A 72,089-nucleotide genomic window follows, 5' to 3' on the forward strand; every position below is an offset into this window, starting at 1 on the left:
ACTCAACAAAACGGAGTGGTGGAACGTAAACGTCGTCATCTACTTGAATAGCCCGTTCGCTTATGTTCCAAGGGAGTTTGCCAAGAAGATTTTGGGGTGAATGTATACAAGCTGCTACGCATATTATAAATCGGCTACCATCAAAGGCCATCAAGAACAAGACGCCATATGAAATTGTCTTCGGAAAACAAGTCGATTACAAAAACTTGAAGGTTCTAGGTTGTTTAGTTTATTATCGAAGCACATAGCAGGAGGAGGCAAGTTTCAATTCAGGGGGAGACCTGGGGTTTTCTTAGGGTATCCTCAAGGAACAAAGGGGTACAAAGTATATGATATAGAAAATGGAAAAGTTATCACGTCTCGTGATGTCCGGTTTGTGGAGGGTCAATTTCCCTTTGAAGAAATCAAGTTAAGAACAAGTGTTCAAGAAATATTTGAACCACCTGCTATTGACGAAGACTATTGGTCTTCACTTGTAAGTGCCGAAAAGTTTGAGAATAACCACACTTTAAATTACGAATAGCATTATGTGTGACAAACGGTAAGACAATGGTCACACCACAAACTACAAAAGAGTGTTTGAGTGGCAACTTCACATTTTTAGCCACATTTACAATAACCTCCAGTGTCTATATGATATGTTTGGCCACACAATACATCACTATGTGTGACGAAAAGTTTGAGAATAGCCACACTTTAAATTACGAATAGCATTATGTGTTACAAAAGGTAAGACAATGGCCACACCACAAACTACAAAAGAGTGTTTGAGTGGCAACTTCAAATTTTTAGCCACATTGACAATAACATCCGGTGTCTATATGATACGATTAGCCACACAGTACCTCACTATGTCTGACGAAAAAGTTTGAAAATAGCCACTCTTTAAATTACGAATAGAATTATGTGTGACAAACGATAAGACAATTGCCACACCACAAACTACAAAAGAGTTTTTGACTAGCAAGTTCACATTTTTAGCCACATTGACAATAACCTCCAGTGTCTATATGATATTATTAGCCACTCAGTACCTCACTATGTGTGACGAAAATTTAGACAATAGCCACACTTTCAATTACGAAAAGCATTATGTGTGACAAACGGTAAGACAATAGCCACACTATAATCTACAAAGGAGTGTTTGAGTGGCAAGTAAACATATTTAGCCACTTTTAATATAATATCCAGTGTCTATATCATATAATTAGCCACTCTATTATTAAATTTAAGTGGCCATTTCTTTGCTACATCCACACGGTATAGGTCACAATGCAAGATTAACACAACCCTATTGGCCACATTATTGTAAAATTCATGTGGCTGAAATATTAATTCATGTGGCTATATAATTGCAATGGTCACTCATAGAAAATAGTCATGTGGCCATTTTCTAGCGTTTAGCCACACTTATTGGAGAGGCTTCTTGCTGGCCAGCAACTATGTACCCTTTAGCCACACTTATTACCACATAAGGCCACTAAAAACTGTGTGTGGCCATATCATACCCACGGTGTCGCGACCTTTGGCCACATATGACCTGAACAAAATGTGTGTGGCTAAAGGCCTACGGCCACACTTTTTTCGTGTGACCGAAGGTCAATTTTCACATAGTGAACACTGAAATAATATTCATAATACCACAAATATTTTTTAAATAATTTATTCCTTACTTTGCATTAACTGCTCAGCAATTTCATCTCATAACTGAGTCATATATTCCCGATCTGATGCAGTTCCAAGTGCTTCAACCTCGTCTTTATTAAAACAACAATTCATCGAACCTAAACTTTCTACACACTTTATTCAACAACTCATAACAATATTCTACAAACCTAAACTTTCTACAAGCTAATAACAATCTAACAAAACTAACAAAAACTTTTAACAATTAACAAAAAACTACAAACTTTATTAAACAACAACTAATAACAATATTCAACAAATCTAAACTTTCTACAAACTAATAACAATCTAACAAAACTAACAAAAACCTTTAACAATTACAAAAAACTACAAACTTTATTCAACAAAAACCTAATAACAATATTCAACAAACCTAAACTTTCTACAAACTAATCAAAATCTAACAAAATTAACAAAAACCTTTCGCAATTAACAAAATTAACAAAATCTAACAATCTAAAACTTTAACAATCTAACCAAACTAACAAAATCTAACAATCTAAACTTTAACAATCTAACACACTAATGAAATTAAAACAAAAGGTAATTAGATTATAGCAATGGTGGTGGTGGTGGAGGAGTATCAACCTGGACAAAGAGAAGATAGGTCGGCTGTGGAGGATTGGAGGAGTGGAGCGGCGGTTGTGGATGAGTGGAGCAGTGGAGGGGTTGCGACGGTGGAGGAGTGCGGCATTGCCAGCGGCGGGCGGTGGAGGAGTGGAGGCCGCCGGTGGGGTTGCGGCGGTGGAGGAGTGAGGCAGTGGAGGGGCTGTTTGTAGAGGAGAAAGATGTTAGGGTTTGGACTTTGGAGTCTGATGAAGGAAATGAAGGAAAAAAGAAGAAGAGGTGAGAAGTAACGAGAACAACACTTCTAGGAGAATAGGGCGCGAAGAGGTTTTTTAATGAAATGTCTTCGGGAAAACAAACACACTGCAGACCACAACGTCTGCACGGTGCAGACAACAGTGGTCTGGAAGAGCTTTTGAGGAAAAACAAACAGCCCCTTAAGGGGCTGTTTGTTTTTTCAGAAGTAAAATGTCTGCGGACTGCGGACCACATTTGCAAACATCTGTAACAGAAGAGGTGGACCAAACCTCTGCAATCTGCAATAAGAAAATTGTTTGTTTTTTAAACATCTGCAAACTGCTAAAATTAACTAAAATTTAAATAACCGATTATGTTAAACATAATGACAAGCCATGTTTTACAATATAGAAAGTTATTACTATAATGACATATGTGTTTGGAATCTTTCATAAAAAGAAATGACAGAAGACTTGTACCCATTGATAAACACATGCTAACATTGTTCGGTTAATTTTGATAAACATATTAATAATACTTCTATTATGTTGATAATATATATCACCTACATGGCCTTTGAACACTACTGCTTTCCCCGCAACCGTCGCCAACTCACTGCTACTCAGGGGGTGTTTGGGATTGCTTATTTTCATTAACTTATAACTATTAAACTTTTTGAAAAGGAATAAGGTGTTTGGGATTGCTTTTGATGTGAGAGAAAAAGTTCCATAAGTTACAATGTTATAACTTATTAATTTAATGAAAAGTCAAAAGAAGTTAAAATAAGGAATCCCAAACACCCCCTCAGTCGACACAAGCCACCATCACAATAACCGGAAATAACTTCTCCGCACACTCTCCGCCACCTGTCGAACGGCCATGCCATGATTACCACTCACATATATCCCTAAACAATTCATGAGCCGTCACCGAAAAATCTAGAAGTCGGCGGCCGTGTAATTGAAAAGGGATTGTTGATTGGTTTACATTTCCAATCCAATATATGTTGACGAAAATGGCACTCCGTTGAGACGCCTGATAGTTCGCCTTCCTGGCCGGAAACAGAAAATACCTCCGTCAATTATGAGAGAGATGAAGTATAGGCGAAGGTGGTGGTTACGTAGGTATTAACATTAACAAATAAGTTGTTGGCAGAGGTGATGCTTACCTTGTTGTGAGGTGGATGAGCAGTCGGGGAGGCGGAAGTGCAACGATGGCCGGATTAGGCATGCGGCGATGCCAGCGTGGAGCTGTGTGGTGGCCGGAGGATATGGAGGAGGGGGAGTGGCAGGTGTGAAGGAAGGTTAGGGTGGAAGAAGGGGATTTGTATTTTTAGGTTTGAGGAGGGGGAATGAAATAAAAGACGAGAAGAGGTAGAAGATGTGAGAAGTGATTGGTCAAAGTCTGCGCGAATAAGAGGGTGCGCAGACGTTTTTTAATGAAATGTCTTCCAAGAAACAAACAATCTGCAAACCTGGATGTCTGCACGTGGTCTGCGCGACGCAGACAAAAGAGACCATGAAGAGCTTCTTGGAAAAAACAAACACCCCCTAAGTATGTGAGAAAAAATTGATATTGTTACATAGTTCCGTCTTATCTTTAACATTTTAGACCTATAAATATCAATGTTTTCATATCCGGTTCGGACGTTGACCCGGACGCCTTACCGGGTTAAAAGTCGGACCGACCCGGTAGGGCGGACCGGTATTTGACCCGGATGACGTTATAAATAATTTAAATATATAATTGAATATATATATATATATAATTCATAGTAGGTTAATAACCCGTGTATTACACGGGTTGGAAAAGAAAACTATTCATAACAGATTAAGTAAATTATAAAATAAAAAATAAAAAGGTTTGTTTAATCAAGTCATTTTGAAAAAGACAGAGAATCTAATTTCATACATTTATTATATCATTATTCATTATTATTAAATATTCATATATTATCAACCTTTGGTAAATTTTATTAATTTCTTTATTAAGATCAACCTTTTTTTAAAAGTATTTTTATAGATGTTATTGGGCTTGTTTTAAAATGTTTTAATAAAACAATCCCAAAAAAATGGATTGTGTAGATTGAAGATTACCTTTTTTTCATTTATTATTAACTCTTTTTTTAATAATTTACTTACTTTGTTATGAATGATTTTTTTTTTTTTTGTTATGCAATGGTATGTAATTCCAGTAATGAATAATGACAAGCTTTATAATTTTTATTATTTTTAGTGTTTGACCTTTGTAATATCCAGGTTTTTAACCTATTATGAAATATAAATAAACCTAATAATTATACTTTATACTAATGTTGAGTCTAAAAGAAAATAAAATAGTGCATTTTGCTTATCTAAAAGGATATATGCGGCATACCATTTGAAATGTCTGAAAAGAGGGTTATTGATAAGTAAACTACAAAAAAAATGAGTAAACATATTAAATTTTCATTTTGAATATTCGTGTAACTATAAATATATGTAATACACAATATTTGTGAATACAATTACTATCAAAGAAGGGTGTTTAGTAGTAAGAAATATAGTTATAACAAATTGTTACTGATATTATAATTCAAAAACATATTATGGTAAATAACAGTTATAATGGTAACTATTACATACTCTATATTAGTTGTAAGTAATTCAAAAACTTCTTAAGGAAGGTTTTAAGTATTCATAATTGTTTTAATTTTAAAAAATAGGTATTTAAAAGTTAAAATATATAAGGTACAGTTATCGTACGCTAATGCTTAACGTACAGTAGATACGCGAGACGCTCAAAGGCAAAAAAACAAAGGTAAAAACCTAAAACGCTCAAAAATCGTCTTTGTGAAAAAAAGTGAAAAATTGATCGATTAACCATCCAAAATTGTTTTTTCGGTGAAGCAATGATTGATTGGATATGTATTGACGATTCCGAAATGTTTGGATGTGATTTCATGGATCGATTCGTGAAAAACGGAATTCGCGTACGAATTTATACGATAAGCATTAGTGTATTGGATCTTTTCTCAAAATATATAATAGTGCCACTTGGCAAAATATTATGCCAATTAAAGAATATGTGGTTCAACCATGATTTTTATTTATTGTAATAGTAGATACATATAAAAATAATGATAGCCAAAAATAGTAATAATAATAACAAACTTTAATGTTTATCTATGTTCTATACATTACTTTTTAAATATGTATGATTTATGTTTGATCAATAGAAACATCAATGAAGCTTGGTTGGTTGGCTCATGGTTAATTATTAAAGCTTATATCTTCAAAATTACCCAAGTTTGAATCCCGGCATGCACATTTCATTTTAAAATTAATGAAAAAATGGGTTTTACCGGTTCACCCGCCGGTCCAACCGGTCCAGGCCGACCGCTTACCCGCAAAACGGGCCAAACACACTGACCCGACCCGGTATAGGGACTGGGTCACAGTCGGACCGGTCCGACCGGCCGGGCCGGGTTTCAAAACACTGATAAATATCGTATATTGAATTTATTCAACTTCTTTACTTAAAAAAGTCCCGGTTGATCCTCACTAATACGTTCCAAACCTGATCTATGCAAATAATATATTTCACCAAGTTAAATTGTATACTTGTATTACAAAATGTATAAACATATAGCAAAGAACTTTCACAAGTTTGAAAGAGGAATTTGTGATTCGTAGCTTGATTTGAGATAGTGGTTAAACCCTAGACCTCCAAATCAAAGATACAATAAATCGATATCGACAAAATTATATACAAGTTGTAAATCGAAACATGTATGATTCTAAAAAGATATACACCCAAATCCGGACAAAATTATATACAAGTTGTAAATCGAAAAAGGTATGATTCTAAAAAGATATACATTCAAATCCGGAAAAAGAAGAAACTGGTATAATCACGAAGAAATCATATCCCACAATATGGACATGGAAATCAAGCAAAACTACGTCGCTTTGATTAACTATAACTCTATAAGGCAAATCAATGATATTTTTATTAGAGCGCCCACAACAACAAACTTTAACAAACCATCGCATCACCGCCATATAAATTTTCAAACTTTTTATAAAAACCTCACTTTTTACCACAATAACAAACCTTTACAAACTAACACATCATCACATACTACTTTATATATAATCAAGTAAAAATATTTTTATTATATATTTAATTATTATATTAATCACCTAATATATGATCATGTTAACCGCCTAATAAATTTGGCTTTTTAACAACAAAAAAAAAATAAAAGATACCCTAAAAATCCCCTAACATTAATATTAACCACTAGCACCCATCGCCCCATTTTCTCTTTTCTGTTATCTTTTCTTTTCTTCATTCTAGATTTGAAATTATCACCATCAAGAGAAGAATATGGAACCAAAGAAATTGATCTCCCCATTGATTCAAACTGTCCTCTTGAACATAAATCGATCTTCCCATTGATTCAAACCGCCTGTCATCAAATTAAACCGCAACCAACGAAATACGGTTAGTCTGCTTCAAGTTGATTACATCAAAAACCTAGGGTTTCATCGATGATGTTTAAAGCTGTTTTTTTATTCTAACTAATATATAAAGGGGCCCACATGACAAGTTCTTTCCAAGTATGCAGAAAAGAACTTAAAACCCAAAACCTTCACTCCATAGCAAGAGAACTGTGTCATCCAAAGTTTGTAGATTGCCATATGGATCCAAACCTAGAGAAAAGAAGCTGATTGTCATGCAGATTCAAACCTAGAGAAATAAAACTTGTTGTGGATGCTCTTAGGATTGGTATGAGCTTATGTGCCTTAATGAGGGTTGGCCAAAACTTTGAACTTCACTTGGTTGGTCTCACGAAGTTGTTAGATGAGCCTCCGTGTGGCGTTCTCGGTTGCTTTTGAGGATTAGCCATAGTCTCTCGCATATTCAAACGGGTAAATGGTTTTGTTTGTTCATGGACCCATCGACCCCACCCCCTCGATCAATTGAACCTAAGAAATTATATACAATCTTAGTTGATGGTTGAACACAACACTCGCTAGAAACCCACACAAACATATTTGAGTAGATACATCCTTCAAAACATTTGACACAACCTAAAGTCCCACTCACAACTAAACACAACTGAGTAGATCGATACAAGCATAAAATACCTAACACGTCACTTTAGTGTGCTTTCAAGAGTGCTAGAGACGCATGACATAAGGGAATAAAGGATTGGCTTTTAGAAATGCCACGTTGGAATTTAATTTTATAGGTATTATCGGATAATTGCATGCCCGATCAAAAGACCATTGATGCGAACTCAAAACACTTATTTTGCTTTTCATATTTATTTACATTTAACTAATCAAATTCCAATTTCTAATATTATTATATACTTTAAAATTTTTTTAGTCTCATAAATAATAGACCCATGTAATCATAAAAAGGGAACACAGATGTTATTAGATTTGTTCCAGAAACATGATCAAACGGTACATTCTTCATTGGTTCTCAAGGCTCAAACCAATGGGTTTGATAGCTAAAGTGCAAGGGAACATTAAAAGTATATATATAAAAAAAGTTAAATAGGAGACAATTAAGTATTTGTTTAAAATATGATAACACATGTTAAGCAAAAAAGCGCGGTATGTGTTTTTATTTTCTTAAATAATTCAAATTAGTAGGCTAGACTCAATCGTATACCTTTATTGGTACATAAAACTCTAAACTGTCTTTTAGTCATTATATATAAAGTAGTTAAACGAGTCGTATTCATGTTTGATACTTGTGTTAAGCGCGTCATTTCTAACATGTTAAACCTGTAAAGACACGAAGTTCAAGCACTTAGTGGAAATCACAAAAAAAAAAAAAAGAGCTATAGCACAAGAATGCATACATTTAGGGATAAAGATAACAGTTTTCATGAGAAAAACAAAACAAAAAACAAACGCAATTGATGCTTGGGTAATTTTGATTTATAGGATACCTTTTTAATTGAAGTACTGCATTGTTCGTTTTGATTAAAGAGTCGTGTCTTTGAGATGACTCGCTTGGTTAAATAGTTGATATGGTCATTAATATTGTTCTTGAATCTTGATCATCTGTTGAACATGCTCTTGTAATATTTCATTTCAAGATTGTAAAGGATTACAAATTTTTGACAAAGTTATGTTATCACACGTGAGAGGTGTCAACTTACAAAACAAAGAAAACTCATAAATTTTTGTAAACATGCAATCTCTTAAGCATATCACTCGTTAGCTAGTAGACTTACACAGCAGATATTAAAACAAACGTTTCTTTCATCACATCATTATTCATGAAATCAAAGTTAAAGATCATATCACATGTTAAAAAAAGAACGATGAAAATGATACTATACAACACCTTACACCAACAAGTGTAAGTTTTGTTAGCATAGTGATTATTCACATTTCACAATGTGTACACTAACTTTGGATTTCATCTGAATGAAGGAAAATTCCTATCTTAAATTATTAAACACATTGAACAAATTTGTTTCAATTTTTAGTAATTCAACGGCCCATAGGATTCTTATCATATATTTTTCTCATGTTAAAGCTTTTTAAACAAAGATTTTTGTTATGTATGAATAAAATAGAATAGATATCAACTTCTGAAATTCACCGTGTCATCAAATATGTTAGGATGTCAAAACGTTAAATTTTGTCATCAAAAACAGTAAACAATCCTCTCCTGGGATTCATTGATACCCAGGTGGGGAAACAACAGATGAGACTTCCCAGACAAATACCAGAACAAATTAAAGCTTGGGCGGAAGCACGTTAGAAAGAATTCCAAGCCGAGTTGGACGAACGTTTACGTTCGCTCCAACAGGCCAATGACGAATTCGGAAGCACTCGACAACAGCTCAACATGAGCAATGATTGTGAGTATGCGGATGAAGATTGGGAAGAATCTGACAGTGACGCAAACCCTCGTCATAAGGCGAAAGGGAAGCGTAAAGAAGCAGACTTCCACTCGAGAAGAAATTTCGGAGAAACCTTCAAACCAAAGAACACGGGGGGAAACCCACGTGACTTCTCCAAAACTTTCAGACCAACCGCTGCGAATGCGGGAACGTCCAAATTTGCAAGGGACATTGCGGAAGCAATCGCCCCAAAGAGTGCCAAACAGATGTCCAACATAGGCACTTACGATGACATATCTGACCCGGACGACCACTTGAACAGATTTATAGCGGGGGCAACCGTCAGTAACTGGACGGAACCCACATGGTGTTACATGTTCCAGATGACGCTCGTCGGGGCAGCCAGAGCGTGGTTTGATCGTCTACCGGTCCACCACATCTATGATTGGGCAGACTTCCAGCATAACTTCAGCCAGCACTTCAGTCAACAAAGAAAATATACTGAAGAGTAATGGACGATCCTCAACTGCATCCGAGAGGAAGACGAATCTTTGCTAGACTTCATCACTCGCTTCAACTCAAAGAAGCTAAGTCTGGGCAATATCAGCGAAGATCTTGTTCGCGCCGCTTTCATCCAGGGCGCTGAAGACCCAGAGCTCATCCGCACATTGACAGGTAAAGACGGCATGCTACCTACGTGGGATGCCATCATGACGGCAGCTAAACGCTTTGCCGAAACGGAGAAGCAACTGGGTAGAGATCTTCCCAGAGCACAAACCTCTACACCCAGAGGACAAGAGAAAATAACGTCCATACCGCCCGACAAAACAAAAAGAGGAAGCTTGGTATTTGGCAGTCAAGGGTAAACTTTGACACCTCACCCAGCTCTCGCCCTCTCTTAGGCGGAAAGGACAACATGCAGTCGTCGAACCGGAATCCCAGATGGACGCCACTCACCAAAAGCGTCACCGAAATATTTGCCACCGAGAGGCTCCCATGGCCAAAGGCTCCAATGATCCGACAGCGTCAAAACGCCGATCAGAGCAAATCCTGTGACTTCCACGGGACAAAAGGCCACACCACGGAGGAATGCATATCCTTGAAGGATGTCGTCGAAACATTCGTCAGAGATGGGAAACTCACACACCTCGTGGCGTAATGGGTGCTAAGCAAGCTAACGCGTGTAGAACCCCAGTTGGGGAAACAACTACAACACGCAGGTAAAACTCTGCAACTTCAATATCGGAGACTACATACTGCGTAACAACGAGATTCCGAACCAGGAGCACCCAGGAAAGCTGGCCCCGGTCTGGGAAAGGGCGCATACCTGCTCGAAAGGCTCGATGGCACCCCCATCCTAAGAACATGGAATGGAGCTCAATTACGCAGATGCTACATGTAGATCAATTCCAGACTTGTAACGAACAGGCCTAGAGCCACTTCTAATGAAAATGATTCTCCTTATCACATTGATGTTGATATGCCGGTATTCACCGCATAAATAAGTGAGGGAGGAAGTAAGTCGTTGCGTGTGGAAAGCGGCAAAACCCGCATAAACACAAAAACGGTAAAAATTTCTAAGGAAAAGATGAGGAAAACCTTCACGCAGGTCAGATATAGGTGAAGTTTGGTCATCCTACTAAGTGAAAGTGACGGTCCTACCCGCACAATCATGATAGAGGAAACTGAACATTAACCTATTATCAATCACGCGTCGAAAGGTTAACTTATTCAAAACACTTAGAAAATTGCTAAGTTAAACTAAAGTATGCATGAGCAAATCATATAACGTTTATAAGGCAAGGCAATTGCTAAGTTAAACTAAAATATGCATGAGCAAATCATATAACGTTTATAAAGCAAGCCATTAAGTGAAAGTGACGGTCCTACCCGCACAATCATTTATATTCACGATAAAAGCTGTTCAAAGATTACAACATGGCTAGGTATCTACCCGCCTACAAAAAGTACAAATCTATCCTAACAGCTTGGAGGAATCTCAAGATTCAGGCTTCGGGACCACTCCCTCCAAACCCACTTGAACCCGCACCATCAGTTGGCTGCGGCTGTTCAGGGAAAGCTTTGAGAGCAGCTAATCTGTCATCAGCAGTAGCAGCTTCGTTCACATTCTCCACGACCGGGTGAGAGAAAGCAGCATACTGGTTCACAGCTTAGTCATAGACAGCCTCAGTATCAACATCATGTAGAGGAAATTTGGAAGGCGGGATGCCTTTCTCTGCAAATCCTAGACCAAGTAAGAAACCAGCTTTCTCACCATCCTCATGAGAAGCGTTGAGGGCTGCGCTCATGGCATCATCATAGGATGTGTTCGCGAAAGTCCGATGCACAACCTACAAAGAAAAATCTTTTCTAAGTATAAAAAGCGAAAAGAGCAAAAAGCAAAGAATAATGGAGTTATGCGTACCTGCGGCAACGCTTCTCGTAGAAGCCAATCCCTATTGGACAGAGCCTCTTGAAGGGTAGCGTGAGCTTGATCGCGTGCACGTTCGGCCTCATTCTTGTTTAAGTTGGCAAGCAACACTTCCTTGGCAGCAGCCTCCTCAACGCTTTTAAGCTTGCGCTCAGTGCGATCAAGCATACCCTTCTGATCCAAGAGCTCCTGTAGCTTCTTGGCATCTTCCAAAGCCAAAGCCTCATGAGCCTGCTGAAGCTCCTCCAGTTTAGCCTTCAATTCCTCATTTTCAGCGCGTAGAGGCTCAGCAACAGCTTCAGCTTTGGTGGCCCTTTCGGTCGCGTTACGCGCAGTTTTCTTAGCCAACCTAAGTTGTTCGTTAACAACTTGAGTAGCCTTGGAACGGGCCTCATGCCTAGCTTGCATTTCGGCCTCAAGATCCTTGAAGGCCTTCTCTCTCTCAGCAGCGGTGGCGGCAAGCTTCTTATTTCTTCCCGCAGCGATCGCACCTGAGCTCCCTCCAAGCTACGCGCAGTCTTTAACTTGTCGTTTTCACGACAAAGTAATTCGACACGCGGCTGCATCCGGGCGAGTAGAATCCGGAGCTCAGTGGACAACCTGCCTTCCTGGTAGCTAACCATTGCCTCCCCCAATGCACCACTTGGAGCGGCATGGCGCGCCCAATCGACGCAGTCTGGTGCCGTCCTGAGAGTTGTCCCTCGGCGGATATTCCACCTTGGGGCATAAACCTCATTGGGATCTGAAACTGCAACAAAAAACAGTTAAGAAAAAATGACTAAGGATAAACAACAGGCCAAAGTAACCCCACGCACCTGTAGGGTCGATAACAGGCCGATAGCCGCCAAACCCATCACCCGAACCTAAAGGATATCCATCCAAGAGGTCAAGGAGATGGGAAGGAGGCAAAGGTTGGACTCCCTCATCAACAGAGGTAAGTCTAGAGGTCCCAACTCTAAACATACCTGAAGAACCAGCCAAGGACGAAGTAGTCGTTGGCTCCGAATGTGACATTGTAGAAGCCACTGAGGTAGAAACCATCGGAGATGAACTCATTTGAGATGAACTCATAACCGTGATAGCCGCTGCAGATGAGCTCGCGGAAAAAGTCACCGCCGGTCCGGTGAATGACGTTGTAAAAATGGCACTGACAGCTGGCGAGGAAGTTGAACTGCTCAGCACAGCAACGGAAGTAGACGCCATCGTCGGCACAGCAGCCATGACAGATGACGTCATAACCGGAACAGTTGCTTCAACAGTATAAGCAACTGAACCAGTACCAGAAACAGGCGCAGCCGCCTGAGTCATCGCCTCGGATAGGTTGACCAAACCTATCGTCGTGGGTCCTGAACTAGCTCCTCCCGCACTACTTTCTTCAAAAGCAGATAAGTCCACTCCTGCATGAAGAAAAACCAAAGATAAAAAACAAAGGCGGAAGGAAATGCGGAAAAGGTACACAAAAAGTATACTTACTAGTTTTCTTGATCTTGAAAGCCCTGACAGGCGGAGATGGACCCGATGGAACTGGCCTCTTCACGCCAGTCACCTTCGGAACGCTTGGTGGCTCGGAAGTGACAGCCGTTGTCTCAACCTCTGAGACAATGGCCTCATCACCACCAAGGTTCCCCGCCGCCTCCTCACTTTCAGTCTCGGAATCAGACTGATTCCCCAGGTCAACGAAGGTAGCAACCTTCGTTTTGCCCTTCACGCCAGCCGCCTTCTTCCTCCCAATAAAAGGCCCATCTGCGGATCCCTCATTAGAAGATGACAAGATCAGAGGACTTCCAGCAGAAGTTTGAGCATGAAAAGGACGAGGATTAAAGAACTTATTACCTGGCCGAGTGGCGCTTAAAATCTCATGGCCTGGCGGGTAGACCTCTACGAATCTATCCGCAGTCTGCTCAAAAATGGGCAACTCGTTCTCATCAAGATCATGAGTACCCAACCGCGCGGGACCACCAGTCTCCCGCGGGTGCAAGAGCGACTGTAATAAAAAGACAACAATGTTAGAAGGAAAACCCTAAACCAGCACAGAAGACGGGGCGTACCATAAGGAATAGATTTCAAACCGTATTCAAGAACGATGGGAATTTGCGGTGTCCCAAACCCGGCATCCTTCCACACGCGGCTCATCCCAAGCATGACCATCCTAGATTCCGGAAAGCGGTAAACAGGAGTCCGAATCTGGGAAATCTTGGTAAACCACTCCGTCTCCTGGTAGTTGGAAGCAGGAAGATTCGGAAGTGCCCTACCATTCTTGAACGTCATCGCGATGGGAACGACACGAGCGGAAATGTAGAAAAACTCACGCTTCCAAGAGCGGAGACTACGCTCGGTAGTACAGATCTTTAAACCCTTGATCCGAGTGACAAGGGTATACCAACCCTGGACGCACCTCCAAGTGTAGAAGGTCATCAGGCGGTCGACTAGAGGCTCGATACCCAAAATACGGCACACCCATTCGAAATGGCGAACTTTAGCAATTGCCATTGGGTGCACCTCCGTCAAATGAACACCGTGTTTCTCCAAAACACGGTATACGAACTTCGTTAATGGGAATCTTAGATTCCCATATATGAAGAACGAAGCGTAAACCTCTATCTTGCCCTTAGGGGCATCGTACACCGTCTGGTTGGCCTCCGGAAACTCTGGCTCATAGGGCTCCAGCATGAACTTCTTGACGATGTAATGGTATACATCGACAGAAAGAGTACACTGGCACTCGCCAGCAGTACTCTTATCGTCCTTATCGGACGTGGACGTCGGGTTCTCAGGGAAAACGTCGGACTCCTCGACGTTAACGTCTGGGTCATGAGAAGAAGACATTTTTTAACGTTAATGAATGAAAGCGGTTTCAGGAGAATGCTCGCCGGAAATCGCTTAAAAGGAGAAGTGAAGTGAAGGTATGGGACGAGATACACCCTCTCCCCCTTATATACTCATCGCAATGAATGCGATGAATTTAATGCGGATGAGAGAGAGAGCGTAGGAGCAATGACACGGCGACACGTGGATAAAGCAAGCTGGCAACAGGTGTCGGAATGGCGCGTGCCATGAAACTCGCGCCCACGCGCCTGTAAAAGCGTTCGGATTGACCACATGCTGTCACATCGTCATAACTTCCTGCACGTCCTGAAACCTTCAGAAGACGCCAATGTCCTTTCAACCGTTTGGACTGTTCTTATCCCTTCACCAACCCTTCGAATTTTAAAAAGATTCAAAAATAAGAGGGAATATACCCACTTACCTTGGTAAGCAAGAAACCATAAGACAAATGCGGGTACAGTGTCAAGGCGAAACCCTTCACATACTTAGCACTTGCAGGGAATTGAAGCCAAGAATACCTTGAAAAGCAAGAAACCATAAGACGAGTGCGGGTACAGTGTCAAGGCGAAACCCTTCACATACTTAGCACTTGCAGGGAATTGAAACCAAGAAGGATCTTATGGGCCAAGCTTGCGGAAAGAGAAATAACATCCCCGCATAGCGGGAACGTTGAGAACTAGATTGTTTGAAGCTTCAAGGTGGAATTGGTTGTTTAACATAACTGATCACTATGTCTAAAACTACCAAAACCTCGTGGAGAATCTACACAAGTGAAACTCAACGCTCCCGACTTGCGAGGAGGTTACACACCTACCCGCATCATACCCAAAGATTAGGCAGAAAAGTCGGGAATTTCTGCAAGTGACATTAGGAAAACTGCGGGAAGAATCCCCACGGAAAACCTTAAAAAACGAAAAACCCTTTTCAAAACCCCTTGCTTAAAGTCCAAAAGTTCACTTCACTTACAATTCATGAGAACAATGGACTGGGGGGGGACTTGAAGAGGTAGGTCCCAGCAAAGCCCAGTTGGACCCGCAAGACTCACCTTGAAAAGGCACGTCTGCGCAAAGACCAACTGGATCCGCAGGACCCACCATGCTCAGAGAGATGAAGACCTTACACGCAGTAAGCCAGCTGTTCCCGCAGGAAAGCCTCCCATTGGTAGTACCCCGCCTGTTCCAGCAGCTGCGGATACAAGCCATGAGGGAAGGCTACCAGCACTAACAGTAAGGCTACACGCATAAGGCACTAACTCTTAATACTTCAGTAATGTCACCTGAAGAAGGAATGAGCAGGGCGGGAATATTCCCGCCCAAAAGAGCCAGTCCGTACGCTTCTAGAAGATCTTTTGTACTATACCTACCAAGGTATGGACAAATATCTGACAAAAGCAACCCATGAACCAATCACAGGGTGACAGCTCACTGACAATAGTACCAGGAGGAGCACGCTCCAGTACAAAATGTCACTATCAGCCGCTGCCTACCCACCAACTCCCATCGTGGCACGAACATAGCCCGTAGTTGGTGGAAAATGAATATTATATACAGCTGGCCGTACCTGCTTGGAAACCTACCTTCGGCTATAAATACTCCAACACCTTGGAACGGTATTATCATCATATATTATCTTATCTTATCATATAATATCTTCTCTCTAGCTATTTCTCTCTATATACACTTATATTCAGAGCAATCTAGTCTGATTCTCACGCCGGAGGGTGGTCACAAGGAGGAACCCCCCCTTCTCAGTGACGAGCTTACGGTGTCTGTTTTGCAGGTTGAGAAGAATAGCCATCTTTGCCGGACCTAACCCTCGTGGGAAACATCTACTTAACCCTGAGATTATCCTTAATCTATCGGGGTCATTTAGTGTTTCTTCATTAGGGATGAAATCAACTAACAATATTATCTATATTTAACCGATATACATGCCAACTATACAATATCTATTAAGGACAAATGGGAAACTTTTGTCCTTCACAAAATGCTCCAAGGATGGACATCTTTGGATGGCTAGAGAGGGTCATGCAATCACACTCACACTCACACTCACACTCACACCTCATTCACCTATTCCGTTAGAGCTAGAGTGGGTCCATCCGCTCAGAGGCCTTAATATGAACTCTAGTCTCTATACTGTAAACAATTACAAACGTGAACAACTGTAATTCATTATCGGTTTTTTAAGCTAGTGATTTATATGATAACTCCACCTCCTTGTGTTATAATTAAAATGTAAAAATAGATAAATTGTTTTGCGTTTGTTTTTATCCATGGGCGGATCTAAGTATACACTTGCGGGTTCACGGGAACCCACTGAGTTTCGGATTTTATATATAACATCTATATAAAATATGAAAGTCAATCCACATAAATTTTGAGTGAAACCATATACAAAATTGAGCCTTGTTCTAGTGGTTAAACTCCAGCCCTTCCACTGCGATAACCCGGGTTCGAGTCCCCTTTAAAGCTTTTCTTTTTATGGGATGAAATAATAGAAGAGAATTTAATTTAGCTTGTGGTTATCTTGATTCTTCACTAGAAACAACATACGTATGCCTCATATATTTATCCTCTTTTACATCCTCGGTGTCCAAACTCTAGTTTTCATTCATCCTTCTAATTGGTTTTCAAACTTTTTGTTGATGCCTATTTTTAATAACACTATCAAGTCAAAAATTTATATTTTTAATGTAGATTTCATCTGTCATATATGAACTTTTAATGAAGCGTGTCCAGTTGAGATTTTGTGATTAGTAGTCGATATTTGTAATTTAGTTTGAAGTTTGACCTGGCCTTTGATTAAGCTTATGAAAGTTATCCATACTCTTCAGAAACATTTCGTTTTAGACCTCCTAAACGGCTAAAAGTAGTCAATATTCCATGTATATTTGATGTTTTGATTCAAATATTTTTGTTTATTTATTGAAATTAGAATTAAAACAAATGGATGATTACGTTGAAATTTGTTAATTGAATTAGACAATTAGTGATGTTTAAACTAGATTTGTAGGCATTATTATGTGAAAAACGTTAACCAACCCGAACAATTTGATTCATATTTTTTATTTTGTGATAAACCTTAACCGACCCGAACCGTCAAACCAACCCGAACAGTGAACCCACCGAAAATAATTCCTAGATCCGCCACTGTTTTTATCAACGAGTGGTGTTTAGAAACCGACGTAATAATGATAAAAGACAAGTGTTGAGGTGGACATGGCATTTTGGACGATCGATAGAATCAAACAAAAATGATCCTTTTAAGGGCCACGTTGCTATTAGAAAATAAACCAGGGGTTTAAAATCAAAATAATATGCAAAATAACTAACTGACTAGAGTCCCATGCGAGTGAATGTGAGGCTGTTAGCTAGCCAATGGCGGGAACACTTCAAACCCTAACCAATCTTCTCAATCCGGTCACCGGAACCCTACATTTCCGATCACTTAACTCCAAATCTAACAACCGCTGCTTCAACGCTATCAGTTATAACTCCTTGATACACCGGAAGCTGGCTCGTTCAATTACGAGAACACTCATCATCAGGAACCACGCAAATTCTGATCAGGTTTTGATCAAATTGAACTGGATTTGTGTAGATTTTATCAATGATAGTTTATTTATTTGAAGTAAATAGTAATTGTGTGGTTTTAGATTCAGCGAAATGGCGGTCCAGATCAACCGGTTAGAAAGTCTGGTATATTGGCCATGGTAGAGCCTCTATTGAGTTTCACTTCTAACAATTTTCTTCCACTTGGTAATAATATAATACGCTCCATTGATTGGAATGTTTCAATTAATTATAATCTGTTAGGGGTGCATGTAAACAAGCCGGCTTTTTAAACTTACACAGCTGAGCTCATGTCTGAAGCTCGAGTTCGGCTTGTTTAACTTACACAAAGCTTTAGTTTGGCTCATGAGTAGTTTTCAAGCTCGAGCTCGACTTGTTTAACTTACACAGAGCTTGAGCTCAGCTCGTTTCGAGCTCTATTTCTAAAGCTCAAGTTCGGCTCATAGACTATTTATTAATTATTTTCAATATATTAATTATTATATATAATAATAGTTAATAAATAATTATGTAGTTATATTTCTCATAACTTTATAAGTTTTAATAGTAGTTATTAAAAATACATATATTAAATAAAAATTATGTAAATAATAGGCTCGCTCGAGCTCGATAAGTGAAACTCAAGCTCCTTTATTATACAAGCTTATTTTTAGGCTCGAGCTCGTTTAAGCTCAGGTCAATCAAGCTTTTTTACGAGCCAATCTTGAGTGGCTTGGCTCGTTTACACCCCTAGATTATGTTTCAAAGCCAACATTATTTACTAAGATATCTAATATGCAGCTCTTGTTGGGGGAGTAGCATTGGGGCTTGCAAATCCCATTCCTGGTTGTCTTGCTTATAAATATCAGTTATCTAAAGTTAGCACTTTTGGGATAATTATCATATCAGGCAAGAAGCTAATTAAGAGTATTAGCTACTGCTAGCTATACTTTTAATCAGCTTATTCTCTGCCTTTTCATGATACAGGATTGACACTTCGTAGTGAAGATATTAGCGCGGCTGCTGAAGCTTGGCCGGTGGTCTCTTCGGGCTAGTATGAACTCAAACTATTTGAATGTCATTTTAGTAGTATTAAATGCAATTTATGAATATTAATCACATTATTGTCACTGCAGGCCTCAATATTAATGTTTACTCCCAACCTTTCCAGAGTTATCCTGCAATTTCATCTCCAACCTCAAGAATTTGTTACAGGTGTGTTCATCAGTCATAAGTGTTTTATTTTCGTAGCATTAATTAATCTTTGCTTATTTAGTTATTTATATTATTTTTACCTTATAGGACTAGCTCTCTTTAGCTGTATGCCTACAACATTATCAAGTGGAACTACTCTAACCCGGGTGGTTAATTGTTAAAATTCATTATTCACTATACCAGTTTTGCATCATTATATTTATGATAATATAGTTAATTATGGATCGACCCGTATATGCAGCTTGCAGGCGGAAATGCTGCATTGGCTCTTGCAATGACTGTAACATCTAGTTTGTTGGCCATTATGATTGTAAGTTCAAGATTTCTAGATTCTTTGTAGGATACAATTAACAATTGTACAAAAAAAGAACTGACTGGCGACTGTATCTTTGTAGCTTCCGTTTTCTATATCGAAGCTGATTGCTTGTGGACTGGGGGCAACCGTCCCAACTGAAAAACTGTTCAGACGGCTTATCTTCACACTTCTGATACCTTTGATTTTGGGAAAGGTAATAATACCTTTTGTTGTCAATTTGGTGGACGGCCTCAAATATCACAAATTATTGATCATGCAGTGGAAGTATCATGCCTTTTTCTTGTAGAAAGGTAGAATAAGAGCTATTGTCATGCATATATTGTGCTTTAGACTGTACATAGTAGAGTGGGATGACACTTGTTTATGTTCAGGTTTAAAAAAGTAATGTTTTGGTTTCTTGACAGGCGTTTCGGGAATCCTTTAAAGGTTAATTTCTTTTCTACACAATTTCCAAGTTATTGTTCTTTTAAAATTTTTAAAAGAATTTACAACATAAGTAACCAAGATCTTAAAATTGCATGTGTATTGAGTTTTGTTAATTTTTTAAATTCATATGTACTGCAGGGTTGGCAGATTTTGCTGATAATAACCGTAAGCTCTTATCAGTGCTGAGTGTATTATTACTTAGTTTGGTAAGCCTAATCTTTACTTATCAAATATTAATTTCTTGCTATGTATTTTCTCAATTTAAAGCCAATCTCGTGTTACTAAAAATCATAATTTTATTCAGGTCCCATGGATGCAAGTAAGCAGATCAAGATACCTGCTTCTAATGGTTAAACCTGCAGCTTTTCTTGTAGCTGTCATGATGGGAGTGTATGTCCACACTTGTCTAAACAAATAACATAACTGAAATGTGTAGATTATCAGTAAGACATCAACTAATTTGAACATCTACAGGCTTCTTCACCTCATACTATTAAGTTTCAATGCGATCTCAATACAGTGCTTGTGTGCACTATCTGGTGGTAGTAAATCAATTTTCGCCAAGGAAAACTTCACCGCCTCTTACTTGTTGCCAGCCAGGTACAAATGGTTTTTTTTATTATTTTTTAAATTAACAGTCATATACTGTTATTTATTGAAAAGTTGTAAGGGTGAAAAATGATTTGTAGAAAGCATTACCAGTGTTGGTTGCGGTGGTAGATCAACTAAGTTCTACATTTGGGGAATCGGGTTTACTAATCATTCCTTGTATTGCAGCACATTTAAACCAGGTACTTATTCTCTAAATATGCATTTAAAAACCAATCAGGCAACACATTTGTAAGGGTTTCAAATTGGTATATTCTTTTATAGCTAACTAGTAAAATTTTAATGCTTTTGGTTTAGATCATAATGGACTCTATTCTTGTAAGCTATTGGAACAAAAGTGAACAGGTATTTGACAATACCAAGGTTGCATAAGACTTCAGTGATGAAAGACACAGCCAACATCTTTTTCGATCTGTTCTTCACATTCTACTCAAACGTGATCACGTCATGAATGCAAATGTCATTACCTAATTTTCATGCCTTCTGGTAACTTTACATGTATCATAATAGGGTATTATTCTTTGAAAAACATTAATCAAATTGCTCAATATATCAAAATTATCATTACGCATTATTTTGACTGTGTGGGAGAAAACCATTGTTACTTGCATACGGTCATTAATAAAAAGAAGTCAGGAAGAAAAACAATTTATTCAGTTAACATGTTTTGGGTACATAATTCTAAATATGGGTACAATGTATTGTTACACAGCTCCATACAAATCTCATTCTAAAATACTCAAATCTTCAGAAAAAAAGCATTAGAAAAATGAATAAGACGCAAGGAAATAAGCATTTTAAAATGCAATTCTTTCTTACTTGGGCAAGCCAGTGAGTGGGCCCAGGAGAGCCTGAGTTTCATCAGACAGCACAACCGGGCCGCCTCCAGGTCTCGTGCAGATGAAGTAGCTAACATCTCCCTTTGATTTCTGGGCATATGGAATGTTATCTTTGACTTCTGGGGGAGGGGTCAACGCCTCCACATCCTTCATATCCTTAATCCCAGCATCTTTTAGTATAGACTTGTCCCCAATTATGTAGCTGTCGAGTCATAAGAGGAAAAATAGTAGTACTTATCACTTATCAGACAGATTACATAAAGCTTATTGTACCAAGAGTCAAAAACAGTTATCATTATCATACCTATCTAAATCAGTATCGGTATGTGGAGGGAAGTTGTAAAGCAGCCTCTGGAGCAGAAGTGCTGCAGTTTTTCTGTTGCGTGCAATCATAACCGCATTTGGCCCTGCATCAAAGGTATACGCCACCTGCACAGCTTCTCGAAGTTAGTCCTCACTCCACACGTTCTAAATATTATACATATACATACATGCATAGGCAAAGATTTAGATGTATGTATACGTGTGGTCTGTTTGGAGGGGTGTTTTACATAATTTAATAGGTTTAGAAAAGAACCCGGACCTGAGGTGTTCCTTCTGCACGATTCCATTTCTCGACACCGCTGATTATCCTGCAATAATATAACCATTTAACTTATTGTTCTTGGTTTCTTGCAGTGCTGATCCACGATTAAAGCTAGTATACAGAACTAGAAACTTGCCTATGAGATGTGTCATTCATGTAGAATATAGGGGGGTAAGTGTCAAGGCAGACAGCATGAAACTGATTGCTGTCGGTACAGGTTAGCCGCACAAAAGACGGAAAATCACGGTTTCGTATGGCTTCTTCCATTTGAACTATGCGCTTTGGCACAACTTCCTATCACAATAGAAGTAGAAAGTTTAACAATATTATATATTTTAAGTGCATAAATATTAGAAATTCCAAAAAAAAAAAAAATTAATCAATAAACCATAAGAATAGAATAGTAAAATTATATATTTATATTCACCACAAAAACAGTAAGATTATTATAAGTACAAAAGCAATGTGATTTTTATGATCATGAATGATTAACGGGAGACCGGGAGTATTGATGTACCTTGGCTCTATGTTGGATAAGTGCACTACTTTCGACAGTATCACGCATGCCTGAGGTGCTACTGGTTTCCTTCTGTCGGGCACTTACCTATAAGCATCAGAAGCACCATTACCATGATGAAAAGATAAACATCATCCTATTACATAATATAAATTTATCAACTAACAATGAAGGAAAAATAAGTTACAAGTTCAACAAGAAAAAACAGATAGCATACCACAGCAATGATAATTACAAGTTCATCCCAATGTTTCTCATCTGCAAGTTGAATAGCAAGGCTGTCACTTCCATTATCCTCCTACAACCAATATAGAATAGAAATCTTAGTAAGAATATTTGGTCCCATAATGAAAACACTTTTTGTAGAAGAAGCTATAACTTTCAAACACGAAATCTTACTTTACCCATGTCCCACTTGACAAATCCACCATATAAACTGCGGCATGCACTACCTGAACCTTGCCTGCATATAATTTATACATTATAACAATTGTTGTCATCAATATACACTTGCATAAATTCCAAGTGAGCACAACAACATATAACCGATATAAAGATACAAACATTTAAGTGTTCGACTACATTATATCTTAGGAAAAGTAGAAAATAACACGAATTCACTCATTGAGGCATTACAAGTGATAATAAATTAATAATAATAATAATAACAATAAAAATAATAATAAATAATAATATACAAACCCTAGAGGCCACTACCATCCGCCTTATAAAAACTGGAAAAAAGAAGAGTACCTAGCAATAGCAGAAAGTTGGCTGTTATCTTCTTTCAAATTCATCAGCTTGGCAAGAGAAAAAACTGCACAAGTAAAAAAAAATATTTATTTGTAATTGTATAGAAAAAAATTTATATTTTCAACCAACATAGGTGGTAAATGATAACTATTTAATGTGGTTGCAATTGGTATCGAGTGGACAATTTAATGTGGCTGCAAGTATGCAATTTTTACCTAGGCAAGCAAGACCAGCAGCTGAAGAAGCCAGACCAGCAGCTGTTGGGAAATTGTTGTGTGAAGCAATGTGCAGACGAAGGTTTTGCCAATCTTCTTTCTTGATATGAACACCTTTCTTCTTATCTTCTACATCTTGGGCACGCGCTCGAATCTCTCTCAAACAACTTTGGAATCTACCTCCTTGTAGAGATATCTCCTACATTAACCATCAAAAAGTAGCAAAAAAACACCACAATTCAGAAAAAAAATAAACAGAATGATTGATGAATTTGAACTTGCATATTACCAAAGGGCCATGCTATACGCACACCACCGACATAGTATATACACACTGCTGTCATGGTATACTGGCTGTATAACATTTTCCACGTATTATACGGCCCATATGATACATGAGCTGTGCAAAATGTTATATGGGCCCTTATGAAACTATAACTAAGACTTTACACGAGCTGTTATATAAATCGTTTAAGGTGGCCCGCAGAAGTTATATGCCTGTATAACATTACTAAAACCGACTTATGCGATTAGAGGTGGGCAAAATCTCCGGATCTGGATCCAAATTCGATTTTGCATCCGAGTCCAATCCGAATAGTGTAACCGAATTCACTCGATCCGGTTCAGCTTGGATCCGATCCACCGTTGAATTCGGTTTGCGATTCAAATCCTATACGACCCGTATAACCTCATACACCGCCCGTATAACAAGGGATGTTAATCAAAGTTTAATAAAATATCAATTTTTGGGAGTGATTAAAGTACCTCGTTTTCTCCGAAGCAAAAGTAGAATTACTTGAATTAAATCACAAACAATGAATTAAAATATAAGATGCAACTAATCATACCTTGCCATTGAGCCACATGCGATCCTGATCAAAGCTAGGGCTAACAGAGACAGTAGTGGTGGTGCAGAGGTGAGTCGGATCGAGAGTGACACTAATACTATCATTAATCGGTAATATCAACGTCTCGTCTCGTTTCCCCCAGTACTTAATCACGGCTATGTTCGTCGGCGTCCGTGCTGTCGTCATCAGTATCCATTTCGCAGCTTCACCTCCCATTGTATTGTTGAAATAATAATAATAATAATAATAATAATAGATTGAAGATCTGAAGTTTATAGTTTATATATATTTAGAGCAATTGGGAGTGAAATTAGGGTTTATAGATATTGAGAGTTGAAGGAGAACAGTGAGTGTGTAGGTGGTTATTTATATTTATATTTATATTTATACGAAGAGGTTGAAGGTACCCTACCCACCGTTGACGACTGACTGATGATAGTTTTGTTTCAGCAAGAGTGGAGTGGGCCCAGTTTGGTAGCTGTTAATTACTTTCTGTTTTTAAACTTTCGACACAATGGTTTTTGTTATTTCATATTATGGACAAATTTTTACCCTATGTTAACTTCAGTAGAGAAAAGAAAGTGAAAGGAAAGTGTGAGAGAAAGAAAAAGTTCTAAATAGTAAATAGGAAGGAATCGGATGGAAATGAAAAGAGCTATAATTACAATTACTATCTTGAACTCATCTTATCTATATCAGTTCACATATATTGTTCATTTTTCTACTTTTAATCAAACTTAACTAGCACCTCATCGTCACAATACTTCGACTTGGTGCACACAACGAGTAAACATAATCTTTTTGGCATGTTGGAGTGTTTTATTATTTAATTTTCTCTAAACCTTTTATCTTGGAAACATAAAATATGTTTAATTTCTTTTTTTTTTCATTTAAACTCATAAACACAAAATGAAATCACATTTTTTTCCATTTCCTTTCTTTTCTCTCCTGATTTCCTTTCCTTTATTTTCTCTTGTTAAATAAAACTCGGGAACAAAGTGTTATTCTCTTGAAATGAAAATTTTTACTTGGCATGGGGTCGAAATATGCGTTTTTAGTTAACGTGAAGGTAAACAAGTTAGGGTTTGAGATAAACGGGTTGAGAGATTGGTGAAACGTTTAAAATTTTTCTATGCAGGTTTGAGAATAACACATTTAACTAACGGTGTTTATATGGGTTAACAAGATGGCATAGATGTTTAACCTTATAATTAGTTAAATTGCCTTATGTAATGGATGACATACTTTGTTAAGGATTTCATGGGTTGTTACTTTTTTATGTCTAAGTGAGTCGTGTAATCATATTAATGTGTTGTTTCATTCATGTTATTGAAATGCTAATATGTAAGCGAGCTAAAGGTGTTGTGTTATTGAACTAGTTAGATGTAGTCATGCTAGCTTGATTGTACATGTTTGTCTTAGTATTTAAGTAAATGGCAAGTTTAGATAAGTGCGTCATGTTCAGGTTGAGTAGTCATGCTAAACGTGTCATGTCAACACAAAACTAAATGCTATGTTAGCTTTAATATAGTTCCATTATCAAAGATAGGGATGATAATGTTTGACATAACACGAACTTGATAAAGATATATAAATAGAAGAACTGGGCCGGTTAATTGACTCGTTTAATAAACATATTGTGTTTTGGTTGACATGTCTAACGGTTTAAAAACACGAGTGGCATTCAAGCTTACTAAAACTAAATTGTTGATCCAAGATAACCAGTTTACAATTAGAATTAAAGTATATATATCTTATAAGTTTTACACTATTCCTAGTAACTAGTTGTATTTTTATGCTTTGGCCACTAATATCAGTTTTACACTATTCCTAGTAACTAGTTATATTTTTATGCTTTGGCCACTAATATTTTATTATTTGGATGTATGACCACTCATTATTCTTCTGGAACCATTATTCCATTATTTGGATTAGAGCTAAAAGGATATTTATAGTGAAAAGAAGCCCCATCACTTGGACTACTAGGTAGCTTGTATAATTCAAAATACTGGAAATTGCAGTCCATCTTTGACACTTCGTAGAAAGAAAAACATACTAAATAAATTAGTATTTACATATTAAGAAAAACATCTTTACTTTCTTTCCTTTTCCTAAAAAGAAGAAGAAAAAAAGAATATTAATTATTTTTTTAACTACCCACATACAGGATGTTAACCGTTCATAATAACTTTGAAGTTCCATACTTGACTCACCCAAGAACATCGTAAGGAGGAAACCCACAACAATTAGACCATGTGTGGCGGAGGGAGCCCCTATGTGAACATTTTTTGTCGTGTGGCGTTTCGTCATCATATGGGCGTTTTACAACAAATTGGTGTAGTGGATGAAGCCCCTTAAATCATTACTTTATTATTATTTTATATTAAAAAAACAAATAAAGCAACCAATAAGCTTCCCCTTCTTCTCCCCCTTCCGGCGTTTCGTGGGAAGCGTCCCCCACATGATGTCCCCGACGCTTTGAGGGCATTTTGGGTGAGAAAAGCGCCCCACTACGCATGATCTTACATCATAACAACTTATGTTTAAAATAATCGGTATTATCAAATCTTGTAATGATTATATGTGAACAAATAGGAAAAGATGAACAATCATACATGTAGGCGTATTTGTTAGGGATAGAGGGATCATAAGCTAAAATCATAACTTAACTAGTTTTATACCTGTCCGGTGGACGGGCTTTTTAATGTCATAATTACATAAATATTTTTCTTATTTACATTATAAAACAAAAACATTTGTGTATAAACAATGTAACATAGCACTCAAATAAATCAATAGTTTACAGAGCTAGAAAAAAACATAAAAAAAACAAAATAAAAGAATCTGCAAATATATCAAGTAATAAAAGATTGCAGTTTTCAGATTTCTTGATGTGTTAGTGTTCCTTAACTATGTCTTCAATGCTCAAACTTAGATAATATAAATTCAAACCTGTGCCAAGAGGTTCAAAGTCAAAATAATGTATCGGTTAACAGGGTAAAAACATGTTCACATTAAAATGGGCCAAAGAAGTTAGTCTGGTTCCGGTAAAAAAAAGGTTTGCATCAACCAAAATGATACGTTTATTATAAATTATCCGTTTTGACACAAACTCATTTTTTTCATAACCGTTGTGATTATGACCCGTTGACTAATTTGAGATGGCCCTAATAATCACATAAATAGGTTTGGGTCAAAATAGATTCGGATGAAAATGGGTCAGTCTAAAAGAAAATAACCAAAATCATTAAAAAAACTAATGATCAGAATTGTGTTGCCTAAAAGTTATGCGATAATTATTAACCCCAGCCAGAAAAGCTTTTTCATAAATGGAACATTGAACATTCACCATGTTAATGTTAGCAGAAGTTTAAAATTGAAACATTAATATGCTAATAGCAATCAAACATCATGAATGCATGCATACTGATCTTTAAAATTTAAAACCTTTTGATAACGACCTTGAAATTTGGAATTAAAATTGCAAAACCGCCTCGATTCTCGCATACCCAAGAAAACACATGAGTGAGTCATTCCAATGCTGCAAACACAGCTTATTGTTATTTTTAACTTCTACCAAAGCAAATATAGTGATCGCATTAAAATGACAACCTAAAATCAAATAAGTGATACATAGTTTACCTTTTATCGAGCACTGATCATTTAGTACAACATTGTAGGGGTGAGCAAAAAACTGGCATTCCCACCGAAAATCCGACCCTAAATTACCCACATTACGGACTGACCCTATCGTTTGCATGTTGTTCTTCCTTCAGTCATCAATTCCTGGAATAATTGTTCTCAGACCGAGTTTGGGTATATGAAAACCTACAGTAAACCGAGCCCGGTGAATGTTTACAAAATAAAATGCAAAACGGGCCTAAAAACCTTAAAAAATACGACGGCTATAAAATTTTACTTGAAATTAACCATGAGAATAAAAAGTTTCTTGAATTTGTTTCTAGTTTGAAATGAAAAATTAACATTAATATGAATCATAGTAAAACTCAAGTTATATGAATTGGTTAAAATACATACAGTAGGCAAAGTAATTAAGTAATTAACGGTAGGCAGAACAATTAACCATGGCCCATTAGCCCTAAAAAACCATATAATTAAATGGGATGATTTGAAACTAAAGATAGCATTAAGAAGATGAAAGGTGAACCTTTGACAGCTTCGATGACAGATCCATGCTACATTCCCATTGTGCTACCTGCAAGCTAAGCAATCCTGGAGTGATATTTTTACTGGATCTGTTTGAAGTGTATCTGTAGCAGTTGCAGTTATTACTTGCTTCTGTCCATGAAAACACACTTGGTGAATATATTTTGAAAAAAAAAACATTGCATAATGCCAAGTCTAATTTTGTGATACAAATAAATCAGATATTATAGTTGGCTTAAGTTTTGTAACTGAAGGGGTATGCACCCGCCTTAACATCGAGCGGGGCGGGTCAACCCACAAGATATAGACAAGAGGCTTGAAATCAGGATGTCATGAAGACACAAAGCCAAAACCTATGCGCAAGCGCATGAAACATCTGCGCGTGGCGCATATCACATATGCACACAACACACACATTTAGTGTGAGAATAAAGAGAAGACCTTGCGCATCCCCGGGATAGGCGCATAAAGGCCGCGCGTAAGCGACACACAACAAATGAGACAATAGTCTAATCCAAAAGGTATCTTATCAGGATAAGGACAACCATGATTGTACTCATCAGACAACCTTCCAGAAGGTATCTTATAAGGAATAAAGAATGTGCTGATGTTGACAGCTGCCAATGAAGGGTGGACAACTCAGCAAAGCCCATGTGCCACCGCGTGATGTCACATGGGTCAGGTGAAATACCTTGGTCAGAGAATAATCAATGAAAAAGCACCAGGTGTCCTAAGTACACGTGGCGCGAAGCAATAGGAGGAGGCCAAAAAGGCCCTAATTGGGTCTGAGCCCAATCATTGGAAACCCTAATACTATAAATACCACACCACCTCCACAGTTGGAGGCATGCAAGAAAATATATTCTAAGTCCTTTACTTATTTTCACATCCTGATTATCCTCTCCTACAAAATCTGATTCTCACACCGGAGGGTTACCCCAAAGAGGATCCCTGTGTCCCTTTCTGAGGGGTAAGCTCATGGTGCTGTTCGTTTTGTAGGTCGAAGAACTCGCATCTCGGAAAACCATCGGTGATATAGCACACTCGTACCCGAGGAACGTTGATCGTATACAAGTAAGTCGATACACGCTTCTTCATTGGCGCCATCACCTGTTACAACGGCAACAAAACCACTATTTCATCAATTTTCTCTCTGAAAATCTTCACCATGGTTTCCGGTATTCGAAACAACGATCAAGTTCTGGAGGATAATGAGCTTGAGGATGTTAATGAGGGACATCAGGTTCTGAGGGCGCCGCGTGACACTGCGCGCACCACCAGTAACCATCCCTTCAACACAACACCTCATAGTCAAACTGAAACTCCCCCAGACGATCTCACGTTTCAAAATCTGACTGGTACAAAACAAAAAGGACCAATGGGCCTGGAAGTTGAAACCAATGACCCTAAAGAATGGCTCATAAACGACCAACGGCGTTTAATGGACAAATACAATGAGTTGGTAAAACACAAAAAGTTAGCCGATTTAACACAAAGGCTCGCATTTGATAAACAAACCATTCAGGCAACAACAAAAAAGACGCGCGCGCTGGAAGACGGTCATTCTGTTCACACCGAACAAGCTGATATTAGTGATGAGGAAGAAGTGCACAGCATGAAGAAGACGCGAGATACTCATGCAGGAGGTTCACAGCTTCGCGCACACATGCACATAGCACCTGGAGCCAAAGCTGATATGGATTTATACACACCATACAACCCACAAGCGAAAGGGCAAGTGGACGTAACCACACCATATAGGCCAACCATCTTGGTAAAACATTCAAAATTAGCTGAGCGCATTGCGAAGGCTCCCATTCAACACAAAACCAAGATGCCAAGTGGTTTAGGCAAGTACGATGGTACAACAGATCCAGATGATTTCTTACAAGGTTTTTATAACACTGGAAACTTAGAAAGCTGGACGATGCCAACATGGTGTCACATGTTTGCTCGCTGCCTCACGGGTGCAGCGCGTGTCTGGTTCGAAAGCTTGCCGACAGGACAAATCGATGGGTTCGAAGAGCTATTGGAAAAGTTCCAGGCTCACTTTGTACAGCAGCGCAGACACACGCGCGACCCCGATGACATCATGCACTGCGTACGCAGGAATGATGAAACCATTGAAGACTACATAACTCGTTTCAATCAGGAATCTCTTGCAATTGGAGGCATCACTGAACAACTCTTGCGCGTGGCCTTTATACAAGGTGCGCACAGTGATCAACTCCGCAGAGCTCTCGTAAGCAAAGAAGGCATGCCAACCACTTGGGCTAAGCTTATGGAAGCATCGCGAATCTTCGCGCGAAATGAAAAACAAATTGCCCAAGACAGAGCAAGAGATAAAGGGCATCAAACAGAAGCACCACGCAACAATGAAAGGAGGGGCAAACAAAACTCCGTATGGTCCAGGTTGCAACAAACCAATTATTCTCCTGCAGAAAAGCAAGCGCAACAAAGTTCACCCCGACCCCAAAAAGACATTCTTAATCGCGGAGAAGGTGACAAGAAGAAAGGCGGCAGAGAGCCTAACAGACCTCTACCAAGAATATGGACTCCCCTCACAAAAACACCCTCGCAAGTGTTAAGCACAGAGAATGTCCAGTTTAAAAACCCAAGGCCATTACTCCATAAGAGACCACCTAACAGTGGCAAATATTGTGAGTTTCACAAATCCACAAGGCACAACACCGATGCATGCCATCATTTGAAGGATGCGATCGAAAAAGATGTGAAATCAGGCATGTTGGCTCACCTGGTAAAAAATCCAAGACCAGAGAACGAACAACCAGACGGAGCCTCAGCCAGTAAAAAATTCAAAAGAATCTGTGTAGCTGAAGGAAGAAGGCAAGGGCAAGGATCGAGGAAGAGAAGCGCGCAAATCCAAGGGGATTGGCGCGGGCAACAAGTAATCTTTCCGAGAATCAGAGGAGACCCGTCTATCAGCAGTCCTCTAGTCATCACTGCACACATCGCTCATTATGAGGTGTCAAGAGTCCTGGTGGACACCGGTAGTGAGTCAGACATCATGTATGAGCAATGTTTCAGGAAGTTGGATCCAGCAGACCAAACAAGGCTCGAAGTTGTGAATGCACCAATCTCGGGTGTCTCAAACGAAATTATTCACCCCCTAGGTCAGATACAATTCGAACTAACTATGGGGGATGAGAAGCACAAGCGAGCTGAAATTGTCAACTTCCTGGTCTTGCCCACCACTTCATGCCATAGTATGATCTTGGGTAGAGGAACGATTGCCCAATTCAACGCCATACCGTCACCAGCGCATGGCGCGTTGGGGTTCCTAACACCAACAGGAGTAACATTTGTGTACCGAGATCATTTATGCACAGTAATAAGTATACCTCGAGAGGGGAGAATTAAGCTTCCAGTGGCAAACAACGCGCCAGAGGAATGGATTCTCAACCCAAAATTCCCAGAACAAACAATCACAATCAGAGCTACGATATCAGATGACACAAGAGTGAGAATGAAAAGATTGCTCACAACGTATATGTCAGTCTTCGCGTGGCAACATGGATATGACTGGGGTTCCGCGAGACCTGGCGCAGCACTCTCTCAACACATTCAAGTCCGTGGAGCCAATTGCTTAAAAGAAAAGAGTCATGGGAAACGAGAAGACAGAGGCCATGAATGAGCAAGTAGAAGATCTACTGCGCGCGAATATCATTCGCCCAATACGATATCAAACATGGGTAGCCAATCCTGTGATGGTAAAGAAGAGCAATGGGTCAAGGAGAATGTGCATTGATTTCAAGGACCTCAACAAGGCGTGTCCAAAAGATTGTTACCCCCTCCCAAACATTGACATGAAGGTGGACTCTGTGGTGCCATTTAAGCTCAAATGTTTCCTGGATGCCTATAAGGGCTATCACCAAATTCAAATGGCACCACAGGATGAAGACAAGACTGCTTTCAGAACTGACAAGGGTGTTTTCTGTTACACAAAAATGCCCTTTGGTTTGAAGAATGCAGGAGCCACTTACCAAAGACTCATGATGCAATTTTCAACGAGCAGATTGGAAAAAACTTAGAAGTCTACGTGGATGATTTGGTGATTAAAAGCAGGGAGGAAAAACAAATGCTCAAAGACATCGAATAAACCCTTCGGCGCCTAAAGGAAGTAAACATGAAGCTCAACCCGGGCAAATGCACATTCGGCGTGGAAGAAGGGAAATTTCTCGGCGTAATGGTCACCAAGGATGGTTTCAAGGTGAACCCAGAGAAGGTGGAGGCTATCCTCGGCATGCCCTCGCCATCCACCATGAAGGAAATTCAAAAGTTGAATGGTAGATTGGTATCAATTAACAGGTTCCTAGCAAACCATGCAAGCAAATCTACCCCATTCATTAACACATTGAGAAATTGCTTAAAGAAAAGCCAATTCAAGTGGACGCCTGAGGCCGAGCAAGCTTTCAGTGAGATAAAAGAATGTCTGATAAATCTGCCTGCGCTCACAGCTCCACTACCTGGTGAAACTTTAACGTTGTACCTGTCAGCAGGAGAGCGCGCCATTGGCGCAGTATTATTGGTGGATCGCAAGGGAATCCAAACACCAATTTATTATGTAAGTCGGGTGCTGACAGATCCTGAGACGCGCTACACCATCATAGAAAAGTTAATTTTATCACTAACGCATGCGTCGCGCAAGCTTCACAGATATTTCAATGGTCATGCTATTGAAGTCCTGACTGATTACAACATCCAGCAAGTCTTGCGACGTCCCGCGCTCTCAGGAAGGCTGACAAAATGGGCGCTGGAATTAGGGGAGCACACGATCACCTATAAGCCTCGTCCAGCAATCAAGGGACAAGTCTTAGCTGATTTCATCGCAGAAATCCCTGAAGGAAAAGTCGAAGAGGCTCAGCGCGAAGTAGACCCTCCACAAGCCAATAATGAAGAAAACGTTTGGAGATTATTCACTGATGGAGCTTCAAACAACGAAGGGTCCGGCGCAGGCCTCAAACTGGTGGATCCAAAAAATCATGAGTATACTTACGCAATCAGGTTGGATTTCAAGAGCACCAACAATGAAGCTGAGTATGAAGCCCTGCTGGCTGGTTTGCGCATCACGCACAAGTTCGGAGTTAAAAAGCTAGAGGCTCATGTAGATTCATACCTGGTAGCAGCACAAGTCAATGGCCTTTATGATGCCAAGGAGAACACCATGCTTCTGTATCTAGAGCAGGCGAAGAAACTCACCGAACAATTTGAATTTTTCAGAATCATACACATTCCGCGCAGTGAAAATAAGTCTGCCGACGCGCTAAGCAAGATGGCATCAACCAGCTTCGATCATTTTGGCAAAGATGTCAGGGTGGAAGTAATGAGCAACCCGTCAGTGGGAGCGAAGTCTGTTCTTGTAATTCATACAACACCTTCATCATGGATAACTCCAATAATGGAATTCTTGAAAGAGGGAAAGGTACCAGACGATCGCGCACAGGCGAGGAAGATAAGACACAAGTCGCAGAACTACGAAATGCTCGATGGTACGTTATATCGACGCTCTTATCTTGGACCACTCATGAAATGCCTAGACGCTGAGGAAGCAAGCTCTGTGATCAGAGAGATACACGAAGGAATCTGTGGAATACATGCTGGCCCGCGCATGGTGATCGCCAAGGCAATGAACGCAGGTTACTATTGGCCAGGCATGTACTTGGACGCGTTAAAAGAGATCCAAAAATGCAAAGCGTGTCAGAGCTATGCGCCAAATACCATGCCGCCAAAGAACAACTTGATTCCGGTGACCTCTGCATGGCCTTTCCACAAGTGGGCAATCGATATTGTGGGTCCCTTACCACAAGCGCCAGGGCGAGTAAAGTTTTTGGTAGTGGCAGTAGACTATTTCACAAAATGGGTTGAAGCCAAGCCACTGGCAAAAATCACAGCCGAGGCAATGAAGCAATTTATTTGGAGCCACATCGTATGCCGTTTTGGCCTGCCCATGGAAATCGTGAGCGACAATGGAAAACAATTCACTGACAGGAAGATATCCAGTTGGTTCAAGGAATTGCACATTAATCAGGTCTTCACTTCAGTATACCACCCTCAAGGGAATGGCCAAGTGGAATGCGCGAACCAAAGCTTGCTGAATGGGCTGAAGAAAAGGTTGGAGGGAGAGTCCCATGCATGGGTCGAGGAGTTACCTAATGTCCTGTGGGCGCACAGGACATTAAGCAAAACCAGCAATGGCGAGTCCCCGTTCAGCCTAACCTATGGAACGGAGGCTATGATTCCAGCAGAGATTGGATGCCCATCCTATAGAGTGCTTATGATGAGTAAGACGGATAACGAGCAAGAAAGGAGGTTGGATCTCAATTTACTTGAGGGACGCAGAGAGGCGGCTATCATCAGTGAAGCCAAATACAAGAAAAAGCTAGAAAAATACTACAATCAGCGCGTGAAATAATGCCACTTCAAGAAGAATGATTTTGTCCTTCGGAACAATGAAGCTAGTCGCGCAATACCCCCGAGAAAGATGTCTCCCAACTGGGAGGGACCTTATCAAGTCTCGGAAGAATTGGGAAAAGGCGCATACGCTTTAAAAGATTTAAATGGAAAGAAGATCCCGCACACATGGAACACAACACAACTTAGAAAATGTTTCATGTAAAAGTTGTCAAGTTTGTAATCAAGGCTTTTTAAGCCATTATGAATAATGATACGCTCTATTTTTTCTTAATATGCGTTCTACTACCTTTTGCATACATGTTTCACACTTCCCTTTATTAACTTTGAGCAATATGACAACATTGTATTGACATCAAACTAAAAATAAAACGAAGTAAAACATACATGCGCGAGCTTCAAGCTCAGACGCGTTAACGAGTTTTAACTCTAAAACGTCAAGGCCTTAGCCCAATAATATGAGCCTTAGCTCAAATTACTCATAGCATCCATCCTACGTATTGCGCAGCTGGACCATAAAAATACCTAAGCACAACTAAGGCAAAGCACATGCCAAAGCATAGTTGTTAAGGTCTCAGGTCGGGGCCGCGCATGGGATTATAATGGATATAGGCAGAGTAACACATACTGACACGTAAAGGCTAAAAAACTCATTCATAATTCCCTATAATAAATGCACGATAACGTCGCGCAAAAGAGGAATAATGAAATACCAAGGCACGTGTCAGCATATTCAGAATATCGCAAAATAACTTGAAATATGACAACTGTTAAGGATTAAGTAAAAATAATTTCCTTACAACCTTGTTCAAGTTTCAATGTGTAAGCATACCTTATATTCAACAAGCACACACATGCAATATAAAGAGATGAATTGAGAATGCACAAGATGCGAATAAGGGAAAAACAAAATTTCATTCCGAAACATAGAAGTTTACAAATTTACAAATGATGAGGTAAAAACTACAAACACACAAAAAAAAAAAAACAAGAAGGGCTTTTCAAGTCTCTATGTTAATATCAGCTTCTTCATCTTCCTCATCATTAATTCCTCCCTCAGCATCTGGCGCAGCCCGCTCCTCGTCATCTCCAAACATACCATAATCAAGCTGTTCGTCTTGAATATAGTCGTCTTCTGTCGTGATAGCGTCAGGAGTAGGTCCTTTGGCCACGCCAGAGCCGCTGGCAGAGGTAGCGTTGCCCGCGCCATCATCATTGCCACCAGTCCCTTCACATTCATCAAGTAATTTCTTTAAAGCGCCAAGATCGGGCTGGTCAGCAAGCGCGGCTATCTGCAAGTCACAAGGAACAGTATAAGTACAAAAGATTATGAAAATAAGTCAAGTAAACTCATTAAGGTTAAAATACCTGCTCAAGGATGGGAATTGGAGTATTCAAGTACTTCTCCCCCACCTCAGCCATGTCAGCGCAGACAGCGTCGAGCTGATAAGGGTAGTCGGATGGATTCTTCTTTAGCATGCCATATTCATAACCATCCTTAAACCCCTCAGCCCGACCCACCAAGCGCGACGCCGCATTACAGTCCATCACAAGGGTCTGAAACTCGTCTGAGTATTTCATGGCATAAGCGCAACGAGTCACACCTTGTGAAATCAGCCATTGACGGTCCTGCGCGAGGGAAGAAACAGACGTCTCAAGAGCAGGGATTTGAGAGTTTAACAACTTAACAGTTTCCTTGGCTTGTTTTAGCTCTTCTTTGTCAGACGCTGCTGCCGCCAAGGCTTCATTCTTTTCCGCTCGCGCATCATCGAGCTCTTTCTTCAGGCGCGCAACCTCACTCTCCAATAAAGATTTTTCAGTATTAACCTGCGTGCGATAGTTCGGTCATGCGCCTCCACTGCAAACTCCAGGTCACGCGCTCGACGCGCGTACTTGGCCGCATCTGCCTCTGCCACTTGCAGTTTCTCCCGCGCAGCTTGCAGCTCAAGCCCGCGCTTCACAAAAGCAGCGTTGAAACTTGCCCGGTTCTCGCTAAATTCTGCTTGGAGTTTCAGAGCTTTCTCTCGGGCATCAGAAAGATTCCAAGCAGAAATCTTAGCCTCTAGCTTGGCCTCCGCAAGGGCATCACGTACCTTTATATAATCATTGCGAAGCTCTTGGGAGGCAGCAAAAAACGCAGACCCAGCAAAAAGGTGGTCATTAAGCAAATCCACGCGAGCGCGGTCCTCTTGAAACCTCCTTTCAGCTGGAGGAACAGAGTGAGCCCAAAAGTCTTCACATACGCCCAAGGATTGGAATGAGCTCTCTTCAGTGATACTCCAGCTCGGGCGGTATATGTGATCGGCTCCCTACAAACACAAAGCAACGCAAAGGAACGTTTTAGTTATCTAAACACTAATTTGGAAGTCTGCACAGCGAAGCAAAATAAACTTATACCTGGGGAGAACCGGCAGAAAGATTAGCACCAGCTGATGAGCTCCTGCCTGCCCCATGAGAAAAAGGCTGCGCCACGAAATCTCGTGGCGCTATAGGGCTTACGCGGCCACCATCAGAATTTTCAAAATTAACACCCTCATCATCCTCTATAACAGGTCTCTTCTCCTGCGACTTGGAAGAATCAAAAATAGTCTCACGAGAAGGGCTGCGCGCAGGAGGAGGTGAGGGAGGTCTTGACGCTGTTAGAGCAGCACGAAAAATAGTCTCCTGCTCGTTAGTGATCCCAATGAGGGGAGATTCAGTACTTGTTGGAGCAGGAGCAGAACTGACGGCACCAGCGCTAGCAGTGCCACCAGCAGCTTGTGTGCCAGCTATAATTCCTATGAAAAAACCAACAAGGAGAAATGATTCATGACTTGAACTAAAGGAAAAAATCAGACAATCAAAGCGCAATAAATACCTTGGCGCACCGCAGTCCGCGAATTAAGCATCGCCATGAAGTCCATTTTCCCCCTTTTTGAGGGCAAAACAAAGGACTTCAAAACAACCTTCGGCATAGCCTTGGCACCTTGCTGCGCCTGAGGTTGAGCCACCAACGTTGCCGGCTCTACAAACATTTGAGTGAACAAAGCTTCATTAATAACTCTATCGGAATCACGCTCATAAAACCACAAAATATAAACAAAGTATACCTGTTGGAGAAGACAAAACAGCAAGCACAGCACCGCTTCCGTTGTCCGCCGCTCGCAGAGATGAGGTGGCAGCACCATACCTCGTGTGGACTGGAGGATTGCCCACACCTTGAGGCAAAGAAGACGAGGAAAACTTGGAAGTAAAACCCTTGGTTTTCTCAAGTCCCTTCACTTGAGTAGGAGGAAGATTCTGGGCAACAGAGGCATCATCTTTTTTCTATTTTTTACTGGCCCCTGCGCCAGTTTTGCCTTTAGCCTTGCGCTTGAGTTTTTGCGCTTCAGCTTCTGCCTCCTCCCTTCCTCTTCCACAGGCTCTAACTCATAATTAGCGAGCGCATCTACAATACGCGCAACAGAAATGATAAAACCAAATTTCGTATTCTAAGGGCCTAAGCACAAATACAAAGGCTTACCAGGCACATCGCTGTCAAGGCAAAACTCTAAGTCAACAGGAATAAACATATCGTCAAAACGATCAGGAAAGGCGGTTTCCCCAGGGTTCAGCGCAGCAGATCCACCCTCCGTATGCTTGTCATAGGCGGCGTGGGTGTATTCCTTGCTGTCTGCATAAAACAAGACAAGTGATATCAGCAAAACGAATTATACTCGCGCAGAATTAATGCAATAAACAAACAACCCACCTGAGCCATCAACACGGATGACAGGCTCAGTCTCGCTGTCAGTCCACCTCTTGCTCATACCAACCCCCACCAGCGCTTCCTCGCAAATATTCTTGGCGGGGGATGGTTCAGCAGATAACTTCTTAACCCATGTGCCCGTTGGGTTCTTAAGGACATTGTCATCCGCGGGCGCAAAAGTGATCGCGCGCATAGTCATACGGATTGGAATCACACCAGCCTTGACGTAGAAAAACTTCTCAGTCCACTCATGAAGGCTCTTAAAAGTGACAGTACAGCATTTAACCTTCTGACTGCTAGGAATAAACGAAAACCAAGAATCTTGAACCTTTGGTTTATAGAAATATTGAAAGCGGCGAGGAGTAGGCTCTTCGCGCTGAGCTTTGCACATAAACTCAAAATGAGTCATGCGCACCAACCCAAAAGGGTGAACTTGGGATATGTGAATCCCATAAAATTGAAGGAGCGCACCTATAAACCTTGTCATCGGAAGACAAAGGTTACAGCGAGTAAAAAAATGAGAATATAGAGAGATATAGCCGGCAGGAGGATCCGCAGCCGTTTGCCCGGTCGCCGGGAGCAGACAACCATACTTAGGGAGAAAACCCTGAGAGGCGACGAGATTATCAAAATCAGGTTGTTTCAACTTGCAGGGAATCTCATCCCACCTCTTCACCGCCTTGTTCTTCCCTCCCTCCTCCGACGAGGCCTCGGCAACCCGAGTACCCTTGCCGGTTTTCTTCAAAGTAGACATAACCACTGATTTTACACGGCCTTTACTAGGGGAAATTGTGGTGTCTGGGTTATCAGACATACAATTGCGAATCGAACAATATGGTTACTTTAAGCACGGAATTCAGGGACGAAGACGAAAGCTCTTAATCGGAATGTAAATGATAGGCAAAAGCTCTGAAAATGACAGTGGAGATGAAGAAAAAACCGTTCAAAAGGTTTGGTTTTATAGGCCCAGGAGAGAGAGAGAGAAACAAGTAATAATCAGATCTACGCTCACGCGCCCCCACTCGCAGGCGTAGGTCAACATAAGCGCGACACGTGTTCCTGACACGGTATGAGGAGACGTGAAAGCCACTGTAGCACCTCGAGCACACGAAAGGTCTGACACATAACGTCTCCATCTCTGATGCATGTCAACACCAACCAACCATGTGCATTGACGATTCGTTTTAACCAAAGGGATGGAATTTCGCGCAACGCGCGTACAAGAAAAGAAAAAGAAAAAACAAGCCCTATTGAAAAAGCAAACTATTAAGTCTAATATCTATCTTACCTCGCTCGCGCGAGACAAGACACACATTAGACTGGGGGGGCTTGAAGGGGTATGCACCCGCCTTAACATCGAGCGGGGCGGGTCAACCCACAAGATATAGACAAGAGGCTTGAAATCAGGATGTCATGAAGACACAAAGCCAAAACATATGCGCAAGCGCATGAAACATCTGCGCGTGGCGCATATCACATATGCACACAACACACACATTTAGTGTGAGAATAAAGAGAAGACCTTGCGCATCCCCGGGATAGGCGCATAAAGGCCGCGCGTAAGCGACACACAACAAATGAGACAATAGTCTAATCCAAATCAGGATAAGGATAACCATGATTGTACTCATCAGACAACCTTCCAGAAGGTATCTTTTAAGGAATAAAGAATGTGCTGATGTTGACAGCTGCCAATGAAGGGTGGACAACTCAGCAAAGCCCATGTGCCACCGCGTGATGGCACATGGGTCAGGTGAAATGCCTTGGTCAGAGAATAATCAATGAAAAAGCACCAGGTGTCCTAAGTACACGTGGCGCGAAGCAATAGGAGGAGGCCAAAAAGGCCCTAATTGGGTCTGAGCCCAATCATTGGAAACCCTAATACTATAAATACCACACCACCTCCACAGTTGGAGGCAGGCAAGAAAATATATTCTAAGTCCTTTACTCATTTTCACATCCTGATTATCCTCTCCTACAATATCTGATTCTCACACCGGATGGTTACCCCAAAGAGGATCCCTCTGTCCCTTTCTGAGGGGTAAGCTCACGGTGCTGTTCGTTTTGTAGGTGGAAGAACTCGCATCTCGGAAAACCATCGGTGATATAGCACACTCGTACCCGAGGAACGTTGATCGTATACAAGTAAGTCGATACACGCTTCTTCAGTAACAGATGCACACACTGACTGTAGGTGCAAGAAACGATGCTACTATCTCGATCGAAGTGTTATGCATCACCAACAGATTTCCCAATCAAAGTGTTATTGCCTAGAAAGATAACTAATATCATAAGATTACTAAAATGAATTAAGGGAAAATTGATCCTATGTAATATTCTTTGGAACTAAATTCACATCAAACTTTCACCTGGAATTTTACCAAAATTCTTTGCCTAAAAGAACTCAATATTAAGCCATCACCTGTAAATTTCACAAAAAATATGAACCCTCCCCCCCCTGCAAATTAGCTTAGTTCATGGCTTCATGAACCGGCGTTGATGTTGTTCTAAATTATCTTAAGTCTTAAGACTAAAAATCAACACGTCAAATGACTATAATTCTTGTATTGATTAATGATTACTACTGGAAATAAATAAGCTAAATAGCATAACAAAATCCATGAATCCCTTCTACTTGGAACAGTGTGAGACTCCAGTGGGGGCTCCAGCAGAGCCAAGAACCAATAATATTATGACGTATGGCAGAGAGATAAACTGGATAAGGGGGGTGTTTGAGCCCCTGGTGTGGAGGGGCTCCAGTGGGGGCTCCTGCAGAGCCAAGAACCAATAATATTATGACGTATGGCAGAGAGAGAAACTGGATAAGGGGGGTGTTGGAGCCCCTGATGTGGAGGGGCTCCAGCGAATTTTTTTTATATTTTTTTTATAAATATATTCAAACAATATATTATTAAAAAAACACATAAAATATTAAAAAAAACACACATTAATAAAAAAACACATTAATATCTAAAATTCAAATTACAAAAAAAACATATTAAAAATTAAACAAACAATAATACTTAATAATAACACTAATCTAATACAAGATCATCGGGTCGCCTCGCCCACAAATGTTCAACCAACTCATGTCGAAGATTTCCGTGTGTCTCACGGCTCTTGATACTTGCTATGTTATGAAGTCTTTGCTGATCACTGATTGTGGACGGTTGTGGCGGAATGTCACCTTGGTAGTTTTGGCAGATAGCTTTGCCCTCGTCTTCTAACGTCATGTTGTGTAAGATCAGACACGTGTAGACGACGTCCATTATCCTCTCCCGAGTCCAATAACGTATCGGGTTCGCCAGCACATGATATTGTTTTTTCAGAACTCCAAAAGCTCTTTCAATATCTTTTCTAGCAGACTCTTGCTTCTTCGTAAAATACTTCCGTTTATCGGCGATTGGATCTGTAAAAGCTTTCACTAACAAAGCCCATTCGTTGTAAATACCATCGACCAGATAGTACCCGTACTTGAAGAGTTCTCCATTTGCAACAAAAGCTTGAGGTGGTTCAACCCCGTCGATAAGGTCGTTGATCAAATGTGACTGATCGATAACATTAAGGTCGTTATTTGACCCAGCAACACCAAAAAAAGCATGCCAAAACCAAAGATCCTGTGACACCGCCGCCTCAAGTATAATGGTCGGCCCTTCATGATCACCACGGTGGAACTGACCTCGCCTGGCCGTTGGACACATAGCCCATCCAACATGCGTACAATCGAGGCTACCTAGCATCCCAGGAAAACCATGTTTTTCTGCGTGCACCTCATGTATGCGTTGGATATCATACATTGTAGGTTTACGAAGATATCTCCGAGAGTAAATCGATATGACTCCTACGTATATAAATACGATATAAGTATATATATATATCTATAGTTATAGGCATTAAAATAATCTATAAACATATAATATATATTAAAAAATGTAATAAATATTTAATAAAAACTAAAATTAATGTTTTTTACCTTGGCAGAAAAAATGAAGGGATTCACGTGCAACCCTTTTCGACATCTGTAAATACTCATCCAAAGCGTCCGACGAAATGCCGTACGCTAATTGACGGATAGCAGCCGTGCATTTTTGAAGAGAGGTAAAACCGGGGAGACCCCTAGCATCCTCCATTTGTTGAAAAAAGGGATACCGTGCCTCTAAATCACTTGCTATACGCATGAACAATTGTCTGCTCATTCGGAAACGAGTTCGAAAATCCGACTCCTCGTATACCAGTAGAGGGCTAAAATAATGCCTAATCAAAGTATCGTTAGCACCCGATCGATCACGATCACGAGGTGGTGCTCTAACTCTCGGGACTCGAGGTTGCTGGGCTTGATTTTGCAAAAGATCCACCACGGTTGCGGTCAAAACTCCCCCTACTTGAAGAAGCAAATCATCCTCTTCGGAGGAGTCGGAATCAGACGAGAACCACGACATTTTTTTTTGTTAATTTTGAGAGGATTTTAGAAGGAAATGTGTATAATTGTTGTGTGTTTTGATTGTTTATTTGTATAGGTATATATAGAAGTAATTTTTTTTTTAATTTAATAATGAGCCAACGGCTCTTTTTGCTAAAAACGAGGCATTTTTTATGTTGTAAATTAAAAACACAATTAATATATAAAAACAACATTAATAAAAAAAATACATTAATAACTAAAAATTAAAAAACCAACAAAAAAAATAAAATAAAAATTAAAGTACTAAAAAGAAACATTCTTCTTATTCTTCGGCTTGGTCTTCTTCGATCAACCTCTTTCGGATACGTTCCTTTTGCTTTTCCATTAGCATTTGATCGACCGGGTGGAGGTGACTGAAGTCTCTAGTAAGAAAGTCCAAATCTCTCATTCGAGTTTTTTTCTTTTTGTCATAAGAGACCACCTCCATGGTTTTGTTGAATTTATTGAGGGATTCAACAAGATTAGCGATGTTTACGGCTTCCCCCTCAGCCGGTTTTTTCCCCTTGGCGTCCCTTCCCAATGGCCGCCTCCTCGGTGGTGAAGACGTTTCCTCCTCTGCAATGTTTAGGTCGAATCTAACGCGGCAATCCGACCCGGTTGAAGTGCTATACGCTCCAGACGAACTAGTTTTAGTCCGTTTCGGCCCTACTTCCGCATCAAAGTCCGGCGCCACCAGCTCAACCCACTTGGAACACTTTTTCAACCTATCCCACAACTTTAAATCGTCCCACGTCTTCACCACCCCATACCTCCGCAAACACTCCTGCTTCCACTCTTCGACCGTGAAATTGTAAACCGCCAAATCATCACTGCCACTTGGTCTCATACAACCGCTGTTCCTGTTGAAAAGATTAGTAAACAAGTCGACAAATTTTCTGATTTCGGACCACCGACCCGAAATCATATCGGCGTTCCACTCTATACTCCCAACGAGCATGTGGAACGTCTCCCCAACCTTTGTCCAAAAAAATCTTTCTCTGTTGATAGTCGGCTGCAAAATGAATAAATAAATTAGATTTCCATTTAACTTTTTTATTAAAAATCTAAAATAAAAACGTTAAAACAATTACCACAATGTCGATCCTCAGAAATGACTATCCAAGCCCGACACAAGGCTTCCTTCTCATCCGATGACCACGGAGTGGTTTTCCGTTTCGTCGTCGGAGCCGGAGCCGGTTCCGACCCGTCCGTTGCAACTGGTTTTTTCCGGTGGACGCGTCTTTTTGGTTCCGGAGCTTCACCTTGTGATTCTTGTGTCTCCGGAACAACAAAGTTAGGAGACGGTTGTGTGTTGTATGGTTGAAAGCCGGATGATTCTTGCGGCTCCGAATAAAACATCGGTTGGTGCTGTGAGAAACCCATAAACGTGTTCAATGAATCGTCGTCAAGATAATTTGAATCAAGGTTTGGGAACCAATTTCCAGCCATTTTTTTAAAAAAAAGTTGAGAATATGAATTGATTTTGGGTGAAGGTTTGAAGTTTGGTATAAAAATGGGTGAAATGGAGTATAGTTATATAAGAAAATATTTTTTTTTGTTTTTTTCGGCTGGTCAAAATCCCCAACGGTTGAAAAACCCTCAAAAGTTGTGCCCTCCTCTCTCTCTTCTCCCGCTACCATGCTCACCGCCCCCTCTAGCGCCCCTCTAGCGTCCATGGTGGTGTGGTACTAGCGCCTGGGGGCGCGAGCGGAGGGGCTCTAGGCTCTAGCGCCCCCTTTGAAGCCCCAACACCCCTCAGTCTAAGGTGTAATGATTTATATAATCCAGGTGTAGATTAGCATATTTTTCCAACATAAGTTTCATACCATATATCATCAAACAAATCATTTATTCGATAAAAGAGGTCTACGTCATACAAGTAAAAAAAAAGAAAAAAGTCATTCAAGTAAACATGTCTATTAGTTGACAAGAAAAATACACATGAATGGAAACTAGACTGAAGTTGGTACCTTTTGTTTTGTCCGTCTTTATGATATAGTAATCAAGACGTAATTTGTTTAATTACATGCTATAATTTTAAATTTTACCGGTTTGATTCAGTTGAGACAACTAAATCAGACTTGTTTGTATCTTTGATAAAAAATAAAATTAAGAACATATAACTTTTTTTTTTTTAATTCTCAAAACTGTATGCACTTTTTATAGTATAAAAATGATCTAATTACCACTGATTCAGATTTCATATTTTTGGTTGATTTTATACTCAAAAACCGTGAAACTTATATCTTCAAAGTTGATATTAATCAACCGTCCCCACCTAAAATTAAATGCTGATTTTAATGTACAAACAAACTTTTCGTGACCACGTTTTCCTTCATGGAACATGAGTTTTATAACATCAACAGGGAGAACACGTGTATATGCCTGTTTTATGTTCTTTTGGACCCCATATAGCTACCATTCTATTATAGATTTTTATAGGCATCAAGTGTCCAAACGAACATCTAAAAGGATTTTGTGAAACAAAATAACATTAGACTTGTTAAAATTGTAAAACTATAATATTACCTTTATAGAATATAGAATTTTTTTTAATAACAAATATTCAAATGTTATTATTTGCTTTTATATCATTATATTTAAAAAATATTTTTTTAAAGCGTTGACTACATTAATTATTTTCCTACTTATAAGTTATAACCAAATTTTAAATTATTTACATTACATTTTTATATTAATACGAGCGCAAAATAAACTCAAATCAAGTAAATAAATATAAAGAAATCCATACATACATTTTTCTTTTCTGTAAAACTTCATTTTAACAAGTTAACCCCATTACCAGAATACTCTAAAATTTGTCACTAAATTTTTAATTTCATATTTCAAACATTTTGCACTTGCAAGAAAATACATATAAAATGTTACCTCCATGGATGCTATCAAAATTTCCAATCCCTAATACTAATAATCCTCATCAGAATCCGGTTCCACGTCAACAATATCAGGAAGCTCGTCCGAAAAATCATCACCATTATCACCTAAATTGAACTTCAACTCCATACCTCCCACAGGACCTGATACCAATGCTTTACCTGTCGGCTCTGAATTACTCATCTCCATGTTGTCCGACGCACGAAAGTCAACTGTTTGACTTTGACTTTCAGACTGCTTGCTAACTTCTTCAACTGACTGTGTTTCCACCAAAATCCCCTTTCCTTTATTATCATTTACCACTTCAGTGGAAACAGACTTTTCTGCTATTTGTGGTGTTATTTCATTATTTTCTGGCTCGGTTACAGGTAGTTCGCTTCCATCATTATCTTTTACCCATTTTTCATACAGATCATCATTTTCTGATTCTGGGTTTTCAGGCTCTTTTCTGGACCCGCCGCCTGGATATAAGTTGTGTTTTTCAGCACCAGAGTATGTAAAGTTCTCCATAAACCTGTTTGTTACTCCATTAACGGGGTAGTCGGTTATTGAAGATCCAAGATCTATCAATGGAATGGCTCTCGGGTGTATTAAAACTTCCAAAGCCATTATCGCGTGTGCACAAAATTCTGCAACTTTTGTTCCTGTTTCCTGCCTACCTGCATATGTTTTAATAAAAATAAATTGTAGAACTGATGTTACAGGTTAACATTCATTAATAGCAAAATTTGCTAAAAATAAGGTCAATACCTTTACGGTAAAGCTCAAGACCGTGGGCCAGATACGGAGGGCGAATACGTCCAGGAGAAAGAAGAGACGCCAAAAGAGCACGTAAAGAAGCAAGCTGAAAATCAGCCCAAGTGGAGCTACTGTTGGGTGAATTATAAATATCATTTGCTGGTTTTATTAATCCGCCTTTACAAGCATCTGTAGCTACAGTTATAACAAGTGAGTCTATACTTGGTCGCCAGCTGTTAGATCCCGATGCACCGCCCTGCCATTAACAAGAAAATTGCAGTTTACAGAAGCATAAAACAAAGCAAGCTTAGAGTTGACCAAATTTAGTCAAACAGCATATGCATGCATACCACGGTTAGAAGTGTTTCTAGTGCTTCAAGTGCAGAAACCTTGACGGCAACTGGAACAGGGTGTTTGGGAGAATAAATTGTTTCAGCCTGATTTCCAAGGAGCATATTTGTCATTTCATGTTTTCTTTTCTTTTGCGTAGATTCTGAATTACTACCACGATCACCTACTGAATCCAGATCAATGGAAGCGTTGTTTACAACATCTTCGGCTAGGTATAGTGACAGCCCTGCTCAATTACACAACCACAATTTTAAAAAGAATGAACTTGTTAAAATTTTTAAATCGAATAAAAGTTAAAAGCTTACCAACACCTATGGACAGCAGCATTAACTTTATAAGAGCATAGAGTTTTATCCTAAGTTGGGGTGATTCACATTTCCCAAGATACTCTGTTACAATTCGTATAATGTGTGCAGCATGTGGTAACAGTTGACTGCAAAGAGAAGAACCATGTTAAAACACGTTGGCAAGAGAGATGCGTTTATAATTAAAGAATGTAATTTATAGGTCACCTGCGTGCTTCCTTGACAATGCCACATAGGATATCCAAACTATGAGAATGCTGAACGGGGAGTTCTAAGCATACATATTCCTGTTGCATTGCAGTTATAGTTGGGTACAAGGTTTGTGTCAAGGAACCATCCACCATCAGCACTCTTTGAACAAGCATTAATAATAACTGAATAGGAACTTTAGCCTGCAATAAGAAAAAAAAATTAAATAACGTTTATGCCTTTAGATTAATTAAATCTGAAAGTTAGATGTAGCAATTTCAGCATATTTACTTATGGATTGGTTAATTCACGTCATATTTTAACCCTAACAGGTAAAGATGGGGAAATAATGCAGCTTGAAAAGAGATTAAATACTCAAATTGGCAGAACGGATAGAAAGTCACACAAACTGCTATCCAAACCTCACAAATCACTTTATTAAAAAAAAATTAAGACCACTTTCAAAAGAATATAATTTGGGAAATGCTAAACATAGCCCTTAAAGATGTGACTATCTGGAAAAAAAACATACAGTTAATTTCTGTAAGTTGGTTAACTTAATGAGTCAAAACGTGTGACACAAAAATTACAGACTAATGAAAAGTCACGTGTGTTAAATGAGTCAAAAGTCACCTAAAATGCAATTTTGTAGCATACAACCTACTAATCATTTTATCAGAAAAACCGTATCAGTTTTTAAAGCATGTTTGGTAATTATATTTGGCACACTAGCCATCGATGACCACTTAATAATTTTGACATAATGTGTTTCAAATTTACCGGATACGACCCGTAACAGCCCACGCAAATATAAACTGTTTTGATCAGTTAACCATAAAATTGTGAAGGTCAGTTAACCATAAAAATGTGGTACCAGAGCAGGATAAGAAGTTGTAAGCATTGTAGAACAGCAAAGCATCAGAGAAGATATACTGGCCATAGATACCCGCTCTACCCTTGTTGACTTATTAGAAATGTCAAACATCGCCAAGCCTCCGAGAGGGGCAGGTGGGTCATTTCCTAGAGGGAGTAGTGCCCTCATGGTTTTAGTTTCTGCAGTTAGTAAATATAAAAAAGTAAGTACTTGTCAAACATAAACAAAATAAGTCTTATGAACTTACCTTCTTCTAAACCTTGGAATGCATCATTCAGAAGAACATTAATAGCTATTAACACCTTCTGAATCATCAAATACCAGCTGTCTGTGTCCCCTTTTGATTTGGGAAGTAAAGATAAGCAAACAGCAAGTTTCTGATCACAACAAGAGTACATGTGAGTACATGTGAATATTAAACATTGTAAAATCCACAAGCAAATGTCAAAGCATAAAAAACGGTCTAACCTTCACCATTTGAGCATTGCATTTCCCAGACATAAGCTTTGTAACAATAGCAGCTTCAGCCTGCCAAACAAAGTTTCAGACATCAAAAAACAACTGTATATTGGAGATATACAGTTAAAACCATAATTGCTGAATATTGAAGATAACAAGTAAGACATAATGTCTAGTTACTCTAATAACAAACAAGTATATTAAAAAAAACTTGTTATCATGTATATTTTACAATTTTCAGGGGAAAAATAGCGTAATATTTAGGTAATTTATTCATAGTTATTAAAAGCCCTCGCTTCTTGAGCCTAAGCCCATTTTCCAGGTGAGACCCAATATACGCGCTTCTAGTTCCTAGGCTCTCGCTTCTTGAAGTTTACACACTTCTATTGGTATTGATGACGGATCAAGAACACTGATCATTTGAACCTTTACCATTTATTACTTTTTCTTTCAAAACTTTACTATTTATTACTTTTAGAACTTTTGGTTTTCATGTTTTGAACATTTTGGTATTTGAGCTTTTGGTCTTAATTAGATGATATTAAATGCTTCATAATAGCTTTTGTTTATTTTAAATAAAGAATAATTTTATTTTTCTAATACATATTATATATATATTTTTTTATTTAAGTGCACATTTTTTTCTTAGGCCCTCACTTTTCTTTGCGCCTAGGTCCCAGACGAAGCCTATACGCCTAGCGCCTTTGATAACTATGATTTTATGTTATCATCTTCATAACTTTCCTATTAGACCATAACAACAAATGATGAGTGTCATTAATTGCTGATATTATTTTATGGTCATACTGCAAGTTGCATAAAGTGATAAGCTAAAAACGGATCATATATTTAATTGCTATTATGCTAAGACTAAATAAATTAATATTTCCAAAATTTTTGTTCCATTTGAGTGTTCATATGCTAAAACAACCAAGATCATTGGTCACTTTGAAAAAAAGAGCCAGGTAACTTACAGAATCATAATTCTTCTGGAGGGATGATGGAAATGAAGTCAAAATCGTGCATAACAAATTAACAGCTCCGTCCTGCAGAGAAGAAACAAAACAGTTGTTTACCAGAAGCAAAAAAAACATGTTTCATAATACGGGCATTTGCAAAGTAATATTTTTTTCCTGATGAGGGCTTTTAGTTAGCATCAGAATAAAAATAAAGATAAACAATGATAATACCAATACATACAGCATCAGAGCTATCCTCTTGTATCAGCTTTAAAACTGTTTGAAGAAGCTTTGCAGCATGTGAAGATCCATCTCTCTTCATATTTGGAAACCCACTCAACCTAGTTCAGGTGAAAACAAGTAAAGGTTACAATGTATTGTGTATATTAGAAATACGCAAATACTCTTTATATAGTTAATATTAATACCAGTCCCGAATAATACGAAGTAACAGCCCCGCAAAATAAGAAGTAACAGCCCCGCAAAATAAAGAGTGACGGTGTATTTAAGATATCATAACTGTTATGTTTCCACATGTGACGACATTCGTGTTTTTTTAAGTAATTGTGAGTTTTGTTACACTCCACTTATCCCGCAAAATAATGAAACATTTAATTTCACGTATAGAGTCCTTAAATAATATTCAAATGCTTAAGATACCCATAAAATTTGAAGAAATTTGTGAACCAAAATGAATCTTACTAATATCTTATAATGGTTGTTAATGGGCAAAACACGTAAACTTAAAATGGAAAGGTTACGACATGCTTCAAGCATAAAAGTTATAAAACATATAGTGTTTTCAAAGAATATAAATAATCCTCAAAAACAGTGGCAACAACCAGTCAAACAAGATAAATTTAGAGGTTAATAAAAGTATCATGTATGTTTACATTATTTTTCACTGTCTTGGCAACCACTTCCTAGTCTATATCTTAATAACCACAAACTAATGCAAAGCTTCATTTCTGAACAGTATTATGTTTGTAATTTGGTTAGAACACATTAAAGGCATACCTTGTAAGAAGATCTGAGATTGACCCACAACATGCAACTTTCACAAGGTTAGACCCTGCAGGAGCCTGATTTATATGCAAGATCGAAATTTGTGTTAGATAAAAAAAAAGCATCAGCTTTTAACAATCTTTAAAAAAGCACAATCTTGAAATTTGAGCAAAAAACAGTTTTTGTTGTTTTTAACAACATTTTCAAAGCCCCAACAAATAATTTTATTTAAGAACCATTGCACAAAACTGATAATATTTGAAATTCCAAAATAGCTGGGGAAGTCGAGTAATCTCCTATCCTTTGACATTACATGCATGGTGCACCATAAACACGAATATTAATCAAACTAAAAAAGCAGAAGAAGTCTAAATACCTGAAGATGTGTAAGCAACTTTTGAAACCAAACAGAGTAAGATGCAAGAAACCGTTCAGAACTGCATCCTTCACAAGTCACCCCTAACAAACATATTCCAGCCCAGCATTTATCTGGCTACACCACACATAAAGAAAATTTAGATTTACAGTTCTGAACTAGACTACAAACTACACGAAAACAATCATAACAATCATACTATTATCTTCCCTTAACCAATATATTCTATAACTTACATTATAGATGCTAAAAGTCTCTAAATTTAAACCATGATTCACGTAAACCTAAACTCAAGTAAGACATTTTATTTGAGCAGAGGACTGTAGACAAACCGAACGTTCGATAAACTGCTCAGCAGGAAGTTCATATATGTTCATTTGTTTAACAAATGAGCAAGGAAGTCGTCCGATTAACTAAATGAACGTACATAAACAAAATCCATGTTCGTTCAATTGTTTTCGTTTACTTTCGTTAATGTTTGCTTGATTATGTTTCTTCAGTGAATACTTTTTAATGGCTTTTCTAATCTTATCACAAAGACTTAATCAAAGCTGTTAACTATAAAACAAAAATATATATGAGTATTCTGTAATTAACTTACAAGTAAAATTAATATACGAATACAAATGTGAAAAGAACACCAACACAAACTTGTAGCTGGACCTAACCGTTGACGCTAACCATTTTCCGTTATCCTAATTACACAAAAACATTGTTCTGCATTCACTTGTGTTTGTTCGTTTGTGGTCGTGAACCGTTCACAAACAGGTTCATTTCCTTGATGAACGAACACAAACAAGAAACTTCGCTCAGTTAGCCATTCTAGAACCACAACCTTGTCCGATAAAACTTAACAAACGAACACGAACAAGGCAAACATAAACAATTAGGCCTATGACCTAAAACAGAGACCTAAAAGCATTACTTCTAATTCAAACTGAATTGAAACTCACCATATTACTAGACACCAGCATTAGCACACGGTCAACCCAAAGGTCAACAGCTGACTTCCATTTTTCAATAATTTTTTTATTATCAGCAGATTGCACAGCTTGTTCAGACAACAGTTGATGAGTTCTGATTGCAGAGGCAGCGTATAGAAGCTTCGATGAATCGCCCAATTGCTGCTTCTCTTCGGGAATGTGTTCGTTGATTAGTGAACGGAGGAGTCTAGGTTTTAGAGCCACGTCATACAGGTTCTGTGCGTAGTCAAATGCCGCCATGGTTGAGCTTGACCTCTGCAAGTATTAGAGTCTCTGTGAGGTTTAGGGAAGAAGAAGATGGAGGTAAGGTAGGGTTTACGTAAATTGTATTGACAATATATATATTTTACTTTTGTAACACTTCAATAAACCATGTATTACATATATTACCCTCATTTATTAAATGTTTTTCTATTTACTGTCATAGACTAAAAATCGATAGTCGGTAGTCGGACGGTGGGCTGGGGATTAGCGATTATCGAGATTAATTGGATTAATCGTATCAGACTTTAACGTATATTTTTCAATTTTATATATACGCATACATTTTTATGTAATTTTCATTTTCAGTTTTATACATACACAAACATATTTTGCCCAAAAATTGGCTGAAAACTCGTCGGCTCCCACTGATTTTGATCGGAATCTAGCCAGAAACCGTTGGTTTTTGTCGGAATCTTGTCGGATGTTGTCAACCAGCTTTGACCGTTGACCGATTAACTAGCTGACTAGCCCAAAATTAATCAGTGAAATGGTGGCTAGCGATTAATCGATGCGTAGTTGGGATTATTGCAACACTGATCACGAGAGATCTCCGTGTGGTGTGACGAAAAATATAGACACTAGTAATCAAGTAACAAATTGTTTTTTTAATTGAAAAACTATATCAGTATCATACTCAAACTAAATAAACTGATAGTTTTTATTTATATATATTTTAAAAATGTTAAAATATGAAAAGGTTATGGCAATTAAAAACTTATTAGTTTAAAAGGATTGTAAAATATGTTTTAAAAGTTGTAACTACTTAAACTCTTAAATTATGTGAGAGTACAACGGCATAGTCGTATGTATTATTATAATATAGCATAGATTAAACATTATAGTTACAAAAATGTTTAAAATAAAATGTATGAGAAAAAAAGTGAGAATAACATCAAAAAAATAAATTACCTAATAAAATAATTCTAGTTCTTCGCTGGTGTTTCTTGGTTAGTAGTTCGGTTTTAACCAAATTTTATCTCGGTTTACAATCGATTTTTTGGTCTTTGACCCAAGTGCTACTTTTGGGCATCATTACCAAAGGTAAAACAAGTAAATAACCACAAAGCTAAAAGGACAAATAGACTTGGCTCTTTAGGCCCAAACTAAAATTATGCTTCACACCTTAACAACATAGACTTTAAATTAAACAAAAAAGCCTACAAAAAAAACAAAATTAATGAAGCCAAATTTAGACAAAATTTAGAATTGTGTCGGAAGAGGTAGGGTCTACAAAAAAATAGAAGCCTCCGTCGGAAGGTCTAAGCCTTCCATGGAGCATCACCGCTTAATAATTCCAACAACAATGAGAGAACATGACGTTGGCGGAAGTCTCAACTTACGCCATGAGCCCATGAGTCACTTCTAACATTCTAGAAGGATTGACGAGATATGACTCTAAGGATCATCATTGGCATGGCACAAAAAAGAGTATTTTGATGAAAGATACCTCCAGCCAACAAAAAGATGATAACACATCATCAATAGTACTACATAGTACGAATGTAGCCATCGGTCAGTTGCTTTATCCGCCAACTTTCCTTGAGCACGTGCAAGCTCATTGATTGGTGGATCATCTAACAACACAGCTGACCCACTTCTTATCTCCTCCCATTCGACTATAAATACCATCCTAACACCAACGGTAAAAGGATTCTGATTCATATGTGGGAAATACTAACTTTAACATAAGGGCTAGCTATCTAGGCCGAGGGTTAAACAAGTGTTTCTTCAGTGTCCTATTAAACTAAAAATAAAATGTTCAGAACTTAAAATAATAATAATTATTATGAATTAAAGTTTTAAAACTTCAATTAGGTTCCAAAATTGGTTGAGTGGTGCCTGCTTATACTAGTTGAGTACCACTTATGGTTCCGGCATTTGATATATAACTTGTGTCAAAGACAATTATATGCTTCACCATTCACCAACTTTCATAATCAAACGAATTAAGATTTAAGATATCTAAAAGTGTGCAGAAGTTAGGATCAACTTGCATTTGCCGTTATTGTGTACAATATATAAAAAAAATACTTCGTAATAATTATAACAAGTCGGTTTGTAATATCATGCATGCACGATAGAATATAGTTCTACACTGGTTTATTCCTTTTACTTTAGTAATATGACATCTTATGGCGAAAATATTACTGTTAAAACTTAAAACTGGTATACTAAACATCGAGTCTGGGTCCCGATAAGGTTTGGGGTCAAACCGTTCGAAGCTAATATTGTATTAACAAGTATTATACAGTCTAGTGAATAGTATTCTAAAATTATAAGTGGTACGGTGTAGGTGTACATTGCACATCCCCCGTTTTACTGATTAAAATTTCTAGCTCATTTTTTGTCTTTGCATGTAAGTTTTTACGTTTTTTAAGTTTATAAGTTAATTATAACTCAACCAACCCATTATTAAAGTAAAACGTCAAAAGTATCACCAATATCTTTTTCACACAGTGAATGTAGTTAGCATCATGATTAAATAAGGCCAAGGGAAGAATGGGTGTTGTCTATGTCGTTAAATGTATACTATCTTTTCACTTTCATATGTTCCAGGTTTACTTCTCGAACATCTTATAAGAAAAAATGTTACAATGATTAAATTAGGCATAGTTTCACTTATTACACATGGCTAATAAGTGAAACTGTGAAACTATGCGTAATTTAATTAATAAGTGAAACTATGCATAATTTAATTATTTTTCATATTAAACTTTAATCTTTCATGACAATATTCAAAAACAACAAGCTAAGACTAGTACCTTTATTTATATTTATGTGTGATTTTCTGTTTTTTTTATTATTATTAAAGATGGTTGGTAGAGTGATGACGTCCTTGCTTCTTGGTGCTTTGGACTTGTCATGCCTTTCATAATTAACTTTCACCCTTCAACACATTAAAGTTTAAACCGTATCATTTCCATGGTCCATCATGGGTCCAACTTAAATCTTTTACTTTTCTTCATGTCATGATTTTGGTTATCACAAATTCAAAAGGAACACCTCAGTAAATATTATTTTTCACTGTTTTATACTAAATAGCTAAAATGCTCACAGTATTGCAAATTAGCAATGCAACTTACCTCATAATTGTTATGATCCATAATTTATAAAAAAATGGTTTTATATTTTTTGATAGCTTTTTAAACATATATTGTTTATAAATAAAACTCTAATATAGATATTTATTTTGATATAATTTATTAGTCATTTCATGATGAGATATATTCTTGATTGTATAAAATTATTGTATGCCACTGTGAGCACTCATGATTGTTGGTACTTGATAGGCTCTTTATTTTTTTAACGGCCAACTAAGTAACGCCGGGTACTCCGTACGCGGCCCTCCATTGGCTAAAGGTAGCCCGAGCCGGCCACTAATCCGGACGGAGCCCCTAGCGGTCCACCTAATGAGGGGTTCACCGGATAAAACCCGACCCCCACGCCCGCCAAACTGCACGACAGCGAGAAGGCGGTAAAACCGGGTGAGATTAGGACTCGAACCCTGGCAAACCAGGGTCATCTCTCATATCTCCCATATAAGTGGGTGATAGTGAAGTTTGAACCCCTTACCTCTCACTTATAAAGTGAGTGCTCAACCATTGAGCCACAACCTACTTATATTGGTAGGCTCTTGATGACTCAATTTCATCGCATTTCATGCCTAAATTTAACACAATGTCATCGAAAACTTTTTATAGTGTCCCTACATGCTCATTTTTACTTTGGCCCTGCCTCTATATTATATACCACCAATGTATGTCTTCTTGTAACCTTTGTAATAACCAATGGCTCCCTCCACCTTCATATTGTGTTCCATTGCCTTCTCATTACTTCTTAGTCTCGTTAAACCGTTTGAAGCATCAAACCTCGAGATTGAGGAGTTGTCATGGCTCGATGGTGACAGGGATGAGGAGATCAACATGGTCCAGGGCCGTCACGATTCATTAAGAAAATGTGACTTTGGGTCGGGTAAATGGGTGTATGATCAAACATATCCTCTTTATGATGCAACCACTTGCCCGTATCTTAGTACCCGGGTTACTTGCCAAAAGAACGGGAGGCCCGATTCTGAGTATGAGAAATGGAGATGGAAGCCGCATGGCTGTAACATTCCTAGGTGTGCATTTTCTCTTTTATTTAACCTTACATTATAATAGTTAGGTTCAGTAACAAATTACAATGTTTCATGTCACGTGTCAACGTGTCAGATAGAGTCAGGTGAGCTTGGGTTGAAAGTACATACTTTTAATCCTTTACATATTTTATTTTTAAATTATTATAAAATTTTACTTCTTTTTAGCCTATGTGGAGGCCAAAAAATGACATCTCCTAGCTGTAATAATTTGTTGCAACAAATTGTGTAGCTTATTTCAAATTTGATTATTAGTGTGTGCCCTAAAAGCTATTGGTTTATACATTTTTGGTTTCTAATCTGTTCAACAAAAGTTGAATCTTAAGATTTGATGGATCAAAATCAAACACTTTCAGGTTTGATGCTTTGGAGTTTCTTGGAAGAATGAGAAGGAAAAGAATAATGTTAGTAGGTGACTCCATAATGAGAAACCAATGGGAGTCACTTGTTTGCTTGGTCGAATCTGTAGTGCCAACTAACCGCAAAACGGTCACTTATGTAGGCCCAACGATGGCCTTTCATGCACTGGTGAGACCAATTGTATTTAAAACTATTAACCACAAAATACATGCATTAATGAGTTGTACCATAGAGTCATCAATGCATATTTGGATTGGTATTATTATACAAGTACAAGCTCATTGTGTTGTTTTACAGGATTTTGAGACATCAATTGAATTTTGTTGGGCCCCGCTGCTTGTTGAACTGAAGAAAGGGCCCGGAAACAAGAGGATTTTGCATTTGGATTTGATAGAAGAGAATGCCAAGTATTGGCGGGCTGCTGACGTGTTGGTTTTTGATTCGGCACACTGGTGGACGCACTCTGACAAATGGACCTCGTAAGTTGTAAGTAATAACCTGTACATTACAATTTACATCTTATAACCGCAGGAATGTTTTTAGGTGGGACTTGTTGATGGAGGGGAAGCATGTAGCCCGAGACATGAACCGAATGGTGGCATACCAAAGAGGACTTCGAACATGGGCTAAATGGGTTGATTTGAACCTTGACCCACGTCAGTCCCGTGTCATATTTCGCAGCATGTCACCTCGGCACAACAGGTACCTTGTGTATAAATACTAAATGGAAGTTGTACATTGTGCATAGAATGTTGTACCTAACACGTAAAAGTTGTGCAGGGACAATGGATGGAAATGTTACAAGCAAAGTGAACCATTAGGGTATGCTAGTCACCCTCATGTGCCAAAAGAGATGATGGTGCTTAAAGGAGTGCTCAAAAGAATGATATTCCCTGTCTATTTACAAGATATAACCACTATGTCGGCTCTACGAAGAGATGGTCACCCATCGATTTACACGCAAGCTGGCGGTGATGGGGTTGTGAAACAGCATGGGGCGGACCATGGTTCGGCTGATTGTAGCCACTGGTGCCTGCCTGGGGTTCCAGATATCTGGAATGAGATGTTAAATGCTATGCTTTGAAGTTCTAAATTATATTATGATAATGTATGTTAATTTAGGCTAATAAAATTAAATCACGTGTGGTATATTTGGGTTGTAACATCCAAACACTCAAAACACCCCTGAAATCAGTCTCCCATAGTCCCATAAATGATAAAATCTATCTCCACAAAAAATAATTTGCAAATTATTCTAAGTTTCTAACAAGTAGTTTGGCCCAGTTTCTGATTTTTGAGATTTGCCCAGAATATATATATAGATCGCTCACTAATTACTAATACTATTTATTTTACATATAATACGGTTAACAATGCAAACATAGGGTTTCCATCCTTCCATTCATCATATATATCTTCTCCTCAGCACCCCAAATACAAATCGTGTAAATGTAAAATTTTGGAATATCGATCTATGGCGAGCATCCATATAGGAGACGACATTCTTTACAACATTCTTGGTCGACTTCCGGGAAAACCTTTACTACGGTTTCGATGCGTGTCTAAGCATTGGAATGCTCTAATTTCAGATCCTTGTTTTATGAGGTCAAGATCACGTCGAATGATCCTTTTGCCATTCACACGGCCTCTTGTTGTCATAGACGACAATGTACCAGCCGAAGACGAGGCTCATTCTATGGTCAGAATTCCTTCTCCTTTAAAACATGATGAAGGGACACACGTTTCCGTTGTCGGAACTTTAAATGGCATTGTGCTCTTGGCTCTTCATGACACGTCCTTACGCTGTCATTTGGTCCTATACAATCCCTTAACATGTGCATCAAAGATACTTGTGGTTATGGATCCACCTCGTACGGGCCATCCCTGTGACATCTGCCCCGATCCGACCCGACCCAGGTACCCGTTTCTCTGACCCGATCTCTCTTTTATTATTTAATATTTATACTTATATTTTACTTTTAATAATAATATATATTTTCTTTCCCGCCTTTTCCCTCTTGTCGCCGTCCCACCCTTACGCTTTGTTTCCCTCTTCTCTTTGCTTGTCCTTTGGTTCTTCCCGCCTAAGGATGTCTGCAGCTCCACGCGCCAGACTCCTTACATGGAAGCCTGCGTGAAGACATCTTGTTCCTGCGATGCGTGAAGAGAACTCTTCTCGCAGCGCGCTAAGAATGCATGTTCTTCCCGCAATGCGCTAAGAATGTATGTTCTTCCCGAGATGCGCTTAAAATTCTTGTTCTTCACGCAGCACGCTAAGGATTTGTGATTCTTCCCGCAGTGCGCTAAGGATTGTTGTGCCAGCCTTCGCGCTCGCGCACTCAGCCTTCTCGCGCTTGACCCTTTAGTCTAGTCTTCTGTTTAATCTAGCCGTTTGCTTTTGTGTTGTCTTATCTTCTGTGCTGTTGACCTAACCTATCTAATGTCTGAATAGTTACTTTCGGCGCAGCATGCGTACCAACCCCCATTGGTTGGTAGAAAAAGTGACTGACATTATCTTTTGAGATCTGCTTTTGCCAAGCTTTATCCAGTACCTTTATCTGAACCGCCCATGCCTGTTACTGTTTCCCTGACAGCTTTATCTTGCCCCTGCAGCTGCCATATCTTTTGATATCTTTTGCTTTTGGATTCTTATGCTTTTTGATATCTTTTGCTTTTTTAAGATCTTTTCCCCTTTTCTAGGGATTATGTCTCCTAGGGTTTTTCTATAAATAATAGTAGTATTTTCTTAACACTTCACACACTACACTTATTATCTCTTCCTCCCTTTTTGCTCTCTGCCGTTGTCCCCCTGCCGCCCCCCTCTCTGCCTCCGTCTTCCTCCTTGTTCTTCCTGCTTTTCCGGTAATATATATTATATATAATAGTTTACTTATTAATTATGCTAACTTATAATCAAGACTTAAAACCAATCGTTAAAACAATAATCTTATTTATAGGTTAACTTGTGATTGTTTAAAGTTGGTTCTTGCTTTATCTATCACCGCATCGTTTATCATGTGAGTTATCTCGTATCTAATCCCTTTTTATTTTAAATGCTTTGGGATGTTCATGTGTTCATACAAAACTTGAGTCTTAAACTTGTTTATGAACTTTAGTCGCGCAGTATCCCATGTGTTGAGGACGTTTACTTGGCTGTTTATTTGTATGTGTGTATCATTAACCGCTTTGTTCGGCCTATTCCGCAGTTCCGTTGGTACCATTAGTTGAACACGGGAGACCTATCGTTTACGGTTTTCTTTGTTTACACTTGCACAGATGTTTTCTCGTTTTTATGCTCAATTGGGAGCATGGATTGAACTATGATCTATGAACTATCTTAGGCTTGATCACAATCTGATTACACCCTTGTTAAACTCTAGACATACACGTGTTGCGCGCAGATTTACTATGATTATCTATGATTATCTATTAAACTTGATTTCTCACCAACACGCAAGTGTTTGACGTTTATTTTAACACATGTTCAGGTTTGCAGTAGCTGTTTTGGAGCTTGTGGACACGTAGGACGTTTTTACTTTTGGACCTAGAATTAAAATGTATCAAGACAAGTTAATGTTGTTTGAATGTTATAATTTATAATATATTGATTTATGTTTGATTTATGTTCTTTATTTTCCCCGCTGCGCGTGCGCGATAAAATGTGTATTAATAAATATTGACACCAATAGTGTCGCGAGTAATGAAGCAATATGTGGCGCCCCGATGTATAATCCGCCTTTGGTCGGGGTGTTACAGATTGGTATCAGAGCTCGTTGACTTTAGGATAGGTGGTTAGACGTAACGGCCTAGAATACCTAAGAGTCCCTTCTCGCGCATGAGAGAAATCTCATGTTTGCGCGCTTATTGTTAATTACTCGTTATTTATGAATATGCTCGCGCTTGCGCAGTATATGATTTTATTCCGCGATATTTCGATTTTTGCGAATTTCGATTTTTATTGATTTTACTTACATATTCGTTTGTTTGGATTGAAAATCCGAAAAGTCATGGTGATACATGAATAGTTGATTTTCAATTTCCATTTACGATTATGTTCTGAGGTTGGAGACTTGAAAAGTCATGGTGATACATGAATTGTCAACCTCCAATACTCATTTTCTTGTATGTTTTATATTGAGGATTGAAAAGTCATGGTGATACATGAATCGTCAATCTCCAATACTCGTTTGCTCGTATATTTTAAATTGGGAATTCAGAAAGTCATGGTGATACATGAATTGTCGATTCTTGATTCGAATTTGTTACCTTTATTAAGTCTGCATTTAGGATCATTTATTTTACTTTAACTTTTGATAGTATCTAACTCTGCGAAACCAAGCTTTATAAAGTTAAACTTTGCGATAAAAACCAAGATATTAACTAAAATTAAAACTTTTATAGAATGCCTCCGCTATCTCGCCGATTTCAGAGAAGAGAAGCCTCGCGCATGCGTAGACAGCAACGTTCCCAGGAAATGGCCGCCGTGATAGCCCAAGCTTTGAGCCAAAACAATGCTAATACCTCCAGTTATAACATTAAGTCCTTTAATGCGGGTAACCCTCCGAAGTTCACAGGTCTTGAAGGAGCCACCGTGATGCTCCAATGGCTTGAGAAGATTGAAAACGCTTTCCTCCATACCCAATGCCCCTCAGAAAGACGAACCCTATATGCTTCCAGTGTCCTGGAATCCAGAGCGCTTACATGGTGGAATGGAGTAGCTCATGCGCGTGGCGCAGAGGCTGCTTCTAGCATGACATGGGAGGAATTCAAGGAAACTCTTACGCGAGAATTCTGCCCTCCCAACGAAGTTAAGCGCCTGGAGGAAGAATTCTGGAACTTGAAGCAATACAGCGGTGAAGCGCGCGAGTACGCGACGCGCTTCCACGAGCTAAGCTTACTGGTCCCTCACCTTGTTACCCCTTCCCGCCGAGCCATCGAGAAATTCCTTGGGGGTCTCCCCATGGAAATTCAAGATTCTGTATGGGCCAGAAACCCAGTAACCCTCTCTGACGCCATCGAATTGGCCGCTGTGCTCAGCGACAACCATGTCAGAGCAGGAACCCTGTTCCTGCGGGGAACTGAGAAGACCAAACCCAAGACTGTCCCTGAACCAACAGAAACCAAACCAGAACCCTCAAACCATAACCAGAAACGTAGGCGCAGACAAGCCTATGCGCTTACCAACCCGCCCATTACCCAACAACCCATTTATCAACCTCCAGTTTACGCGCCTAACCCACTGTCAACCTACCCAGCACCTCCTGTAGTCCACAACTATGCCTTAACCAACCCCGCACTCCCTGCCCCGCCAACTAAGAAACCTTACACAGGAAACCAACCCTTTTGCCCAACCTGTAGACTTCATCACCCACCTCAAGTCCCGTGTCGACAATGTAACCGATGTGGCCGCGTAGGTCACTCCGTTGAGTACTGTAGAACCCCTCCCTCCAATCCGATTGCGCCAACACCACCAGCCTACCCGCAGAACCCACAGCCAACTTACCAAAACCCACGACCCAGATCGTGCTTTAACTGCGGTGATCCAAGTCATTTCCGGAACGCGTGCCCAAGGCTACAAGTTCAGATTACTCAAGCGAATCCGGTGAACCAAATTTCGAACCAAGTGACGCGTGGCCGAGCTTTTAACATAACCGCGCACCAAGCGCAAGCGAATAACGACGTAGTTAATGGTACATTTTTGCTTAACGGATTTTATGCATCTATGCTTTTTGATACTGGCGCCGATAGAAGTTTTATCTCTCGCGCCTTTGAGCGGAAGCTTGCGCGACCGCGCGATAACTTAAAAGAAGATTTTTCAGTTGAATTGGCTAATGGCGAAACTGTTTTAATAAACTCGGTAATTAAAGATTGCACGCTTAACCTTAACGAAAACGATTTTCTGATCGACCTCATCCCTATGCCTCTTGGAAGCTTTGATGTTATCATTGGTATGGACTGGCTCTCGAAGAATCGCGCCGAAGTTATTTGCGCCAAGAAATTGATTCGCATACCTCGAGAAAATGGTGATCTTCATATCTACGGCGAAAAACCCTCCAGTGGTCTTAAACTTATGTCTTGCGCCGAAGCCCAAAGACTCATGCGGAAGAAGTGTATTGCATTTTTAGCACATGTGGTTAAACCCGATGAAGGAAAGAAGCTTCGCGATATCCCTGTTGTGCGTGATTTTCCTGAAGTTTTTCCTGATGATCTTCCTGGTATCCCTCCCGCTCGTGAAGTCGAGTTTCGTGTTGATCTTGTCCCTGGTGCTTCCCCCGTTGCTAAATCTCCTTACCGTCTTGCACCCGCTGAGATGCAAGAATTGGCCAGCCAACTTCAAGAGTTGACTGCTAAAGGATTCATTCGCCCTAGCTCTTCGCCCTGGGGTGCTCCGGTGTTGTTCGTTAAAAAGAAAGATGGATCGTTTCGCATGTGCATTGATTTCCGCGAGTTGAACAAACTCACCATTAAAAACCGGTATCCCTTACCGCGTATTGACGACCTCTTTGATCAACTCCAAGGTGCCTCTTGTTTCTCGAAGATCGATCTCCGCTCTGGCTATCATCAGTTGCGCATCCGCGATGAAGATGTTCCGAAGACTGCTTTTCGAACTCGTTATGGCCATTTTGAATTCTTGGTCATGTCCTTCGGTTTAACCAACGCACCCGCCGTTTTCATGGATCTTATGAATCGGGTGTGTAGGCCTTTCTTGGATAAATTCGTGATCGTGTTTATCGATGATGTTCTGGTGTATTCTAAGACCAAGGCCGAGCATGAGCAACATCTCCGATTGGTATTGCAAAAGCTTAGAGCCGAGCAACTCTATGCTAAGCTTTCCAAGTGTGAATTTTGGTCTGATGAAGTACAGTTTCTTGGTCATGTTGTAAACAAGATGGGTATTCATGTCGACCCATCCAAGATTGAAGCAATCAGGAACTGGATTACGCCATCCTCTCCTTCTGAGATCCGTTCCTTTCTGGGCTTAGCTGGTTATTACCGGCGTTTCATTTCGAACTTCTCAAAGATCGCTTTGCCTTTAACAGCTCTAACGCACAAAGGTAAACCGTATATTTGGGGCTCGAAGCAAGAAGAAGCCTTTCTAACGCTCAAGCGTTTGTTGTGTGAAGCTCCTGTTCTTGCGCTACCTGAGGGTAATGATGATTTTGTCGTGTATTGCGATGCATCCAACCAAGGTCTCGGTTGTGTTCTTATGCAACGAGGCAAGGTTATCGCTTATGCATCGAGGCAACTTAAGGTTCATGAAAAGAATTATACAACTCACGACCTCGAGCTAGGTGCAGTTGTTTTTGCCTTGAAGATCTGGAGACACTACCTTTATGGTACTAAGTGTATCCTCTACACTGACCATAAAAGCCTTCAGCATATCTTTGATCTAAAGGAACTTAACATGAGGCAACGCCGATGGAACGAACTCATCAGCGATTACGATTGTGAGATCCGGTATCATCCTGGTAAGGCTAATGTGGTAGCCGATGCGCTCAGCCGAAAACCCTGCCAACTTAACTGTATCTTGCCGCGCACCCAGCTTCACTTCGCGCCGATTCAAAGCAACCTTGAATCGCGTATTCGTGACGCGCAGCGCGCATCCATCAGTAATGGTAACCTTCGCGCCGAGTTAGCGTGTGGCGCGGAAGCACTCTTTGTCCCTAATCTGAGTGGAATTCTCTGTTATCTTAATCGCATCTGGATTCCCTTTGATGAGAATCTTCGCGCTGATATCCTGAGTGAAGCGCACAAATCTCGATATTCTATTCATCCTGGCGCTGATAAGATGTACAAGGATTTGCGCATTACTTATTGGTGGCCTGGCATGAAAAAGGATATTGCTGTGTTCGTAGCTAAGTGCCTGACTTGTTCTAAAGTTTAAGCTGAACACCAACGCCCATCTGGTTTGCTCGAACAACCAGAAATTCCTACGTGGAAATGGGAAGGTATAGCGATGGACTTTATTACCAAGTTACCTTTGACAGCAAGCAAACATGATAGCATTTGGGTAATAGTGGATCGATTGACTAAATCTGCTCACTTTCTGCCCATTCGTGAAAACTACCGTGTTGAGCATCTCGCGCAGCTTTATGTCAAGGAAATCGTCTGCCGCCATGGTACTCCTTTGAGCATCATATCCGATCGCGATGGCCGTTTTATATCTCGCTTTTGGAAATCTCTCCAATCTGCGCTAGGAACTCGCTTGGACATGAGTACGGCATATCATCCTCAGACTGACGGTCAGTCTGAGCGAACTATTCAAACTCTTGAGGATATGCTCCGATCTTGTGTTCTTGATTTTGGAGGTAATTGGGATTCGCACCTGCCTTTGATCGAGTTCTCTTATAATAACAGCTATCATTCCAGTATCGGTATGGCCCCATTTGAAGCACTTTACGGTCGTAAATGCCGCTCCCCGATTTGTTGGAGCGAAGTGGGTGAAACTCAAATCACAGGACCCGAACTTGTTCAAGAGACAACCGATAAAATCGCCAAGATCCGTGATCATTTGCTGACTGCCAGAAGCCGACAGAAGAGTTACGCAGATCGTAGGCGAAAGCCTCTCGAATTTCAAGTTGGTGATCTTGTTCTCCTCAAAGTGTCGCCTTGGAAAGGTGTTGTCCGCTTTGGGAAGAAGGGTAAGCTTGCTCCTCGTTATGTTGGTCCATTCAAGATTCTCGCGCGTGTGGGAAAAGTTGCCTACAGACTTGACCTGCCGCTCGCGCTCAGTAATGTGCATCCAACGTTCCATGTTTCCAATCTCAAGAAGTGTTTAGCTGACGAGAACCTTCACATTCCACTTGATGAAGTTCAAGTTGATGAATCCATGCATTTCATTGAGAAGCCTGTTGAGATTATGGATCGCGAGGTTAAGCAAACCAAGCGCAGTCGTATCCCTATCGTGAAAGTTCGCTGGGAGTCCAAGCGCGGAGCCGAGTTTACATGGGAAAGGGAAGATCAAATGAAGATCAAGTACCCGCACCTGTTCTCTGCGCAACCTACTTCGAGATAAATTTCGGGACGAAATTTCTTAAAGTAGGGGAGACTGTGACATCTGCCCCGATCCGACCCGACCCAGGTACCCGTTTCTCTGACCCGATCTCTCTTTTATTATTTAATATTTATACTTATATTTTACTTTTAATAATAATATATATTTTCTTTCCCGCCTTTTCCCTCTTGTCGCCGTCCCACCCTTACGCTTTGTTTCCCTCTTCTCTTTGCTTGTCCTTTGGTTCTTCCCGCCTAAGGATGTCTGCAGCTCCACGCGCCAGACTCCTTACATGGAAGCCTGCGTGAAGACATCTTGTTCCTGCGATGCGTGAAGAGAACTCTTCTCGCAGCGCGCTAAGAATGCATGTTCTTCCCGCAATGCGCTAAGAATGTATGTTCTTCCCGAGATGCGCTTAGAATTCTTGTTCTTCACGCAGCATGCTAAGGATTTGTGATTCTTCCCGCAGTGCGCTAAGGATTGTTGTGCCAGCCTTCGCGCTCGCGCACTCAGCCTTCTCGCGCTTGACCCTTTAGTCTAGTCTTCTGTTTAATCTAGCCGTTTGCTTTTGTGTTGTCTTATCTTCTGTGCTGTTGACCTAACCTATCTAATGTCTGAATAGTTACTTTCGGCGCAGCATGCGTACCAACCCCCATTGGTTGGTAGAAAAAGTGACTGACATTATCTTTTGAGATCTGCTTTTGCCAAGCTTTATCCAGTACCTTTATCTGAACCGCCCATGCCTGTTACTGTTTCCCTGACAGCTTTATCTTGCCCCTGCAGCTGCCATATCTTTTGATATCTTTTGCTTTTGGATTCTTATGCTTTTTGATATCTTTTGCTTTTTTAAGATCTTTTCCCCTTTTCTAGGGATTATGTCTCCTAGGGTTTTTCTATAAATAATAGTAGTATTTTCTTAACACTTCACACACTACACTTATTATCTCTTCCTCCCTTTTTGCTCTCTGCCGTTGTCCCCCTGCCGCCCCCCTCTCTGCCTCCGTCTTCCTCCTTGTTCTTCCTGCTTTTCCGGTAATATATATTATATATAATAGTTTACTTATTAATTATGCTAACTTATAATCAAGACTTAAAACCAATCGTTAAAACAATAATCTTATTTATAGGTTAACTTGTGCTTGTTTAAAGTTGGTTCTTGCTTTATCTATCACCGCATCGTTTATCATGTGAGTTATCTCGTATCTAATCCCTTTTTTATTTTAAATGCTTTGGGATGTTCATGTGTTCATACAAAACTTGAGTCTTAAACTTGTTTATGAACTTTAGTCGCGCAGTATCCCATGTGTTGAGGACGTTTACTTGGCTGTTTATTTGTATGTGTGTATCATTAACCGCTTTGTTCGGCCTATTCCGCAGTTCCGTTGGTACCATTAGTTGAACACGGGAGACCTATCGTTTACGGTTTTCTTTGTTTACACTTGCACATATGTTTTCTCGTTTTTATGCTCAATTGGGAGCATGGATTGAACTATGATCTATGAACTATCTTAGGCTTGATCACAATCTGATTACACCCTTGTTAAACTCTAGACATACACGTGTTGCGCGCAGATTTACTATGATTATCTATGATTATCTATTAAACTTGATTTCTCACCAACACGCAAGTGTTTGACGTTTATTTTAACACATGTTCAGGTTTGCAGTAGCTGTTTTGGAGCTTGTGGACACGTAGGACGTTTTTACTTTTGGACCTAGAATTAAAATGTATCAAGACAAGTTAATGTTGTTTGAATGTTATAATTTATAATATATTGATTTATGTTTGATTTATGTTCTTTATTTTCCCCGCTGCGCGTGCGCGATAAAATGTGTATTAATAAATATTGACACCAATAGTGTCGCGAGTAATGAAGCAATATGTGGCGCCCCGATGTATAATCCGCCTTTGGTCGGGGTGTTACAATCCCTACGTATTTGGATTTGGCTATGGTGTTGGTGATGACTTGAAGATTGTTAGATTTAAAACTGTTTACAATCGAATCGACAAACGGTTGTATAAATATGATGTATTTGATCTTAAAACTAGTTTGTGGAGCGGGCCACCATATGAATACCTCAAAAGAGATTTTGACCTTTTGGGTCAGGCGGGCTTGTTTGTAAATGGCTTTTTGTATTGGCCAGCTTACTTTTCCAATCGGGCGATCTTGGCGCTCAATGTTAAGGAGATGGTATTCTCGAAAGTAGAACCACCCAATGGACATTATTTCCAATGCGACGGGATGGTTTTGGGAATCCTAGACGGATGCCTTTGCATGATTCACGATAGCTCAAATAATATCACATTTGATCTGTGGTTGATGAAAGAAGAAGGCGTATGGTTGAAAACACGCTCATTCAGCTTTGGATCGGAAGCTAACAGGTTCTACCCTATTTGTATTTTAGGTGATGGGAAAGTTCTCTTCCAAAGTTTCTCATTCGAGCTCGTTATCTATGACACATCAAAAGATTCATATAAGGCGCTCAAGGGTTTGGCAACTCTTGATGAATCCATGGGGTTAGATTGGATTGGTGGTTTCAATCAGGAGTATTACGTGGATTATCGTCTCACATATTCACGCCCTATCCATTACGTCGAAAGTTTGCTTTCACCTTTTGATGTGTGTTAGTTTTTTCTAACATGTTATTTTGTGCTTTTGGTCAAACATGACTCAATTGTTACTTATCGTGTCCTGATTGATATATAAGTGATGAATATCCATCGTAGAGGTTTGACATACCAAATGTTAGTTTTATCTAACACGTAAGTTGTAACCGATTTTGGTTCGTATAAAGAAAATTTCATTGAAAGAGGAGTTCGTTCTTTGGACAAGGTTGGATTTTGTAAGGTAGAAAAGACATACTTGTATCCAACAAAAAGTACGTATTAATTATGCTCTTGTATCTATATAAACGTCTTAGATTCTTAGGATTTTTGTATCTAATCAATACGATTGTAAAACTTGCTAAAATGACGAGTGAAAAGAAATGAGTATCAATATCATTGTTTATTTATTCAGAATTAAAAACCTTAAATGTGATTGAGCTGAGTATATATATATTCCCCCCCCCCCCCCCTCCTCTAAAATCTTTATTTGAAGTGAATTTCTTTCATAAATGCGGGTACATATATGCCAATGTTTTTAAAGAAATGATCTTCATACACCATCCCATGCTACATGATTATGTTTATACGACCCGTATAGGCCTCTATGGGCCGTATAGGTTACGCATGACCGACAAGTGTACGAGGGAGAAAAAAAAACTTTTACAGCCTATACGAGCCGTATAGGAAATTTAATTGCTCGTATAACACTTGGTACACCATAAAACTTATGCGGGTCCTATAGGGCTATACGACAGTATATTTAAATTCAAATTATCCTATTATCTTATTCAATCTTTCAATAACTTTCTCATTTTCAAGCCTTGTATGTAAATATTTTAAAAGGTAAAAAAACCATCAAAACACTATTTTCATGTGTAAACAAGTGTCGCATTTTGCTGCCTCCTACTTATAAATATCGTAAGCTTACATATACCAACAATCGATGAAGTGCACATTTAGACTACGATGAGAGTTGTTTTGAGGACATTGGATCTCTTTGGGGGACCAATGTCTTGACAAAGTTAAAGATACAACTAATTCATTCAATAGCTAACACGTGATCATCTTTTCCATTGGAATTGTCATGTGTCCGGAGATCCTTATTAGGTTTATCTATATATTGACTTATGGTCTTTTTTCTAAATTAAAATAAGGAATATTCTTCCTTTGTATTTTGTGTGTATTTAGATTGCCAATGTGACGGAAGCTGTACATTATTGAGGCTTTCTGCATGTAAATAATGAAATGATAAGAGAACTTGATCACACCCTTCTAATCATCAATGGCATTATGAATGCCCCTCTAATAAGTAAAATACTTTTAGGGTCAAGCTAAATGTACCCCTCCTGGAAAAACCAACTTTAATATTACCCCTTGAAATTATATAATTACCAAATTAGCACAAAAACAAGGATTTCATATTTTTTTTTACAAGTTGCGTTTTTTTTTATGATTTCGAGTTTCAGGTTTAGGGTTCGGGTTTAGGTTTCGGGTTTAGGGTTCGGGTTTAGGGTTCGGGTTTAGGTTTTCGGGTTTAGAGTTTTGGGTTTAGGGTTTTAGGTTTTCGAATTTCGGGTTTATTTTGTAAAAGATAAAGAGGTAAAATAAGGATATTATAAATATATATACTATTAAAATTAAAAATATATATATATTATTAATATTTATAATATTAATACTAAAAAAATACGTAATCACCAAGATGACAAAAGGGGTTTTCAAATTTATATCAAGTTAAACGTATTATGGTGGAATGGTGGGATGATTTGTAAAAAGTGGTTGTAGAAGGTGAATATAACTAATATGGTATACAAATTATAAAAAGGAAAATAAGAGGTTTGAATTGTATTTTCTAAATACTATAAGGAGGGGGTATGTTTAATAAAATTAGAGAAAGGGGGGTACGTTTAGCAGCACCCTATTTTTATCATAATTTATAGGGTTGGAACTTAAAATGTGATAACTTATATTTTAGTTATAATAAATGTATTATGGTGGAATGGTGGGATGATTTGTAAAAAGTGGTTGTAGAAGGTGAATATAACCAAATTCAATGTAATAATAGTCTTCCATCCTGTTACCAAATTCAATCCACAAAGAAACAAGTCAAATGACATCCATACAAACACACATTCATTCATTATAACTAAAATATAAGTTATCACATTTTAAGTTCCAACCCATCTATGTGCAAGGTCTTCCAATTACACTTTCTCTTTGTTTTTCTCTAATGAAACAAATTGAAAGTCAACACAAGATTCAAAATGTATAAAACCTCCTAAACCATTTTTTGAAGAAAGTACAATAGTTTTCTAAATCAAATTTAACCAGTCATAAATCTCAAGAAACAAAAGGTAAAGAGTATGCATGGGATGGACAGACTTCACAAATTTTGACCCGTACTAATAACTACCATAAAAGTCGAAATTGACACCCTGTAGCAATGAAGTTGGGCCATACCAGGTCAATCCAAACCTTATCACAGCGGGCCAAAATATATATACCTGAACTTTTATAAATCTATTACTGAAACTTGCATAGATTTTATAAAATATATTTGTTAGTAAACTTTTAGAATTCCCCTCTAGTTTTACTATACCTGCAGATGCTTTAATTAAAAATGAATTGTGGAACTGAATAAAAAAGGAAAAGCCATGAATTGTCAGTCAATCCAACCCATCCCATTTCGACTACAACTAAAACTTTACTGTTTTGACCCGTTCTCGAGATCGGCTAGCTAAAAGCTCGAATCAAACTGATCTTAAATGAGCTCGAGCATGAATACAAGCTTGCTTAACAAACGAGCTCGAACCCAAGCTTTACTTATCGAGCTCAAGCCAGCTCCTAAGTGTATCATTTATATAATTATACAATTATTATTATTACAATTGTTAGACAAATTGTGATAAAAATAACTAAATGAATATATTATGTTACAATCAAATATTATAACAATTTATAAATTAATCAATTAATGAATAATAAATGAGTCAAGCCCCTAAGCTCGACCTCTAGCATGTAAACAAGCTCAAGCTAAGTCGAGCTCTAACTAAGTTCGTTAACTCCCCTAACTCTAATAGAATAAAAACATTAAGTTAACATTAAAAGCAAAATTTGCTAAAAAAAATAAGGTCAACATACTGAAAATCACAAAATACAAAGATACCTTTACGTTAAAGCTCAAGAACGTGGGCCAGAGATGGAGAGCGAATCCGTCCAGGGAAAATGATTGCCAAAAGAGCATGTACAGAAGCAAGCTGAAAATCAGGCCAACTAGAGCTGCTACTGTTGTGTGAATGATTGAAATCCTTTACTGGTTTTATTAATCCACCTTTACAAGCA

At 39.1% G+C, this 72,089-nt stretch overlaps 3 protein-coding genes and 1 pseudogene across 5 annotated transcripts; 2 read left to right on the plus strand and 2 right to left on the minus strand.

Annotated features, from left to right (window-relative positions):
* The first annotated feature begins 17,972 nt into the window (after window positions 1-17,972).
* Window positions 17,973-21,224, plus strand: LOC143632859 (putative sodium/metabolite cotransporter BASS4, chloroplastic; annotated as a pseudogene). The gene is made up of 13 exons (XR_013153586.1): window positions 17,973-18,178; window positions 18,265-18,367; window positions 18,962-19,069; window positions 19,148-19,214; window positions 19,297-19,521; window positions 19,617-19,685; window positions 19,771-19,884; window positions 20,096-20,117; window positions 20,256-20,323; window positions 20,422-20,507; window positions 20,592-20,717; window positions 20,807-20,908; window positions 21,024-21,224. The product of XR_013153586.1 is annotated as a putative sodium/metabolite cotransporter BASS4, chloroplastic (transcript).
* Window positions 21,225-21,358: 134 nt separating this feature from the next.
* Window positions 21,359-24,841, minus strand: LOC143632858 (diphosphomevalonate decarboxylase 2-like). Its single transcript, XM_077101279.1, has 10 exons — window positions 24,485-24,841; window positions 23,637-23,835; window positions 23,422-23,485; window positions 23,068-23,131; window positions 22,886-22,966; window positions 22,669-22,755; window positions 22,288-22,445; window positions 22,149-22,197; window positions 21,870-21,994; window positions 21,359-21,767 (listed from the first exon to the last, which is right to left on the minus strand). The coding sequence occupies exons 1-10, from the start codon at window positions 24,698-24,700 to the stop codon at window positions 21,542-21,544; spliced, it is 1,269 nt and encodes a 422-aa protein (XP_076957394.1). The 5' UTR covers window positions 24,701-24,841; the 3' UTR covers window positions 21,359-21,541.
* A 21,138-nt stretch (window positions 24,842-45,979) lies between these two features.
* LOC143632860 (uncharacterized) lies at window positions 45,980-52,700 on the minus strand. Of its 2 annotated transcripts, none has more exons than XM_077101280.1 (13): window positions 52,356-52,700; window positions 51,403-51,519; window positions 51,039-51,103; window positions 50,263-50,362; window positions 50,037-50,108; window positions 49,072-49,131; window positions 48,851-48,980; window positions 48,604-48,782; window positions 47,748-47,932; window positions 47,541-47,668; window positions 47,235-47,461; window positions 46,897-47,140; window positions 45,980-46,805 (listed from the first exon to the last, which is right to left on the minus strand). In XM_077101280.1, the coding sequence occupies exons 1-13, from the start codon at window positions 52,623-52,625 to the stop codon at window positions 46,177-46,179; spliced, it is 2,406 nt and encodes an 801-aa protein (XP_076957395.1). In that variant the 5' UTR covers window positions 52,626-52,700; the 3' UTR covers window positions 45,980-46,176. The 2 variants fall into 2 exon arrangements, with proteins under 2 accessions (XP_076957395.1, XP_076957396.1); XM_077101281.1 differs by having other exon boundaries at window positions 45,983-46,805; window positions 51,403-51,515; window positions 52,356-52,427.
* A 3,708-nt stretch (window positions 52,701-56,408) lies between these two features.
* LOC143632783 (protein trichome birefringence-like 36) lies at window positions 56,409-58,251 on the plus strand. The gene is made up of 5 exons (XM_077101208.1): window positions 56,409-56,769; window positions 57,141-57,312; window positions 57,442-57,623; window positions 57,688-57,846; window positions 57,925-58,251. The coding sequence occupies exons 1-5, from the start codon at window positions 56,438-56,440 to the stop codon at window positions 58,226-58,228; spliced, it is 1,149 nt and encodes a 382-aa protein (XP_076957323.1). The 5' UTR covers window positions 56,409-56,437; the 3' UTR covers window positions 58,229-58,251.
* Window positions 58,252-72,089: the final 13,838 nt, after the last annotated feature.

The sequence above is a fragment of the Bidens hawaiensis genome, unplaced genomic scaffold, assembly GCF_021521415.1.
Source record: "Bidens hawaiensis isolate Kalapana, Puna unplaced genomic scaffold, B.hawaiensis_p1.1 tig00006534_1, whole genome shotgun sequence".
Lineage (NCBI taxonomy): Eukaryota > Viridiplantae > Streptophyta > Magnoliopsida > Asterales > Asteraceae > Bidens > Bidens hawaiensis.

What these genes read in the sequence shown, in the direction of transcription:
- LOC143632783 (XM_077101208.1), top strand. Translation starts at nt 56,438, where the DNA reads ATGGCTCCCTCCACCTTCATATTGTGTTCCATTGCCTTCTCATTACTT. An exon ending in CACTCTGACAAATGGACCTC is followed by an intron (nt 57,624 to 57,687) that starts GTAAGTTGTAAG and finishes GAATGTTTTTAG; the next exon opens with GTGGGACTTGTTGATGGAGG. An exon ending in ATGTCACCTCGGCACAACAG is followed by an intron (nt 57,847 to 57,924) that starts GTACCTTGTGTA and finishes AAAGTTGTGCAG; the next exon opens with GGACAATGGATGGAAATGTT.
- LOC143632860 (XM_077101280.1), bottom strand. Translation starts at nt 52,625, where the DNA reads ATGGCGGCATTTGACTACGCACAGAACCTGTATGACGTGGCTCTAAAA. An exon ending in CAACTTCTTATCCTGCTCTG is followed by an intron (nt 47,933 to 48,603) that starts GTACCACATTTT and finishes TTCTTATTGCAG; the next exon opens with GCTAAAGTTCCTATTCAGTT. An exon ending in TAGAAACACTTCTAACCGTG is followed by an intron (nt 47,141 to 47,234) that starts GTATGCATGCAT and finishes TGTTAATGGCAG; the next exon opens with GGCGGTGCATCGGGATCTAA.
- LOC143632858 (XM_077101279.1), bottom strand. Translation starts at nt 24,700, where the DNA reads ATGGGAGGTGAAGCTGCGAAATGGATACTGATGACGACAGCACGGACG. An exon ending in ATGAATGACACATCTCATAG is followed by an intron (nt 22,198 to 22,287) that starts GCAAGTTTCTAG and finishes ATATTATTGCAG; the next exon opens with GATAATCAGCGGTGTCGAGA. An exon ending in GTGCAGAAGGAACACCTCAG is followed by an intron (nt 21,995 to 22,148) that starts GTCCGGGTTCTT and finishes GAAGCTGTGCAG; the next exon opens with GTGGCGTATACCTTTGATGC.